General features: G+C 38.9%; 3 protein-coding genes and 1 long non-coding RNA gene across 4 annotated transcripts; 3 read left to right on the forward strand and 1 right to left on the reverse strand.

The window, feature by feature from the left end:
• Nucleotides 1-2,533: 2,533 nt before the first annotated feature.
• Nucleotides 2,534-6,518, forward strand: LOC109154101 (triosephosphate isomerase, chloroplastic-like). Its single transcript, XM_019301975.1, has 9 exons — nt 2,534-2,920; nt 3,563-3,589; nt 3,759-3,828; nt 4,489-4,612; nt 4,953-5,037; nt 5,134-5,266; nt 5,417-5,590; nt 5,965-6,047; nt 6,183-6,518. Exons 1-9 carry the CDS (start codon nt 2,717-2,719, stop codon nt 6,237-6,239), a joined length of 957 nt encoding a protein of 318 aa, XP_019157520.1. The 5' UTR covers nt 2,534-2,716; the 3' UTR covers nt 6,240-6,518.
• Nucleotides 6,519-23,038: 16,520 nt separating this feature from the next.
• LOC109154064 lies at nt 23,039-40,071 on the reverse strand. The gene is made up of 3 exons (XR_002049645.1): nt 39,967-40,071; nt 26,843-26,846; nt 23,039-23,051 (listed from the first exon to the last, which is right to left on the reverse strand). It is a non-coding gene; the product is annotated as an uncharacterized LOC109154064 (long non-coding RNA).
• A 1,425-nt stretch (nt 40,072-41,496) lies between these two features.
• On the forward strand, nt 41,497-45,244 carry LOC109154065 (probable alkaline/neutral invertase B). The gene is made up of 5 exons (XM_019301939.1): nt 41,497-41,609; nt 41,948-42,432; nt 43,248-43,679; nt 44,081-44,639; nt 44,729-45,244. The coding sequence occupies exons 2-5, from the start codon at nt 42,025-42,027 to the stop codon at nt 45,016-45,018; spliced, it is 1,689 nt and encodes a 562-aa protein (XP_019157484.1). The 5' UTR covers nt 41,497-41,609; nt 41,948-42,024; the 3' UTR covers nt 45,019-45,244.
• Nucleotides 45,245-58,635: 13,391 nt separating this feature from the next.
• LOC109154013 lies at nt 58,636-60,575 on the forward strand. Its single transcript, XM_019301901.1, has 2 exons — nt 58,636-59,734; nt 59,827-60,575. The coding sequence occupies exons 1-2, from the start codon at nt 58,636-58,638 to the stop codon at nt 60,573-60,575; spliced, it is 1,848 nt and encodes a 615-aa protein (XP_019157446.1).
• Nucleotides 60,576-60,948: the final 373 nt, after the last annotated feature.

Here is a 60,948-nt window from a genome sequence, read left to right on the forward strand (position 1 = left end):
AGAACCCCCCCCCCCCCCCCCGATGGTCCAGGCGGGGATGGACAGAACGAGTCCCAGAAAGCTGGCATGAGTGGTGGCGCAATTGGCTCCTCGTCATCCGGATACACCTCCAGGTAGCGGGCGTAATCCTCATCATTCATCAGGCCCGTAACCGGCCCGTCCAGGTCGTCCAGCGGAATCGAGAAGGTCATTCTGAAAGTAAGTTGCTCTGGAACCGCCACCTCAACAAAGGACCCATCTTGAGAAGTCACTCGGGCAGTCGTGGGAGTAGGCGGATGGCGTGACGGCGGAGTGACCTCGCGTCGAGAAGGAGTCGGCGGCTGAGAAGCTGAGGACATAGCGCCGGCAGGAGACCTCTGAGGGGCTGGGCGAGGAGTCTTCTTCCTGTGTTCCCGTTCAGGCCGAGTCCGCTTGGAGGGCAGCGGACGCCAAGGAGACCCGAAGTCAATCCGTTTTCCTTTCAGAGGAGAACGACCCATGGTAGACTTGAGAAGGTGAAAGAGAAGGAAGGACGCCATTTATAGGTGCCAAGTTTAGACGGAAGAATCCAAACGGCCCCGCGAGATCCGGAGCGAATGGCTGAGGATCCGGACGTTACCGAAAGCTATTCAAAGCAAAGATACGGTGATTGAAGGAGATGGACAGTTGCTACTTTTCCAAACCCAGGCTAGCGGACCGGGTATGGAAAAGTGAGGGACTAGTTGATGGGGTGAGGACCCCGGCCCAAGAGATAGGGGCCCAAAGAAAATAGATAGGAGAACTGGGCCAGCGTCGAGAGGAGCCCGAAGAGCAATTGGGCCGAGTCCGGGAGTCGGCCCAGGCCCAAGCACGGGGCCCAGTTCAGGAGTTGCTAAGAGGAGTCCAGTAGGAGCTTAGGCCGAGACAAGGAGTCGACCGAGGCCCAAGCCCAGGAAAGGACTCGGCTCAAGGAGCCGTTGAGAGCATTGAAGAGATTCGTTTAAAAGGGAGCCGTTAAGACATTGAAAGCCGGACTCGGTCGGGCCGTTACAAGCCTGGGAGAGCCGTTGGTCGACCGAGTAATGGCGTCCAATAGCTCCGTATCTTAATTAGCCTTGAAGTCGGCCATTAAAGGCCTTCAAGTCGGTAGAGGAGGAGCCACTATATAAAGGCTCCTCCATTCTTGTAAAAGGACAGACGATTGAACACCCAGAGGGGGAGAATACCAAAAAGGTTCCGAGTACTCGCATTACCTCCGAGATAGGCATACATTTTACTGAAAGGTGCACCCACCAGCCAAAGGTTGTGTTGGACCTCCTTGGGCCCGAAAACCCTAAAACCATCATGGGTATTTTAGGAAATTTTAGTGTAAAATTTAAATCTGATCAATCTTTTAATCAATCTAAGCCATTCATTTGATTAAAATCTGTGACCGCCATTTTTTCTACCCATTATAGGCCTAACTCTCTTGGGCTCTTATTAGTATAGTATAGTATAGTAGATAGTAGATATATAAAAGAAAGTGTATTTTTAATATACTAAAAGTACATTATTCGTGTATTGAATGTACATTATATAAAATAATGTACTTTTAGTATTCAAATATTTACTTTTCCTGAATGCAATGTACATTTTTAATATATTAAAATTACATTATTTGTGTACTAAATGTACATTATTTTATAGTATACAAAATATGGTCCACACAATAATGATTGTACGCAACACTAATGCGGTAATGCCTAAATCCTATTTTGTATTTTTCCTAATCCATTTTTCTTGCAGTCACTCCAGTCAGCCATCGACACACTTTCCGCATAAGGCAAGTATGTAGAGTTTGGAATTGAACAAGTCGGCAATTTGATTTTTGTGTTTAATAGTACTTTTAATGTAGTTTCTAAATATATAAATTTTTGTATACTAATACTCAAATTAGTATTATGAAAAATTGAAATAAAAATAACTTCAGTAAAGCCTTATTAACCGAACCCGATACATAAAATAAGTCCGAGAGAGTAATAATCTTCATACTGAAGATCAAGGTGAGTGTGACACTGAAAAAAATGTAAACAATAGTGTGCACAACAATGATAGATATCACTATTACAATTAAAACGATAAGAATATTGATAGTTGTTTAGATGATGGTGGTCACAATGAAAACGAGATTTTGAAAGAAGTTGATATTAAAAATTTTGTGAAAGATTTTACATCTAAATGTGCGCATGTCACTGTTTAAGTGAAATTTAAATATTTTTATATACAATATTTCTATTTTTCAATTTTGTCACAACTTTTTAAACAATTATTATTTATGTATACTAAATACTTGAAAATATATACTAAATACTTGGAAATGGTACAAATTAATATATCAAACAGAACCCTAATTTTATTAAAACGACCCTATATTTTAGTCTTTATATCATTCATAATTATATTTTTCTTTACGAAATAATTAATTTAAATTCATACTTTATCCACAATTTTTTTTTTTTACGGAACTACAATTACTACCCTTTCTAATTCTAACCTTTTCCCAACCAAACGCCGTGCAAAAGTTCCGTTCTGGAATAGTGTTTACACAGATGACGATGCGTATTCCGTATTCGTAATCAGTGGTAGGTAAGCTATTGCCTATTGGCATTTGGTTGTTGTAGTTGAAGCGGATAGAAAAAGGTGTCGCCCACCCACTGAGTAGTAGCGTCTTCATCAGTCTTCTCCATTTCAATTTTCAGAGTTCAAACGCTTTGCGGCAATGGCGGTGTCGTCAGCATCTCTGGCTTCTCAACTCTCCGGTCCCGCCTCCACTCCTAACTTCTCCGCCCTCCGTCGATCTATCCCCACCTCCCTCACTCTCTCTACCACTCAATCCTTCTTCCAAACCGTCGACTCTCGCCTCCGCGTATCCTCTTCTGGCAAAGGCTGCCGAGCCGTCGTCGCCATGGCCGGCTCCGGAAAGGTAGGTTTTTTTTTTTTTTTTTTTTCCTTTTATTTTCCGTTATTTTTTTAATTAGTATTTTGGCATCTGGACTCGACAGTGGAGTGTATATACAGATCTGATATTCATTGTAATCATGGCTGATTTTTGTTATGTATGTATTTTCTACAGTATTAGTTGAAACTGGGGAAATGTTATATGTTTCGATGATTATGATGGTGTGATGCGAAATGAACAACTGTTTCAAATTACTTCCAGTTTTGATGGAATAATTTTGAAGAAAAGAGTACTAGCAATTTTAAGTTATTGAACTAGATAGTAAAATGTTGTTTCTTTACTATAAGTTCAAAGGATTAGATTCAAAAGTATGATATCATTAGGTGTATTAATTATCAAGTTACCTTGCAGATTATCATGAGAAAAGAAGAGGGAAACCCAGAAGGGAAGACATTGTTCTTTATAGTTTTTTGCTTCAATAACATGCTCTATACTGTCTTTAGTTAAACTATCATTCAGTAGCTGAGGGCAGTTTAAGTAAATTATCATGTAATAGCATTACACTCAATGGCATTCTTGTTCCTATATTTGTTCTCATTAATTGTCGTTTGACTTGTTACAATTTAACACTGAATATTGATTTTTGTCTACATTGTTTGCTTGCAGTTTTTTGTTGGTGGAAACTGGAAATGTGTAAGTATTATCTCTTAATTCACTTACAGAAATCCGTCATATCCTCATGTTGTATTCATAGCCCTGTGTGTTTTCTGTCAAAGCTTTTTGCATTTTCTCCACTTGACACATGCTTAGTGCACTTGATTCTTGATGTTCTTAGTTTCTTTTTCTTGGACATTTCTTACAGAATGGAACAAAAGAGTCTATAGCCAAGCTAGTCTCTGAATTGAACAGTTCAAAGCTGGAGCCTGATGTTGGTTAGTTCATCATTTCTCTTTATTTGCCACTTAGGGGCCATTTGGTTCACGGAATGTTAGATTACCTTAGGGAATGTTAGATTACCTTAGGGAATGTTAGATTGCTGGGAATGTTAGATTACTGGGAATGTTAAATTCCTGTGTTTGGTTAAGACTGAGGTATATAATATAATTATGTTTGGTTTAGGGTTATCTTTATCTTTATATATATATATATATATATATATATATATATATATATATAAGCTAACATAAAATATATATTTTTAAATAATTAGAATGAAAATAGCAAAATTTATAAATATCCAAGGTTATCTCACATTACCTAAGAAAAGGAAGGGAATCACATTCCCTTCAAAATCCTATGTGGAGGGAATGTTCCATTCCCTGGGAATGTTATATTCCCTCAGATAGTATGAACCAAACATAGGAATCTAAGCTCAGGAATGTCATATTCCCATGGTTATGTAATATAACCTGAACCAAACGCCCCCTTAGATGTAACTTAAAATATATATCTGTAGTTGATGGTATTGTATCTAAGTCTATCCTCAATTAATGAAATCTAAATCAAATTTTTGAAGAATCAAAGTTACCTTTATCCATTAAATTTAATTTTTCCCCGAATATATCATTATTTCTATCCTTCAAATTTTACAGATGTGGTGGTGGCACCTCCTTTTCTGTATATTGATCAAGTAAAGAACAATTTAACTAATCGGGTTGAGATTTCTGCTCAGAATTGTTGGATTGGAAAGGGTGGAGCTTTTACTGGAGAAATCAGGTGAAGCAAATATGTTACAAGTTGGATGTCAAAATATCATCATTGCCTTCTTCTGTAAAACCTGTCATGAAAAAAATAACAATATAAGTTCAGTGTGTCTGGTGAGGTCTAATTTATTGGATGAGTGCTGTTCGTATTTTTTACTTCTCATATGGCATTCCTTTTCATCAGAGCAATGTGTGTGGACTTGATTGATGGATCACTGGGACCTTTGTCTACTCAGTATTCACAGAATTCTGACTAGAAAGCTATTTTACTTCACCTAATACAAATGAGTTGAAGGAGTTTACTTGTGGTCAGGATTGATTTCTTAAATAGTCCTCTTCATTTCCATTTACAGTGTGGAGCAGTTAAATGATATTGGATGCAAGTGGGTCATTCTTGGTCATTCTGAGAGGAGACATATAATTGGAGAAAATGATGAAGTAAGAATTTTAAACACATAATAAGAGAGGAAAAATTAAATGTTTGCTATACCTTAGAAATTTCCTCATGATACTTCATTTTGAATTGCTCTGCAGTTTATAGGAAAGAAGGCTGCTTATGCCTTGAGCCAAGGTGTTGGAGTTATAGCCTGCATCGGGGAACTTTTACAAGAAAGAGAGGCAGGAAAAACTTTCGATGTCTGTTTCCAACAATTAAAGGCTTTTGCAGGCAAGATTTTGTTGTTTATATAAAAAGACGTGTGCTTTTTACGATCTTGTGTGTGGGGAGGGGGGGAGTTTGTTGGAGACAGGTTTTTCTTGTTCACAGTTCTGTTGCACATCTTTTAGTTTAATGACAGTAGACTATAACAATGTGCAGATGCTTTACCAAGTTGGGATAATGTTGTCATTGCATATGAGCCTGTATGGGCTATCGGAACTGGCAAAGTGGCCACACCTGAGCAGGCTCAAGAAGTGCATGCAGCTATTCGTGATTGGCTTAGTAAGAATGTCTCATCAGATGTTGCTTCAAAAACACGTATTATCTATGGAGGTACTGTTTTCAACTTACATTATATATGCAAAGCAAAATCTCTGTTTAGGTGCGTGTCTGGGTTGGTTTAGAATATGCGGCGACTATCTCTGATATTTTACTCTATTGCTGGGAAACATTTTCATAAATTATTTAAACATAAAGATAATTTAAGTTCCAAGTTCCAAAAGTTGAGGGTAAAGTACTGCTCATATAAAAGTCTGAAGCTCACAAACTGCTAATGTCTGTCCTTGAATTTACTACGGGGGTTACGTGCTTATTAGGAGAATATGCTGCAATATCAACAATTTGGTGCACCATCTTGGCTTTCTCAAAATTGTTCAAGAATTTTATGAAGTTGATGGTGTTTTACAGAAGTTGAAATTATTTGACAGGTTCTGTGAATGGAAGCAACTGCGCCGAACTTGCAAAGAAAGAAGACATTGATGGATTTCTAGTGGGAGGTGCTTCCCTAAAGGTATTTTCTTAACCAACCCCGATCTCCTAAAATGAGAGCAGTGCAGAGCGGAAAAGTGTTTCTTGGTTCAAACATCGTGCTGCTGGACCGGACAGATCATAACTAACTTGACTTTCTGTTTCTGCATTTTCACAGGGTCCTGAATTTGCCTCCATTGTTAACTCTGTCACTTCCAAAAAGGTTACTGCCTGATTATAGTTTAGTCCCTCCGTTTGATGGTCATACCATGCATGCTAAATAAATGAGTGGGAGAAATTCCTGTAGCATATGCATCGTGCTATATATGTTGATGTGGTGGGTGAAATTTTTGATAGAATATTTGCTGTCATCACAATGTAAGTCGAAGAAGTCGTTACTTGAAAGAACGTTTTCGTCCACCTGTCATATAATGCTTTGATGTTATGCCTTTCTGTTTAGTGATGTGATACATCGACAAGGAATAATAATCGTCAACGAGTTTTGATCTCTTTACAATGAGAGCTAATATGCATTAGTATTTTATATATATATATATATATATATATATATATATATATATATATATATATATATATATATATATATATATATATATATATATATATATATAGACTTGCACTCGGGTGCGAACGGCTCGCCCAGGCGCGAAATAGAAATGGATTCTGTTCGTCCACGTGTCCAGATCTAATGGATGAAAAACACTGATTTTTTTAAAAAATGCGGTGGTATTTTCGTAAATAATTGAACATCGAAGTGCAAGTAAAATGTATTACAAGTGCATGTAAAATGTATTATAGGTGCAAGTAAAAATTTACACTGAGCATCAATACTTAGTTGCACTTATAGTTCTAAGTAGTTGCACCTATAGTTCTAAGTAGTTGCACACATAGGTATAAGTAGTTGCATCTAGGTGTATGAATGTTTGCGAGTGGTTTTTAGGAATATTACTACCCGCTGAACTCAGATCAATGAATGTTAACAAGGCAAAATTACATGCACTCATAGGTGAAAGTAGTTGCACTTATAGTTATAAGTAGTTGCACATATAATTATAAATAGTTGCACATATAGTTATAAGCACACGCAGGTGCATGAATGGTTGCGGAAAGTGAATGCTAACAAGGCAAAATTACATGCACTTATAGGTGAAAATAGGTGCACTTATAAGAGATTTTACTTGCACTTCGATGTTCAATTATTTACGAAAATGCCACTGCGTTTTTTTTTTAAGTTATTAGATCTGGACACGTGTCGCGCGCTGATTCGTTCGTATTTCCTTCCTGGGCACTTATTCGCACCTGAGTGCGTCCCTATATATATATAAATATATATATATATATATATATATATATATATATATATATATATATATATATATATATATATATATATATATATATATATATATATATATATATATATATATATATATATATATATAGAATTGCACTCAGGTGCGAATGCTTCGCCCAGGCGCGAAATAGGAATGAATTTTGTCCGTCCACGTGTCCAGATCTAATGGATGAGAAACACTGATTTTTTAAAAAAACGCGGTGGCATTTTCGTAAATAATTGAACATCGAAGTGCAAGTAAAATGTATTACAAGTGCATGTAAAATGTATTATCGGTGCAAGTAAAAATTTACACTGAGCATCAATACTTAGTTGCACCTATAGTTATAAGTAGTTGCACATATAGTTATAAGTAGTTGCACCTATAGTGCTCAGGAGGAAAATGCGAACGAATCAGCGCGCGACACGTGATCAGATTTAATAACTTAAAAAAAAAAATGAGGTGGCATTTTCGTAAATAATTAAACATCGAAGTGCAAATAAAATCACTTACAAGCGCACCTACTTTCACCTATAAGTGCATGTAATTTTGCCTTGTTAACATTCATTGATCTGAGTTCAGCGGGTAGTAATACCCCTAAAAACCACTCGCAAACATTCATACACCTAGGTGCAACTACTTATAACTATGTGTGCAACTACTTAGAAATATAGGTGCAACTACTTAGAAATATAGGTGCAACTACTTAGAACTATCGGTGCAACTAAGTATTGATGCTCAGTGTAAATTTTTACTTGCACCTATAATACATTTTACATGCAGTTGTAATACATTTTACTTGCACTTCGATGTTCAATTATTTACGAAAATACCACCGCATTTTTTTAAAAAATCAGTGTTTCTCATCCATTAGATAAGGACACGTGGACGAACAGAATTCTTTCCAATTTCGCGTCTGGGCGAAGCATTCGCACCTGAGTGCGATTATATATATATATACTAATAAGAGCCCAAGAGAGTTAGGCCTATAATGGGTAGAAAAAATGGCGGTCAAGTTTTTTAATCAAATGAATGGCTCAGATTGATCAGATTTTAATTTTTTCAAAAGATTTACTAATTTATCCTTAATGAATATGATTATCCGTTAATTTTTCCGTTAAATATTATTTTTTCCGTTAATTTCTGTTAGTTCACCGTTAACTTATTCATTGATTTCAATAAGAAGGGTCTTAAGTTCGAAGCTCGAACCCCATCCCAATCAAAGTTGGCATATTTAGTACTCCATTTTACTTTTATTAAATTAAAAATAATAATTTAGTAGTTACAACAAAAAATAATACATATGCATTTCGATCTTTAATTTAGAATTATTTATCTACAATGTTTTTATTCAAAAAATTATTCATTATCAATAAATTAAATAAGAGAAATAATTTCATTAGTTATATTGTATTTATTTTTCTCCAATATAAAAATTCTTTACATTCAAATTCATCAATTGATTATATTTGTTACATTGTCGCTACAATGTCTTTATTAAAAAAAAAATTATTCATTATCAATAAATTAATTAAGAAAAATAATTTTATTATATTATATTGTCTTTATTTTTCTACAATGTAAAAATTCTTTACATTCAAATTCATCAATTGATTATATTCACTACATTGTCTATTATCTTTTTTGTGCACTATTTTTTTTTAATTAAATATCAAAGTTATAATACAAAATAATGTTATATATTTATTTATCAAGTATTTTATTAATACCATGAAAAAATTAAGAAAAATATAATTAATAAAGCCAATCATATTAACAACTTGAGGAATTTGTTGACAAAGAGAGTATTCAAATCACACAACAAATTGAAGTGAGAACTACCTCGTAATGTCCTTGTTTGACAATCAGTAGTTAGCGGTTAACGTTATTGGATTATATTAGCTGATTTGACCAGCGAATTATATCAACGGTTGATAAAAAGATATTCGAAAAAATTAATTTTTTAGATTAACATGTAAAATGACCTAAGAGTATACATATATTTAATAATAATAATAATAATAATAATAATAATAATAATAATAATAATAATAATAATAATAATAATAATAATAGTTTTAAAAAATAAAAATAATAAAAAAATATAATTAAGTCAATCATATTAACTACTTGGGGGATTTATTTACAAAAAGAGTATTCAAATTACACAACAAATTGAAGTGGAAAACTACCTCGCAGTGTCCTTGTTTGACAATCAACAATTAGCTCTTCAATATTAGTATATATTTAAAATTTTATGCCCTAATTTTTATTTGCTCTCCCTTATGTCCCGTATTTGGTTTCAACCATACCTATACAATTAATTTATTGACAATTATAATCAATCTTGACTATATTATCTTGTATTTGTAAACTTAGAATTACCTATTTAAATACACAAATTCAACATTCAATTATTTATGCATGAACAATTATAATATAATCCCGCCTTGATATACTTTAAAGTACTTATTAAAATAAAAATATTGGGCATTATCCCAATCGCGCAATGTGCGTAAAAAACTAGTATATATATATATATATATATATATATATATATATATATATATATATATATATATATATATATATATATATATATATATATATATATCAGATTTAAAACGAAAACACGGTGGTAGTTTCGTAATTATTACTACTTTTACTATGCAAACGTTGACACTAAAATGTAAAAATTTAGTATTAATGTTTTGCACATTTAGTATTAACATTTTATATATTTAATGTTAAAAATTTGCACTTGCAAAAATGTGAAAGTACATTGCAATTAGAGTTTTGATTTTAAAATTTTATAGTTGGATATTTTTTATTTTATTTGGTCTAATGGTTTACTTTTTACTATTTAAGGTCTTACATTTATAGTTTAGATTTAAAATTTAGCATTTTCGTTAATTTTATAGAATTTACCAGGTTTGCATATTTAGGTGTTAAAAATTACATATTTAAGTCTTAAAGTTTGCACAGTGGAGTTGATGATAATTATGAAATTACCATCATATATATATATATATATATATATATATATATATATATATATATATATATATATATATATATATATATATATATATATATATTTTAAATCTGATCAGTCGAATTTTACAAATATAAAGTTAAGATTGGTTCTTATTTATCTCATATGAAGTGTTATTACAGGATATATATATATATATATATATATATATATATAAAGCCAAGAATTTTGTTGAGGGGCGCGGGGGGGGGGGGGGGGGGGGGAGGGTGAAATAAAGACGGATTCAGAATTTTTTTTAGTAAAGGCGAAACATTAAAAATGAAAGAGATATTTAAAGAATAAATAAATAAATTACCTAAGAAATATAGATGTAAATATTATTGGATATGAGTGAAAAATAACACATCGAAACTTTATAAAAATATTCATAACAAAATATGAACATAATTAAAATGAAAGAGATATTTAAAAAATAAATAAATAAATTACCTAAGAAATATAGATGTAAATATTATTGGATATGAGTGAAAAATAACACATCGAAACTTTATAAAAATATTCATAACAAAATATGAACATAATTAATTTGATAAAATAATTTGAATATATATATATATATATATATATATATATATATATATATATGTGTGTGTGTGTGTGTGTGTGTGTGTGTGTGTGTGTGTGTGTGTGTGTGTGTGTGTGTGTGTGTGTGTGTGTGTGTGTATTAAATATTAAAAATGCTATAAAAACTGTAAAATTACATTGATAACCAAAGGAAGTGAACACCTAACCTTTATTATAACCAAACACATGCTCTACCAACTAATCTAACACATCTCTATTTAATAATCAACAACTTTTATATACTAATATAATACTCAAACATGTACTATATATACATATATACATACAAAGATTATATATGGGGTGGGGATGGGGGTGGATGAGGGAGGGGGCAGCTGATCCCCTGCACCCCCCCCCCTCCCCACCCCACCTCACCTGGCTCCGTCCATGTATATATATATATATATATATATATATATATATATATCGACAATGGTAGGATATATCCCGACCGACCTAAGATGTTCTCTGTGTTGGTTAGTACAAGTTCCTTGGCTCGAGCGCTGCAGCGGAGGGACAGTCGGTACCGGTCGTCCATGTACCTTTGTGTTGCCCTTTGCTTAAGAACACTCGGGTCCGACCGGTTGAGTCACCTCCTGACCGGTGTTCTGCTTGACCACTATACCTTTGTTCCACAGAGAGGCAATATCGTTGGAGAGGGGCACGTGGCAACACTAGGCGTTGACAGAGAGTACTCGCCAGGTTGGGGCACGTGGATGTTACGTGGATTACATGCCGGTAGATGAGCCCGAGCCACAGGATAATCGTGCGAGTGCGTTTGAACGTCTTCGACCGGCGATGCGTCAACGATTGGGACCACAGGACCCGGATAGGCGATCGGTCGATTCACCTATGCAAGCCACCAGTCAAGCGAAATCATCAGGACACAGTGGACCTCATGTACATCGTCGTCATCGGGCTCGTGAATAAACCCGTACGACTGAGCAAGATGATACCCGAGGAAGGGTGAACGAACTCCATGCAGAATTCACTCGGTGGCAGAATGAGCATGCTTTAGGGCCTTTGGATTACACCGCTTCACTGTTGTGGACCCCTTTCACAGCTGAGATTATGGCTCAACCGTATCCGCTCGACCTGCGCATTCCCGGTAATAAGGAATACGACAGTCGAACAGACCCGGAGGTTCACATCAATACCTATTACGGGAACATGCTGATGATGGGTGTGAGTGACGCTGTGATGTGTCGAGCTTTCTACTCGACGTTATCCAGACGAGCAGCCGAGTGGTTTAGGACGTTGGACCCAAGGTCTATCTCTTGTTTTGCCAACCTAGTGATTAAGTTCAAACGGAAGTTCGTGACTTCGAAAATCATCCGAAAGCCTTACATGTACTTGGAGAAGGCTAAACAATTGGAAGGGGAAACTTTGACCGATTTTTTGGTTAAATGGAAAGCGGCCGTAAGTGAGGTTGAGCCCATGGACGACCTGACGGCAATCCACATGTTACATATTTCTCTGAGAGCCGGATATTTGTATCAAGATTTCATACTTCATCCGCCGGCGACGTATGAAGAAGCCCTTAGCCGAGTGACTGATTATGCCAATGCTGTTAAGTGGTCTCAGGAAGTCGGTTCATCCCGGAAGCCCCTCGGTCGATCGGATAATCGGTCGGCAGAACACCCCCGATCCCGAACGCGCCCGGAAGACTTCACAGCTTTGAACCGCTCGGCCGCGGAAGCCCTACAATATGCTCAATCGTGCAATCTCATTGGATTACCACGTCCTGGACAAGAAGGGAAGGACAAGTCAAAACATTGCGCTTATCATCGATGCAGTGGGCATGATACTGAAGAGTGTACAACTTTGAGGCAATTGTTAGAGGACCTACTTCAAGCTGGTAAGTTGGATAAGTGCGTAGGAAAAAGAGAAGAGAACAATAAATCGAGCGAGAAAAGAGATCATCGGCGCTCCGATCTGCCTGAACGATCGGACTATGACCAGAGAGATTCGGATCCCAAATTTGACAGCCACCCCGCCTCTAAGCCAACCATTCACGTCATATTCGGGGGTTTGGAAGATGCGTCCCGAGCCAGGGAGCCCTACCCGGTCAAGATCGGTCGAGTTTTGACCCCAGAGCTTCGATTAGAGGTCTTGGCTATTCTTCGGGAATTCGCTGATATATTCGCATGGGGCCCGGAGGACATGCCCGGGATTGACCGCACTGTGATATGCCATCGATTGGCCGTAGACCCTGCCGCAAAGCCGATCAAGCAAAAAACCCGACACTTGTCCTCCGATCGCAAGGAGTTCGTGCGGGAGGAAGTTAAGAAGATGGCTGCAATCGGGCACATCCGCCCAGTCACCTATCCCGAATGGGTGGCCAACATAGTATTGTTTCCCAAGCCACCATCTTGGAGGATGCGCATTGATTTTACCAATTTGAACAAAGCATGCCCTTTGGACCCTTATCCGTTACCGAGCATTCATCAGATGGTGGATGAAACGGCCAGGGCGGAATTGATGAGCTTTATGGATGCCTTTAAAGGCTACCACCAGATCATGATGAGCCATGAGGATAAGAGTAAGACCTCATTCGTCACGCCTGATGGCTTATATTGCTACCGAGTCATGTCGTTCGGTCTGCGAAATGCAGGGGCCACGTACCAACGAATGATCAACATGCTGTTTGAAGACCTGTTGGGCCGAACCATGGAGGCATACATTGATGATATGCTTGTTAAGAGCCAGGACCGAGCGGATCATACTCGGGATCTCCGACAATGCTTTCAGGTCATGCGGACGTATCAGTTACGACTAAATCCTACAAAGTGTACGTTTGCAGTTCAAACTGAAAAGTTTTTGGGTTATATGATGAAGAAGCGGGGAATCGAGCCCAATCCCGCTAAAGTGAAAGCGATCCTTGACATGAAACCGCCCACAACCGTTCGAGAAGTACAGGTTGACCGGGAGGTTAGGAGCTTTGAGCAGATTCCTCTCAAAATTGGCGGAACGGGCTTTGCCATTTTTCAAAGTGTTGCATAAGGTCAATGGATTTAATTGGGACGATGAGTGCTGATCGGCCTTTGCGGACTTAAAGGATTATTTAATGTCCCCGATCGTGTTGTCCAAACCCGAGCCAGGGGAAGAGTTAGATGTTTATCTGGGCCGGGGTTGTAAAAATCGGTCTAGGCGCCCGCCTAGGCGCTAGGCGCCTCTAGACCGTGGCGATTTCCCCCCTAGGCGTCCGCCTAGCGCCTAACTCGGCCGATTTGGCCGCCTAGCATCTAAGTTTGTCGAGTTAACTCGTCCATTTCGATCGAGTTAACCTGATCGGCTCGGCCTATTTTTTATTATTATATGTGTGTGTGTGTGTGTGCGCGCGCGCGCGCATACATATATATAATATGACATATATACACTCGTAGACTAGTTTGATACTTTGAATCTTTGGATGATTGAAGTATTTGAGTATTTTTAATTTTTAATATTGTTTTAATGTTTTTTTTTTTAAACCATTGTTTTGTTGTTATGACTTATAAATTATCATTAATTCATTTATTTGGATGTGTTATTTGATTAAATGTTGAAAACAACCTCATTAAAATTGTCAAACTGCAAGTCTACCACTGTTTTTTTGGCACCCGCCTAGCGCCGCCTAGATTCTGCCTAGGCGCCGCCTAGACCGCCTAGGCGCTAGGCGCTGCCCGGGCGCCCGACTAGCGCCTAGCGCCTACTGCAACCATGATCTGGGCGTATCCGATCGGGCGGTCAGCATCATATTATGCCGAACGGATCAGGAAGGCACTCAACGACCAGTGTACTATGTGAGTCACGCGCTGCATGGTCCGGAACTCCGTTATTCCCGGTTGGAGAAGGTTGTCTATGCTTTGTACACAGCGGCCAAGAAGTTAGCCCCCTATTTCCAGGGACGAGTCATCCGTGTCTTGACCGACCAGCCGATCGGGGCTGTCCTTCGCACCGCTTCTTCCTCCGGACGCCTAGTGAAATGGGCGTTGATGTTGAATCAGTTTGCCATAGAATATCGACCGCGCCCAGCTATCAAGGGTCAAGCCTTGGCCGATTTTCTTGTCGAATGCACCACTCGGGACACCCAACCTCAAGACTTGGAAGACCCCGAAGCGGCTTGGTGGACATTGGCCACTGATGGGTCGAGCAGCAAAAAAGGAGCGGGCAGAGGAGTCGTGGTCACAAGCCCGGAAGACTTTAAAGTTTATTACGCCCTGATGTATCAGTTCACCCCCACTAATAACGAGGCAGAGTATGAGGCGTTTATCAATGGATTAAAATGTGCTCGAGACCTGGGGGCTGACTACGTCCGAGCGCAAACAGATTTCGCCCTGGTGGTCGGACAAGTACTCGGCGAATATGAGGTTAACGGTGAGCGACTGCAAGCTTATCGTGATCTAGCAATGGAAAAACTCAACCTGTTCCGAGCATACGTTGTTCGACATGTTCCCCGTTTAGATAACGCTGATGCAGATATCTTGTCGAAGTTGGCGCAAGATGCCCCCGAGCACATGTCCAAGATTGCTCGGATTTTAATGATTCCAAGGCACAGCATCCATCGACTGCCGGTCGTCCCGATTCAACCAGTCGAAGAGACATGGATTACGGATTTGATAGAGTATTTGCAGCATGCCCGTCTGCCGGACGACCCACAGCGTGCTCGGAAAGCTAAACTACGAGCGCCAAGGTTCCAGGTGCAGGAAGGCCGTTTATATCGGAGATCGTATGGCGGTCCCTTGATGCGTTGTCTCAATTCGTTCGAAGCAGAGTTGGTTATGAATGAGCTACATTCAGGTCTTTGTTCATCGCATCAAGGAGGGCGATCGCTCGCTCGTCGCATAATGGTGATCGGGTATTATTGGCCGTCTATACAATTAGACTGCGAGAAGCTCGCTAAAGGCTGTGAGACGTGCCAACTGTATGCCCGGATACCCGGTCATCCTGCAACATTCTATCAGCCGGTCACGACTGCAATTCCATTCGCTCGGTGGGGGGTGGATATATTAGGGCCCTTTCCGTAGTTATCGGGACGTCGGCGTTTTGTTATCGTCGCAATTGATTACTTCTCCAAATGGATCGAAGCCGAGCCTTTGGCCATGATTACCTCTCAACAGTGTGCCCGTTTCTTGTGGCGAAACGTCGTTTCTCAATTCGGCGTTCCTATTCAATTGATAAGGGATAATGACCGGCAGTTTGTGAGTCGGTATTTCCAAAACTTCTTAGCAACGATCGGGACGACCTCAATCCGATCATCAGTGGCCTACCTCAGGGGAATGGTCAGGTATAAAATGACAATCGAACCATTCTAGAGGGGTTAAAGAAGAAACTGCATTCAGCCGGTCGTAGCTGGGCCGAAGAGCTCCCGTTTGTACTTTGGACATATCGAATGACTCCCCGAGAGGCAACAAGAGAAACTCAATTTGCACTAGTTTATGGCGCTGAGGCTCGGTTTCCGATCGAGGCTTGGATCCCAATGGCTAGAGAGCGGTCTTATGATGCAATAGAGAACGAGCATTCTTTAGCTGTGGATCTAGATAGTGTGGAAGAGAAAAGGGATATCGCTGCCCAACGCATGGCCGAATATCAACAGAAAGTGAAGGACACCAAGGATGTCCAGGTCCGACCACGCTACTTTCAGGTTGGGGATTATGTGCTACGACGACGCGAAGCGAGTCAACCCCTTGAAGGAGGCAAGTTGGCCCAAAATTGGGAAGGACCATATGTGATCACATCGGTCGTTCGCCCGGGCACTTACCGTCTTGAAACAACCACGAGGAGATCAATCAACGGAGCATGGATTCGGAAAATTTAGTGTTATTCCGCCATTGATTTTGATGTTTTACATAGACGAGACGCGTGCTTAACCTGCGAGTGGGCACGCTCGTCTATTATTAATGTGTAAGTGAATGTTTAAATGTTTGTAAGATCGATGGTTGAATGCTTGCTCGTCTGCGCACGAGGGCACGACCGATCACCATAATATGTAAATAGTAAGCAGCTTATTAAATCAGTTCTAGAGTTTGATTTCGATCAAGATTCAACAGCCTTGCAATTCTCAAGACTCGGCGACAACGACCGAAACGGGTAAATGCCCAACGATCGCAATGTCGATAAAACTCGCCCGATAAATACCGGGATTAAATTTTCAGTTATAACCGATAAGGGTAAAGGCCCTCCATTCGGCACCGACCGATGGGGGTAAAAACCCAATGACTTTAAAAGTCGCTCTCATCTCTGGTGAACAGTTGTATTTTGACGTCGACCGGGTAAGATGGCAAACGGTATATGCCCGATCAATCCCAATGCTAGCTAACCTCTTAACCATTGTCGCACTCACTCCTCCCTCGTATGTCCGGCAGTGTGGGGGCTAAGGCTAAGTGATGAGGTACAATAAGTAGGGTTGATCGAGCATAAAATATGACCAGTAAGGTTGATCGAGCGTAAAACGCTAAGCTTTAATAAAGCATAAAAATGAGAAAAATAAAAAAGTGTTAGGCAATAGACAATCGAGCATTTCATTGAAAAATTAAAAGTTGCCCGATACAAACGGGACCGGGCTCCCGATCGAGTTAAGATTACAAAAATTTAAAAACAAAAAAGAAGCAAGGCTCCAGGGTCGAACAGTCGTCGATCACACGGCCTTCCCTCCAGCTTGTTCTCCCGCGGTTGGCTCGGCTTCAGATCCCAACGCGGATGGCTCGGTGAAGGGCGTGGGCCCAGGGTCGGGGATCTCCTCCGGAAGAGTGGTCAGCACCGCCTTCAGATCCTCGCCCTCGAAGACCTCTTCCATTATGGTCCGGGTCTCGTTCCGCATCGCCCGTTGGCCGGACGCGTAGGCCCAATGGCCGAAGGTCCAGACCTTTTCTTCCCCGAGCTTGTTCTTCATGAGGGCTCGGAAGAACTTGTCAGCTGAGGGCTCGTCACGACACAAGAACTTGGCCAGGCCCTCCAGATTGCCCAGTCGGGCCTTCAGTTTGCCCACTTCCGCCCGGGCAACTCGAGCCTCTTTCTCGGCCGCCGCTTGAGTATCCTTAGCGGCACTCAGCTCTTTCTGAAGCTTGGATATCTCCTTGCCACGCCGCTCAGTGACCTTCTTCAAAGCCTCGGCTTCATTGGCAAGCAACGCCTGATATTGAAGACCGAGGATCGCTCGTGAAGCCTACAAGAAAATGATGTTAAGTTAAGCGATCGACTTGAAAATGGTCGAAAGTTAAAAGGTGGGGGGGGGGGGGGGTAATAAAACAAACCTTGACTAAGTCCCGAGCCCCTTTCTCAGCTATCTGGGCCGGCGACCAGCCGCTCATGTCATCCCCAATTTGTTGTAAATTGTTGATCCGGGAGAGGAGGGACAATTCCGCGCCGGTCTGTCCGTCGCTCGGGGCGACTTCGGTCGGGGGGCTCTACCTTCGGTTCCGTTTGAGAGAGCCAACCTCTTCTACATCCTTCCCGGACGCCTTCTCCTTTCCTTTTCGTCTGGGTGCTCGAGGGGCCAATGGGTATGCGATGGCATCTGCGAGTACAACCCCTTCAGGGGTGGTCGTGGAAGCACCCAACGGTCGGGCGACCGGGACAGAGGCGTCCCCGACCTCTTGATCGGTGGATGTACCAGTGGCAGCGGCCTTTCCTCTGAGCGTCAGTTTGGCTCGGGGGGCTCGAGGAGCACTGTCGGTCGAAAAACCACGAGTTGGACCCATTCCTGCAAGAAAACAAAGAGAGATTATAATGTTAGTTCATTGATTAATTGGTGTGAAAAGGCCGAGGAAGTATAACGACACGAAGACCTTCAACGGTCGGCTCGGCTTGAGGGGCCGCTACGGCGATCGACACCGAAACCGGTCGCGGCGTGTACTTCAGTTCTAAGTCGTATCGGGGAAGTGGCAATTGGGCGTTCTCATACGCTTCTCTCGATCGGAAGATTTTATACTCATGAAATTCGCATGAAATGCGGAAGGTGGCTTCTCGAAGGGCCCGAGTGGCTGGTGATTGTATATGTTTCCTGTAATGCGTTCCCCACGTTTGGTCGACCGGCAGGATCCAGGGGCCGTACTCGACCGAAAAAATCCTGTTCTTCCACCCTCGATTGTTCCCAGGAAGGTTGGCGATTGAGCTCAGGTGGTCCCGGGTTTAACTATATAAATATAGTTGAAAAGCTCCATCGTACACATGGCTTTGTGCCGAGCAAAAATTTGCGGGAAGCACACCAGTATACGATAAGCGTTCGGATAGATTTGGGCTGGTAAGACCCGGTAATATCCTAAGAAGGCGGTCAACAGAGGGGAAAATGGAAAGGTGATCGGAGCTTGTAGAGAGTCGAAGTGCATCCCGATCCACTTCCCTTGGTGCTGTTCTTTAATTCCCCCAAGGCTCCTACGAGTGTCGAATTTCACCCGCCCGTTTAGCGTGGCCGAGATTTTCGCCGCCTCGTGGGTCGTCAATAGGCACTCCTGCTGATCGACACTTTCACTGTTGAGGAAGACGAATTCCACCTCTTCAGGTGCCGTTTGGGTTGGTCCTTCGTTGGCCGAGTCGTGCGAAGTTTTCCGAACGCGAGGCGATGTAGGAACTTCAGACCCCGACCCGATCGTCCGAGTGGGCGTTTCCCGATCACAGTTGGTCGGGGACTGGAGGCCGCTGGTAGATGAGCTGTCGCTGTCGTCGCTGCTGCCGCTCGAGCTTGACGAGCCCTCCGAGCTCGAGGAGCTTTCTTCTGGCTCGGGAACCGCGCTTGGTCGTTGGGCGATGTTAATAACCTCGGGCGAGGACTCGTCCACCATCGTTTCTTCGCTATCGTCCTCGATCGAGTTGTCATAGTCCGCCCCTGAGATGTTTTGGCTATCTGAATCTGACATATCCCCTTCATAAAGGAGACGGTCGGTTCAGCGGAAGGGGTCGGGTTTTAGTCAACCGAGTTTATTGGGTCGACAGTTACAGGAGTTATGCGAAAAGTAAGGAAAAATTAAGTGAAGGAAGAAAGAGGTGACTTACCGACGAGTAGAATTTGTTGGGTAGTTGAGCAGGTGCAAAGTCCGATCAATCTACAGTGCTGATGGCTCGGGAAGCTCCGATCGATTTCCACAGCGTAGTAAAAGTTGAAATGAACCTGGAAGGGGCCTATTTATAGGAAATCTTTTGGCGGGAAAGCTACCCACTTGCGTGAAGTGACCGTTCCAGATCACAAGGCGCCTGCAGACTGACGCGTGTCATGAGCGAAGACAACTGGGAGGTCGGGGCCGGAGGCCCGAGTGACGTAGTCTTCTCATCCCACGCCGTTTTCTCCCGAGCGGTCTAAAACGACCCGAGCTGGTGGGCTCTTGGTAGGATATATCCCGACCGACCTATGATGTTCTCCGTGTTGGTTAGTACAAGTTCCTTGGCTCGAGCGCTGCGGCGGAGGGACGGTCGGTACCGGTCGTCCATGTACCTTTGTGTTTCCCTTTTGCTTAGGAACGATCGGGTCCGACCGGTTGAGTCACCTCCCGACCGGTGTTCTGCTCGACCACTAAACCTTTGTTCCACGGAGAGGCAATATCGTTGGAGAGGGGCACGTGGCAACACTAGGCATTGACAGAGAGTACTCACCAGGTTGGGGCACGTGGATGTTACGTGGATTACATGCTGGTAGGCCGGAGGGTTATTCCCGGCTAAAGGCTATAAATATCCACAGCGGATAAGGCGAAAGGGACTTTTGGAACGATCAAGAGACAACTTACAGAGCTGCACGACCGTAGTCAATCGGCCCTCGGGGTAGAAGATTAGATTGTGTTATGTCACCCTTTTATACAAGATAACTTCTTATTGTTCATATCATCGTTTAATACCAAGTGCGTACACCGCATATACGTGGACATTAGTATTATCAGACACAAAAGGACGCACCTTAAATGTAGAATTAACGCACCTAACCTTAAGCATTAAAATGATGCACCTTAAGTACACAACTCATGCACCTTAAGCACACAAACGAAGCACCTTAAAAACACAAATCATGCACCTAAAGTTTTAAAATAGCGCACCTCAAGATTCAACAACTGACGCACCTTAAGTATACAAATCACGCACCTTAAAAATGAAAATCACCCACATAAAGAAGTAAAACTACGCACCTAAAACTTTAGACCAGCTCACCATAAATTTCAACAACTGACGCACCTTAAGCGCACAAACTACACACCTTAAGAAGGCAAATCACGCACCATAAGAAGTAAAACAATGCACCTAAAACTTGAAATCGATGCACCTTAAGTTTCTTCAAAAACGCACTTTAAGTTCTCAACTGAAGAACTGACGCACCTTAAGCACAGAACCCACACACTATAAGAAGGAAAATCACGCACCTAAAACTTTAGACCGATGAACTTAAGTTTCAACAGCTAAAACGCCTTAAACACAAAAATCATGCACCTTAAGCACACAAAAATCACGCAACTTAAGAAGGAAAACCACACACCTTAAAATTTGACATAGATGCAAAAAGACCAAATTGCCACCGCATATTTTTTAATCATTGTTAATCCTGCACGTTGATTTAAGCAAGATCTATTACTCTCATCTCACTGCTCTCCGCACTTGGGCGCACCAAACGCATTTGAACCTAGTTCTTTATATACGGTTGTGTCTTCTCGTGCGTACGGTGCGTACGGCGGTCACTTGAAAGATGCACCAATAGTGTTAGGAATATGCACAACAGTGAAAGGCACAAATACACCAAAAAATGCACAACACACCCAAAATAATGCACAATTACTCCCCAAAGTTAATTGTGCATTTCCGAACACTATGTGGTGCTTTTATGCGTACTTAATGGTGCGTTTTTTGTGATGCGTACCAAATGGTGCATATTTGTGTTGTGCATTTCATAACGTTATTGGTGCGTATTTGCATAGCTATTGGTGCGGCAGCACTGACTGCACGTTAAGGCGCGGCCAACCCTGAACTCTGATATATATATATATATATATATATATATATATATATATATATATATATATATATATATATATATATATATATATATATATATATATATATATGGAAAAAGGGCCAAATTGGCCACTGAACGTAACACAATAGTGCAATCAGGCCACTGGACCTAAAAAATGTTCAATCACCCCACTCAACAACGCAAATCAGTCCAATTTCACCGTGTAGCCGGTTACAAACTCTTCTTCCGGTCAACCGCTGAGCTGGCCGATTACATGGCATTAGTAGGCATGTTTTATTTCTTTTTCTTATTTTTGTTTTCTTCCCACGTGTAAAGCTATTATATAAAACCCCACATCCCCAATGCAATTAGAAAATACCCTAGTCGAACCCAAATCAAAGTAAATCAAAAATTACTCTGGCGTTGTTAGTTCATTGTTTGAAGAGTTCGAAGGCTTCCACTCCGCATTTGCAGTTAAGGTATGAATTTCTGAGTTATTTTATAGTTGGGTCTTGGTTTATTGTTTGTTTTTATTTTATTTTATTTTTTTTGTGTGAAAAGCATGCGAGTTTTATTGTTTGTTAACAGAAATCCCGACATCTCTGCTTTGAGTTTGGTGTGCTATGTGGTCTCTATTTTGTTGTTATACTATGTGGTACATTCTTGTCGAGCATTGCTTTAGTTCATTCATGTGGTCCCTAAACCCTAAGAATAAAGTAGAAAAATGGTTGCATTGTTGAATGGAATATTGGGTCAGAGTTGTGGTCCCTAAACCCTAAGGATAAAGTAGAAAATTGCTTGCATTGTTGAATGGAATATTGAGTCAGTGATGTGGTCCCTAAACCCTAAAATTAAAGTAGAAAAGTGGAATATTGAGTCAGAATTGTCAAGCATAAACCCTAAAATTTGAGTCAGATTTGTGTAATTGTCAAACATAAACCCTATGTTTTGAGTCAGAATTGTCAAACATAAACCCTAAATTTAATAGATTGAATGGATAAGTTGTGTAATTGAATTTGTAATTTAAATGCTGAGAATGGATTGTTTGTTGTTAGGTTTCCTAGAGATGTGCAGTGTACATCTAATAATACACTATGGGGGGAATTTTGTTAAAGGGTCAGAATTACAGTACATAAATGGAGATGTTGTGAATGTTGATATAGACTCAGATTTGCTTTCCTACCCACACTTAGTGATGTTCATAAAAAAAAGGGCAGTATGGAAAAACAGAGACACTCTATTATAAAGCAGTCTATGAACCATTGGACAAACTAAGAGTTTTGTGGAATGATGCAACTGTGCTAGACCTCACTGCACTAGCAATTAGATTTAAGTCATGTGATATATATGTAGATCATGGAATAGATGAAGCTGATTTAATCCGAAGCTATTTGTTACCTGGGTGTGAAGGGAATGATGAGATTAATGAGGAAACAAATGAGGGAGATTGTAATGTAGGTGAAGGGGATGATGAAGGGAATTGGGATGGGAATGATGAAGGGAATGAAGGTGATGAAGAAGACAATGATTCTGATGAAGAAGACAATCAACACACTGATTTTGATAATCATATTGGAGGAGTTACACAAGAGGATGGTATACACATTAATGTGAATTTGCAGTATGACGAGGAAAATGATTGTACTGTTAAGTGTAAGGGAAAGGGAAAGGGAAACGGCAAGGTTAAGACCACCAAGGCTAAGGACAGTGAAGTGAACCTAGAGGGGAGTAAACAGAAAAAAAACTGAGGGTGAGGCATGTAGTGATGACTATTATTATGACTCAGCAGACCCACCAACCCAGGAGTTAAAAGAAGAAGAAGTTACACAACATAAAACACCTCCATCTAATAAATTTAGGCTGCCCTCTTATAATCCAGAATGTGATTTCCCTGAGCTTGAAAAAGGGATGTTATTTGAGGATGTAACACAGTTTAAGGCTGCTATGATCAAGTATGCAGTGCACTTTAAAAGGGATGTATACTTTTACAAAAATGAGAGTATGAGGGTGAGAGTAAAATGTGTTGAGGGTTGTCCTTTTCTTTGCCATTGTAGTTGGGAAGAAAGGTATATGTGTTTCCAGCTGAAAACCTGCCTACTTGACCATAAGTGCAACAACAAATACAAGTTGAAATTGGTAACTCAAAAATGGTTGGAAGAAAAATATGAAGATGTAATTGTAAAAGACCCAACCATGCCACATATCAAGCTTAAGGATCATATTCAAACTGATTTGAAGATTAATCTAACAATCAATATGGTTAGAAGGGCACAAAAAGCTGTTTTACATAGAGTTAATCTAGGGTATTCAGAACAGTTCAAGAGAATAAGAGATTATGCCCGAGAGTGTTTGAACTCTAATCCTGGAAGCAATGTATTTATCCAGACTACTAGTGTAGTTCCAGAAGGACCTTGTACATTTCAGAGAATATATGTATGTTTCCAAGCATTGAAGAGTGGGTTTCGAGCTGGGTGTAGATCTATAATTGGCTTGGATGGCTGTTTTCTTAAAGGGGCTATAAAGGGTGAACTCTTATCTGCTGTTGGGAGGGATTCAAATAACCAAATGTATCCAATAGCTTGGGCAGTTGTTGAGATAGAAAATACAGATTCTTGGAGATGGTTTATAGAGCAATTGGTTCAGGACTTGGGTATTAACAATAGCTGGAATTGGACAATCATTTCAGATCAACAAAAGGTACTACATTAACTTACTTCTGATTCTGTTTTTATTTTTTGTTTCTGTTTAGGGTTTAGTGAGTGTTATCAAGGAGCTATTGCCAAATGTGGAACATAGGAACTGTGCAAGACATATACATGCAAATTGGAGCAAGAAACATAGAGGCAAGGTTTTGAAAAGGCACTTTTGGATGTGTGCTAATGCAACCACTCCACAGCAGTTCAATGCCATGGTTGATCAACTGGGTTTAAAGGATGCAAAAGCTAAAGAGGATTTGGCCAACTATCCTGCAAAGTTTTGGTGCAAAGCTTTTATGAGAACTGAAGTGAAATGTGATTCAGTAGATAACAACATGTGTGAAGCATTTAATGGAACAATTGTTAAGGCAAGGAGCAAACCAATAGTGAAGATGTTAGAAGATATAAGGGTAGCTACTATGACAAGGATTGCAAGGTGCAGAAAAGTAGTAGACAAATGGCCTGGTAACTTTGGACCTAGGATAATGAAAAAACTCAATGAGAACATAGTGGAAAGTATAGGTTGGCATGTGGATTTCAACGGGGATGATGGCTATGAGATTAAGAAGGGAAGACAACAATTCAAAGTGAAGCTAAAAGGGAAAAGTTGTTCTTGTAGATCTTGGGACCTCACATGTATACCTTGTGCACATGCATGTTGTGCCATATTTGATCTAGGCAAAGATCCAGAACAATACCTAGATGACTGCTACTCCAATGAAGTGTACAAGAATGTTAGTGTTTTGAGTCTAAAACCCCAACATGTAATTAACCAAATTATTATGGCAAATTAGATAGGTTTTCTGTTTTAGAGTCTGTCAGAGTTTGAAGACTGAAGTTCTGATTGATCAGATAATCCGTCAGAGCGTCTCAGAATCAAAATCGTTGGAGATCATCTATTGAAGACGCGTATGAGCTGGCAAACGCAGTTTTGAGGTGATATTTCAAGAAAGAATATTAGTAAATCATCTCTCCTTAGGTATGGACGAAATCTCCTTAAAAAATCAAGATTGATTAGCTATACAAGTTCTACCTTTTACATCCAGAGCTATATTTGGAGAGAATCAAAGACAAGAAGTATTTATGCATACAAGCCTTCATAAGTTAGGGTTGAATGCCTTGAAGCCAACACTCTAAATATTAAAAGAATACACAGCTCTGGCCATTCCATTCCTTCTCAAGAAATACTGTTCATGGTGCTTAAGAAGATGAACTTGAGAAAAATCAATCATGCTTAAACCAGTGGACGCGAAGATCACTCAGTTGTGGGAACAACGTGGGACTGCGTCAGTGAAGTGGACTGCATCAGAGTTATCTCTCCATTGAAGGGATTTCATTGGACTTCTGGATGCGCGGCTCTCCGACTTCAACAATCCACTAAACCTCTGTAGACTGGGTACTGACCTTGTGTGGAGCACTTGGGTGAGATCGTTTTTCTCTACCTTTGTACATTGGATTATGAGTTAGTGGATTGGACGCATCGGTGATCGTCCCCCAGACGTAGATACACACTGTATCGAACTGGGTAAACAATATTTTGTGTCTTTTACTTCTGTTTGATTTAATTTCCGCACCAAGACTATTCACTGATCTACGATAGTGTTAAGTCAATCACTCAAACAGAATCATACTGAAATATTATCTAGACATAATATTTAACACAAATACAGAAATTACATGTGGTATCAGAGCTTTTAAGTCTACATAGTGACTTGATCCGAAAGGGAACTATATTTCTGTACTTTCGTGTGTTTTTACTTTTCTGGCAGACAAACTGCTGTTTGAGTCATTTGTGATAGATGGATAGGCGACCTCTATTGGATGGTAGTAATTACTCATTTTGGAAAGCCAGAATGGAAATCTATCTTCAAGCCCAAGGAGCTAAAGTGTGGCATGCTGTGATTACTGGTTGGACACCCCCTACAAAAGACGGACCGATGGGTGCAACAGTCCTTAAACCAGTAGAGGAATGGTCAATTGAAGAATTAACTCTCTCAGGTTACAATAACAAAGCATTGAATTCAATTGTGGGATCATTATATGAGTCTGTATTCACCCAAGTCACTGGTGTGAAAGAAGCCAAGAAAGCGTGGGAGATCTTGCAAACTCGATATGAAGGAACTGATGATGTAAAGCAGTCAAAATTACAAATGGTTCTTTCAGAATTCGAAGCCCTGAAGATGAATGAAGAAGAGGATATCTCAGATTTTCATAGTCAGGTACATGATTTAATGAATAGGGCATCCGTTCTTGGCGAACCATTCTCTGAACAAAGGGTGGTCAAGAAAGTTCTTCGCTCACTACCCAAGAGGTTTCGTATGAAGGTTATAGCAATTCAAGAGAATCAAGGCTGGGAGAAGAAGAGTCTTGGTGAACTAATGGGTAGTCTACACACTTACGAACTTGAAGTGCTGACTGATGATAACCCTAGGTCAATCAGAAAAGGAAAATCAGTGGCGTTCATTACTGACGCTGATCAAGAATCTAACACTGAAGATGTTGATGATGAATCCCTAGCTTTGCTCATGAAGATTTTCAAGAAGATTTCAAAGGGATTCAGTCAAAAAGGCTTGGGAAAGTTTAACAGGAATCAATCCAATGGTGGAAACTCAACAAATCATAAATTTGAGTCAACTCCTTCAGTTTTGAAGTCGGGTCAGTCCAAGAATGCATCAAACAGTACAAGTAAAGCCCTAAATTGGTCAATTCAATGTTGGTAATGTGAAGGGTTTGGTCATACTCAGGCAGAATGTGCAACATACCTAAAGAGGAAGAAATACATGTCTGCTTCAACCCTAAGTGGTGACAAAGAGGAAAGTGCAGACCAAGTGTTTGATGAAAATACTAGGAACTCTGTTTCACTCTTCACTGCATCAGAAGTTCACTCAGACTGCGATGAGGATGATGAAGCCTACATGTCTTCAGACGATTTTGAAGAAAGACATACTCAGTTAGAAAAGGAGTTTGCTAAGCTTGTTTCTAGCTGGGAACAATTGGTGAAGGTCAACAAAAATTTGAATGAAAATCTTAGACAGCGTGAGGAACATTTGAAGAAACTAAATGCTGATATGGTTATGAAAGATGATCTTATTACTCAGATCAGATCTAGAGAAGGAAAGCTGGTAAAGGAACTGGAAGATTTGAAGAAAAACATCAAGATGATGGATACTACTTCTACTTTGGACAAGATTTTAGACTAAGGCAGAAAGTCTAACAATAGAACTGGTCTTGGTTTTGAAAAAGGTCAAACATCTAAGTCTGTTCCTGTGTTTGTAAAAGGAAACACATCTTCTTTTAACAGTAGAACAGACCTTGGTTATGAAAAGGGTCAATCGTCTAGGTCTGCTCCTGTGTTCGTGAAAGGAAACACTTCTGCTTCCACTACTGAGCCTGAACCAGTCAGCACTAAATTTCAGTCTCTTCACTCCAAGATGAAAGGCAAGTATTTCAAATCCAGAAACTATACCCCTACATGTCATTATTGCCTGATTAGAGGTCACACCAGACCAGAGTGCTACTACTTCTATAAGGATCAAAGAGAGGAAAATTTTAGAAATAAGGTTGTGGAGTCCCAGACAAAAGAGGATTTTGTTACACAACCTGATAGCTAGCATGATGGGGGTGAGCACGAATAGCGGGGCTGTGGTGGAACACCCAGAAGCAAAATTCATTACTCCTTTCAAGAGACAGATCTGGGTCAGAAAATCTGAAGTGATATGTAATCATACTTCTGTGTTACTGGCTGAGTGTGGAGATCCTCCGTCAGCCTAATGTTTCTTTGTCTATCATTTCGCAAAAAAGGGAGAGTAGTGAGGTCTCAGGGGGAGTGGTTGATATCCAGGGGGAGTGTGTGTGAAGTGTTGGTAGTTGATATTCAGGGGGAGTGTGTGTGAAGTGTTGGGGGTTGTTGCTTTAATTGTTTCAGTTCTTGTAGGTTGTGTGTTGCTTAGCGTGTTAGAAAGGGTATATCTTTGGTTTAATTGCTTTAAATCATGGCTTTCTTTTTTATTAAGTTGTTTTGCCAAATAATAGACAAAGGGGGAGTTTGTTAGTGTTTTGAGTCTAAAACCCCAACATGTAATTGGCAAAATTATTATGGCAAATTAGATAGGTTTTCTGTTTTAGAGTCTGTCAGAGTTTGAAGACTGAAGTTCTGATTGATCAGATAATCCGTCAGAGCGTCTCAGAATCAAAATCGTTGGAGACCGTCTATTGAAGACGCGTATGAGCTGGCAAACGCGGTTTTGAGGTGATATTTCAAGAAAGAATATCAGTAAATCATCTCTCCTTAGGTATGTACGAAATCTCCTTAAAAAATCAAGATTGATTAGCTATACAAGTCCTACCTTTTACATCCAGAGCTATTTTTGGAGAGAATCAAAGACAAGAAGTATTTATGTATACAAGCCTTCATAAGTTAGGGTTGAATGCCTTGAAGCCAACACTCTAAATATTAAAAGAATACACAGCTCTGGCCATTCCATTCCTTCTCAAGAAATATTGTTCATGGTGCTTAAGAAGATGAACTTGAGAAGAATCAATCATGCTTAAACCAGTGGACGCGAAGATCACTCAGTTGTGGGAACAACGTGGGACTGCGTCAGTGAAGCGGACTGCATCAGAGTTAGCTCTCCATTGAAGGGATTTCATTGGACTTCTGGATGCGCGGCTCTCCGACTTCAACAATCCACTAAACCTCTGTAGACTGGGTACTTACCTTGTATGGGACACTTGGGTGAGATCGTTTTTCTCTACCTTTGTACATTGAATTATGAGTTAGTGGATTGGACGCATCGGTGATTGTTCCCCAGACGTAGATACACACTGTATCAAACTGGGTAAACAATATTTTGTGTCTTTTACTTCTGTTTGATTTAATTTCCGCACCAAGACTATTCACTGATCTACTCACTGATCTACGATAGTGTTAAGTCAATCACTCAAACAGAATCATACTGAAATATTATCTAGACACAATATTTAACACAAATACAGAAATTACAAAGATGATCTATAGCCACACTATCCAACCACTCAATGGTGAAATCAGCTGGCCTAGGACTAATAGTGAAGAAATATTAGCCCCTAAACCTAGGCCAATGACTGGTAGGCCAAAGAAAAAAAGAACCCGTGAGCCTAATGAACCCTCCGTTGGGAAAATTTCAAGGCAAGGTCGAGTTATGACATGTTCCATTTGTAAACAAAAGGGACATCAAAAGAAAGTTTGCCCTGCAAAGAGTTCAATGCCAGCTGCTGCCCCATCATCTGTTGCTGCCTCATCATCTGTTGCTGCCTCAACTCCAATGCTAGCTGCTGCCTCATCATCTGTTTCCACCTCAGTTGGTCGTGGTGCCTCAACCTCTAGGAAAAGTAAACAAAGGAAGAGATCGGGTGGCTTTGGTGTATACATCAACCCAAATACTGGAGCACAAATATTAAATGTAAGTGAATCATGGTTCTTATATTTAGATACTTTTATATGTTATAATTAGCATGGCTAATGTATTCACCTTTATGCATTATGTAGCCTGGAGGAAGAGGATAACAAGTGCTTTCAGTTGGGATGAAAACAAGTGCCTCTGCCAAGAAGACACATTAGTTAATCATGATTTTTGTTAATAATGCACTATGAATGGAATCTGCCTGTGGAAACTTGTATTTTGTTAAGAATGGCCTGTGAATGGCATTTGAATGTAGTTGAATATGATTTTTGTTAATTGCTGTCAGTACTACTCTTTTGTAACCTGTGAATGGATTAACTTGTGAATGACAGTGAAATACACTTATGGTTTCTCTGGTTCAGCTAATGGCTTATGCTTTATTCTTTCAGCTTATGGCAGTGAAATACAGTTATGGTTTGTTTGGTTCAGCTTATTGCTTAAGCTTTATTCTTTCAGCTTATGGCTTAAACTTTATTATTTCACCTTATGGCTTATGGTAAATTGTCAATGCAATGCAATAATGTTGAAATTCACATGGCAATGATAGGCTTAAACATGATTGAAATCATATCATTTACTCACTTCATTTATTCTTGACAGTGAACACAACCAAATCAATAAACAACCATTCATATTCTTTCATCACAAACAACCATAAAACTACATAAACAAGCAATTCTAGATTTAGGAATAAGGCTAACATTAAACCATACAATTGCAGCTAAAACAACTACAACTCCAACACCTACAACTTTAAGCATCTTCACTGACTTATGATTGTCAATTGTACCAATTTTCTTCGTGGCTTCTTCAATCCTCCCCAAACTCGTTTGGACCACCACAACTTCATCTCTTAAACTTTCAACAATTCTTTTTAACTCGATTAAATCATTTTTGGTAGATTCATACTCTATAGCTCCCATTCCGTGCATAATATCCTCAACATAAACGAAAAATCCACATCCATTGCCCTGAAAAAAACACGGTAAACCCTAATGCAAACTCAAACAAAATATGAAATAACAAAAGCAATAAATCTAACCTTCCAATTTTGACATCAAAAAAATTTTCTTCCATTATCCCGAACTGTGCATAATGGGGATTTCAACCCACATTTACAGTACAAACATGGCTCGTATTGGAGAGTATAATTGCGATTTGGAATTTTTGGAGAAGTTGAAGACGACCGTGAATTGGAAAAAGCCATTGCAATTACGTTACTAATACACCTGCGCCTAGGTTTTCTGTAACAACAAGAGAAATACAAGAACAAGAAGCTTTCGAGCATTGAAAAATAAAGGGAAAGAAGACACCTATGGAGTGTTGTTAGTTTCTGGAATCAAGTTTCAAACGTTGAAGAGGAAATGGATTTGGAGATTTGAATGGCTATGGAGGCCTGTTCACGTTGGAAGAAAACAAAAATAAGAAAAAGAAATAAAACATGCCTACTAATGCCATGTAATCGGCCAGCTCAGCGGTTGATGGGAAGAAGAGTTTGTAACCGGCTACACGGTGAAATTGGACTGATTTGCGTTGTTGAATGGAGTGATTGAACGTTTTTTAGGTCCAGTGGCCTGATTGCACTATTGCGTTACGTTCAGTGGCCAATTTGGCCCTTTTTCATATATATATATATATATATATATATATATATATATATATATATATATATATATATATATATATATATATATATATATATATATATATATATATATATATATATATATATATATATAATTAGGTTCTGGTGCAGTTAGGGTGCCCAGGTGCGGTTGTGCGGTTTAATCTAGGCCATTCATCTCGCTTAAATCAACGTCTAGGATTGTCAAAATTTTTTTAAAAAAAATGCGGTGGTAATTTTGTAATTTTTGCATCTAGGTCAAAATTAATGTGAGCGGATCTGTGATTAATGTGCTTGAGTTTTGTATATAAGATGCGTGAGGTTTGTGCGTAAGGTGCGTGAGTTTTGTGCTTAATGTGTGTGGAGTTGTGCTTAACATGAGTAGTTGTTAAAACTTAAAGTGTGGACTTTTGTGCTTAAGGTGCGTGAGATTTGTTCTTAGTGTGAGTGGAGTTTGTGCTTAATGTACGTAGGGTTTGTGCTTAATGTGTGTGAGGTTAGTGATTAATGTCAGTAGTTGTTGAAACTTAAGGTCTGTGGGTTTAAACATAAAGTGCGTGGGTTTTGTACTTAATGTGCGTGAGGTTGTGCTTAATATGCGTGGATTTTGTACTTAATGTGCGTAAGTTTGTGCTTAATGTCAATAGTTGTTGAAACTTAAAGTCTGTGAGTTAATATTTAAAGTGCGTGGGTTTTGTGCTTAATGTGCGTGAGGTGGTGCTTAATGTGTGTGGGTTTTGTACTTAATGTGCATGAGTTTGTGCTTAAGATCTAACACTTAAGGTGCGTGTTTCTATCACTTAAGGTGCGCCATTTTTAGCTTATGCTTCTTTCTTCTAGACACGCATGCGTTTTTTTTTTTTTTTTTTAATTTTCATTGATTTGAGCCGTTGATCTAAATTTGATCAACGGCTCAGATCTAACCGCACAGGAAGCTATACCCGCACCTGAACCCTTCCCTATATATATATATATATATATATATATATATATATATATATATATATATATATATATATATATATATATATTAAGGTTGAAGTGCGGCGTCACTAATAGTTCAACAAATATACACCATCAACGTTAGAAAAATGCACCATAAAAACACACACAAATTAGGTATGCATCACCAAAAACACACCATTAGGTATGAGTAAAAACACCATACAGTGTTCGAAAATACACCATTGGGGTGTAGTGATTTATATGCTGTTTTTTTTTTTTAGGTCTGTTGTGTATTTATTCGTGTTTTTTGTTTTGCATTTCATTGTGGTATGTTTCCCTTACACTGTTGGTGTATTATGAATTTTCGACGCACTGCCGCACCTAAGGACATCGCCGCATTTGAACTTTTTCATATATATATATATATATATATATATATATATATATATATATATATATATATATATATATATATATAGAGAGAGAGAGAGAGAGAGAGAGAGAGAGTTAATCCCAGAAATGGTCCTTCGACTACTTTTATCAATTTTTGTCTTCGACTTTTAATTTGACCAAAATTAGTCCCTTAACTATTGATTTTGTTCCAATTTTGGTCTTTCTATTAAATAGGTGTTAAAATTGAGGGCAAAGAATATAAAATTAAATATTTTAGCCTTTCTTCTTCCATTCGTTCCAAAAATTTTAGGTGTGTGTGTGTTGACCTGAACTAGATAATGGGCTATTGAAGTCTTACATTAAAAGGCGTATGATATTGGTCGGACCAAGCCTTGGTGCAGCAGTTGCCATTGATTTTGCAGTCAATTTTCCTGAAGTTGTAAGAATTCTCCATTTCCCTCTTCAATCATATATACCATCTTTCTATCTAGTCAAGGTTGGATAGATTGATAATGAGAGTCTCCAAATAGTCATGAATTTTCTGATGCGATTACCCTCTAAATTTGTTCATTCAGTCTAAAATTTGAACTGTTCATAATTTGTTTTCGTAATCAAGCTGTTTGTAAATTAGTTGAGCTATACCCGTTTCTGTGCAGGTTCATAAGCTGGTTCACATCTGATAAAAGCAAGCGTTTATGGAGAAGGTACTGAATTTATGACAAAGCTGCCTGTTGATTTTATGATTTTTGGGCAGTCAACGGCAGGCCAACACTACCGTTAAAATAACGAAAATATAGAAAAATATAGAGAAAATATAGGAACTTTGTATTGATGAGTATTTGCTCGTGGATTGCTAAGAGTTGTCCTCCTCTCTTCTGTACGAGAGGTCTATTTATACATATTTTGGGCCTAGAGCCCTACAAGGAATAAGAATTCTAGACTGCCTCATATTGGGGGCAAATTATGCTATGCATCCGTATGCACCATGCATGGTGCATACGGATGCAAAAACGACGTCGTTTTATTAAAAACGCTCGTCTCCCCTTAAAAAATAGAATTCAGGTTCGATTCCCAGCAACAACATATGAATTAAAATTCCAGAATCGATGAACTATAATTCCATAATCGATGAACTATAATTCCAGAATCTAACCTATGAACTAAAAATTTCAGAATGAATGAATTGAACTAAAATTCCAGAATCTATGAACTAAAATTCCAGAATCGATGAACTACAATTCCAGAATCGATGAACTATAATTCCAGAATCAATGAACTAAAATTCCATAATCTATGAACTAAAATTCCAAAATGAATGAACAACATAATGCTGTTGTTGGGAATCGAACCTGAATTTTTTTTTTTTAAGGGGAGACGCGCTTTTTAATATAACGACGTCGTTTTTGCATCCGTATGCACCATGCATGGTGCATACGGATGCACAGCACAACTATCCCATATTGGGAGTCTTAGTTACATAATAAAACCTAGTTCTATTATACTAGAAATAATGAGTTCAATTCTAATATATTGGGAATAATAAGCCCAATCCTTAACGAACTCTTGGATTGCTCCGTATTGGGTATCCTTCTTGGACTTCCTCGATCCAGTTGCTTTCCTTAGGCCGGTCCACATGGCCCAGGCCTAGTATGCTATCCATCAGTGCCTAAAATGGTGGCCTATGGCGGGGTTAAACACTTAGCTTGCACACCTAGAATTCAAGGAAACCGGAATTATTTTGCAAATTTTGGTTCTTCTAGTTCATTTATCCCATTCAAATTTTTAGTATAGAGCTGCGTCCTTGATTCTAGCTAAGAAGTTATCTTGTTCAGGTCTCCTTGTTGAAGAGCATCCTGTTGCATTATCTTGTTCAGGTCTTCTCGTTGAAGAACACACACCTAATACAACAACAAAATATACAATTAAAAAAAAAGACTAAATTTTTTGGAACGAATGGGAGAAGAAAAGACTAAAATATTTGGTTTTACATTTTTGTCCTCAATTTTAACACCTATTTAACAGAGATTTAACAGAAGGATCAAAATCGAAACAAAATCAATAGTTAAGGGATCAACTTTGGTCAAATTAAAAGTCAATAGTCGAAGGACCATTTTTGAAATTTAAGGGGCGTGAGTTTTGTGCTTAATGTGTGTGGGTTTTGTGCTTAAGTTGCGTGAGTCTTGTACTTAATGTGCGTTATGTTTCTTCTTTGTGCACATTCTCTGTGAGTCACGGGTAGTTCAGACCCTCAAGAAGAAGAAAACTTTTGAACTGATGGGTGGTTTAGACCCTCAAGAAGAACAAAATTTTTGAACTGATGGGTGGTTCAGACCCACAAGAACAAAACTTTCAAACTAAACTTAAGGTGCGTTGTGTTTAAGGTGCGTGAGTTTTGTGCTTAATGTACGTGGGTTTTGTGCTTAATGTGCGTTGTGTTTCTTCTTCGCGCACCTTCTCTGTGAGACAACTTTTGAAATGATGGGTAGTTCAGACCCTCAAGAAGAACAAAACTTTTGAACTGATAGGTGGTTCAGACCCTCAAGAAGAACAAAATTTTTGAACTGATGGGTGGTTTAGACCCACAAGAACAAAACTTAAGGTGCGTGAGTTTTGTGCTTAAGGTGCGTGAGTTTTGTGCTTAATGTGCGTGAGTTTTGTGCTTAATGTGCGTCGTGTTTCTTCTTAGCGCACCTTCTCTATGAGACAAAACTTTTGAACTGATGGGTGGTTTAGACCCTCAAGAAGAACAAAACTTTTGAACTGATGGGTGGTTCAGACCTGCAAGAACAAAAATTTTGAATAAAACTTTCTTCCAAACAAGCGTTTTTTTTTTTTTTTTTAATGCTTAAGGTGCGTCAACCGCACGGGAAGCTTTTACCGCCTCTCTCTCTCTCTCTATCTCTCTATCTCTCTCTCTCTCTCTCTCTCTCTCTCTCTATATATATATATATATATATATATATATATATATATATATATATATATATATATATATATATATATATATATATATATATGCGAATCATATTCAATTTTGTTTGAAAGAACAAGTCCTACTAATAAAATGTTTTTTTTTTAAGGAAAGAACTTAATTCATTGAATCAGCAGATAAACAATCAACAAGAAAAGATGGCGGGATATCAATCAAATCCCCACAACTTGACACAGAAACGGCTTTCCTAGCAACAAAGTGGGCAGCACGATTCGTAGGTCGCTTTACAAATTGGAAAACTACATTATTTAACAAAGGTGTAGATTCTTTAATGTCATCCACTATAATACCAAAAGCTGAATAAAAAGGAGATGCAGTAATAGCATGAACAACTGTTTGAGAATCTGTTTCAACGTCCTACTAATAAATTAATCATGGGTATGATAAATTTGTATTCCTCTATTATCTAAGTACATAATCAATTTTTTAATGTCAAATTCAAAGGAACACCACTCCAAGCCAGTCTAAACTCTCCAACCTCGTGGAACTCCGGCTAGGCTTATTTTAACACATATCATAGCGGCATCCCACCGGAATTCGGCTCATTGGCTTCTCTCCGCTTTCTCGATCTCGACGACTATAACCTCACCAGCACCATTGCGCCAAGCCTCGGGAATTTGAAACAGTTGCATACTCTATTCCGACGAATGAATTTGGAGAAATTAGGAAAACCCTAATTACAATAGATACACCATTTTCACTTTTATCAACACGGGATTCGCTTCTATATTGTTGGAGAAATTAGGCTGATAATGTGAAAGTAAAAAAATGATGTGTCGTTGTATAACCACTACCATAGAAGTGATTTCACCCCTACCGGTGCAGGCTCACAACAACAGCATTGTCCCCAAAGGTTAACACGAAGATCCCCATCTTTGAACACCGGGAGCATGGATTGGAACATACACAACAGTCCTAGAGTAGAAAAGAGGACAATAGAGACATCAGAACTGTTTGTCTCTGTCTAAACTCAAAAATACTTAAATACTTCCATCTAAATAGTATTGGCCAAACAATTATAGCCACATACTTCCTGACAAATCTTGGCCAATCACCAACTTGTAGTAAATAATAGACCAAGACTAAATCATTAGCAATTTTGAGGACCACAAAAAAATCCACCTGACTTGCTAGATACTTGCATTTTCCCTGATGGAGATATTGGAATTGACTCAAGAATGGGAACGGTACCCGGGGTCCGAGAAGATGACCCGGACCAAGATGGTCTAGGTAGCGATGTGGCCCGGACCGACGTGATCCAAACCAAGATATGCGATATGAACCAAAGAGTTGACTTGAGTCGGAGGAAGACAACCCGGACCAAGGTGGTCCGAGCTAAACAAGGCGATTTGTACCGAGGTGGTCTGAACCATGGCAACTAGGACCAATATGTATGATCCAAGGCCTACCTCCGGGGCCGACATGGAGCATTCGATCGTTTCCCATCCCATAGCCCGTCTTGGAATCCGTAATGATGGATTTGGACTGAGTTATGCATCAGGTCCATGGGCTTTAACCCATTATTGTGGCCCTCCACGTTTTTAGCTAGGTAGATTGGTTGGGTTTCTCCTTGAATAAATGGCTCATGTTCTAGCCTAGACATTTCATGTTCAATCTTAAGAAAAGACATTTTATGTCCTATTATTACATAATATTTTTTGGAGTTAATTCTAGCAATGGTCCTCTGACTATATTGATTTTCCAAAATTAGTCCCCGACTTTTAATTTGGACACTTTACGTCCTTGACTTTCAATTCCTTTCCAATTGAGGTCCTTTCGTCAGATTACGGTAAAGTGGACTTTAAATGAAAGGGTAAAATAGTCATTTTATCTGCTTAATGTATAATTTGTATTTCTTCCTTGTATACGTAGGGGTGACCACGGTTCCAGTTCCGGTTCCGTGGATGGCGAAACCAGAACCAGAACCTTATAGTAAGGTTTCGGTTCCGGTTCTGGTTTCGGTTTCGTGGATGGCGAAACCAGAACCGGAACCTTATAGTAAGGTTCCGGTTCCGGTTCCGGTTCTAACCGGAATTATTTTTAAAAAAATTTAAAAAAACACTATAATATGTAATTTTTTTCGGTTTGGAACCGGAACCGCCGGTTTCGGTTCCTTTTCATCTCAAACCGTAACCGGAACCATATTGGTTCAGGTTAGGAACCGGAACCGTACGGACGGTTCGGTTTCGGTTCCGGTTCAACAGTGCACGGTTCGGTTCGAACCGAACCGTGGCCACCCCTATGTATACGCCACTTCGGACATCAGATTCACTTAATTATTTAATCCCTAATGAAATTTTGTTCTTCGAGTGGATTTAGGGATTAAACAATTAAGTGAATTTGATGTCTGAAGTCGCGCATATAAAGGAGAAATACGAAGAATTATACACTAGATAGATGAAATGACTACTTTACCCTTTCATTTAAAGTTCAATTTACCGTAATCTGACGAAAGGACCTCAATTGGAAAAAAATTAAAAGTCTAGGGACGTAAAGTGTCCAAATTAAAAGTCGAATACTAATTTTGAAAAATCAATATAGTCGGAGGACTATTGCTGAAATTAACTCATATTTTTTGTAATGTTCTTGCATTAATCCAATCCATTATTTTTACTACAATATAATTATGCCTTTTACCATTTTATCTTTTATATTTTATATTTTATGGGAACTAATTTAAGTTGATCCAGGCATACCCCCATCAATTACTTAGCTTCCATATATCATTGCCAACAGTTTTTGGGGTAGACAGACAATTGTTGACGTACGTGTTATAATTTGGAATCATATGCTTGAGTGCACTTTAATTCAACCAACCCAAAAAAGAGAAAGCAGGAGGAGGAGGGGGGTTGGGAGTTGGGAGAATCCATAATCAAAGCATATATTCCAAATTAAAGCCAGCCTATCGTAAAGCGAGCGAGCCATGTGTCTTCCACCTCTCTGATCTCCTGTATAAAAACAACTAATCTAGCTAGGCCGGAATTATTGGAGCATGAAATTAAGAAATTAAAAGTTGAGATCGATCGAACTGAGGAAATATATATATATGGATTGGGGGTTTGGCAAGCGCAGATCAGGTCCAGAATGGAGTGGCATGTCCTACTCCTCAGCCTCTGCACCACCCCTTCCACTGCTAGCCATTTTCTGCATTGTTATCTTCTTGCTCTCACTGTCTCATTACAGTAGCTACAAAGATGAAGTGGAGCACACGATGATCGGTTTTCGGGTTTTCGCCTACTTGCTCCCTCTTGCCTTGCTCTTTCTCATCATCATCACCTCCACCTACTTCAGATTCAGCAGCTTTAGCTTTAACTTCTGGAACCATGCACAACCCCACAAATTCAAACACCCTAGCCGCCCTTCAATAATTCTCCGATCCCCAACACATGATTATGATGAGCAGAGCAGAAGAGGCCGGCCGGAGAGTTTCCATGGGGTACGATGTTAGCATCTGCTCTTACCAACCTCACTTCTTAATAACTAACTTTAATTTGTCCAGAAATCCAATAATGTTGTTGGTTTTCAGGCTGCAGGATATGTCTGCCATGTTTAATTTGTAACTGCAATATAATGCATATGCATGCAAGTGCGTGCTTCATTCTAGCTACATTTCCTGCCTTCTTATAGACTTTAATTTGTGTTCCCAAGTTATATATGTATAAGTTGTTCATTTAGCCTGTATGTATGTATGGCTTCCCGATGCCACAAGTGACACAAATAATTCAATATTCTCACACCTCATTACCCCAAACCAACTAAATCTCATATATTAATTACTATTACAAAAACATACTCTGAGAATTATGTTAATTAATTTATGAATAAATTATGTCGTTAATACGTCTTTACGAATTTTACAATGATAACGTTCAAGTGCAAACTGACACATTATTATCATATACCATGTCATTATTTGAATTAGAAGGAACAGAAGTTTATAATTGATTATATTGTCACATACATACAATATATATAATCAAATACAAACAAGGGTGTGTTTTGGTTCATGAGTTTACACACCAGGAATGAAAATCAAAATCATAGTTAGAGTTTGGTTGACAACTTTTTAAAACAAAACTATGTGATTTGATTATTACTTCTTTAATTAAAATTAAAACTTCATTCCCTAATTAAAAACTGTATCATTCCATCTTATTAGTAATTTGATTTTTAAGTTTGAATTAATACTTTTAGATTTTTGTTTTGATTTTTTTTTTGTTCATATGGGTGGTTTGAATGTCATTATATTAAGATCAATTGCCTTAATTTTTTTATATTTTTTATTTTTAAAACCTTTATTATCATTATATGATCATACATAACCAAACATCAATATTAGTAATTCTTTCGAATTCCACCATACTAAACATACAAAATACTTTCACCAAAACTCATTATTATTATTAAGTATTTAATTTTCATTCTGATTCTAATTTCCTTATATGAACCAAACACATCCTGAATCATGTACATATTGAGTGCTATGAATAATAATACATAAAGATGTTTTCAAAAAATAATACATAAAGATAAGCAGCTCACAAATGGCAAGTCATCCGTTGGTTTATACACACATATGCAATGGTCAATGGACAAGCATTCCTGATTCCCCCACGTAACTTCCCCTGCCATTCCCCAAGCTCGAGACAAGCATCGCGCACCCTGACCAGCCCTCTACGAAGTACGGAGTATAAATCATGCTACCATTTTACTTCATATCCCTTTACACAACGATCAAAATATATAATTTAAAAGGCAACCAGCTAAGTTAGTCATAAGGTTTCAAATTCAACTTCTTAGATTGATTTATTTTCTTGTAATTTTTTATCAGTTACGGATCATAAGACATCATTTATTATTTTTTTAGAAAAACATTATTTACTGAATACACACTCTCAAATAATGATTGCGAATTTCTATCATCACTTAAAAAAATATATATAATTTAATGTCCGTAGAGCATGATTCTTAGCTTGTGCTAGATGTCAAAATTTACATATCCTTTACAAGAGCAATCCTACCAAGTTTATAAGACAGTTAGCTTGCAACCATAAGAGTGACTTTCTGAGTTTAATACATGATACAATCATGTATATTATACTTAATCAGCTAATAATGTGCGGATTTCAAAAACTAATAATGTGTCTAATAGAACTATAATTATATCTAATCTAATATTGTCAGAGCCCTAAAAATGATGCTAGTTGTTTGGATTAAGGGTCTCCGGAGTCGAGATTTGAGTGCAATCCTTTCTTTCATTCTTATTTTATTTTTTTGTTTGGATTTGTCTATTCACAATCCGTACACTCACATGGTCACATGTCCAAAGTTGCGCGCAAGATTTGCAATTGAGTACTGGACATGATCAAATTTAAGGTGTGAATCTCATTTTGCGGGCCTAACTTTAGAAATTAGAATGGCATTGGCTCGCTAGGATAATTTCCATGTATGTATATGTGTCGTTTTCTGTATTTATTGTCTCAAAAATGGCAGCAAGAAACCAGGATATTGCTCTCTTTCTCTCTCTCTCTCTCTCTCTCTCTCTCGCTCGCTTCCTGTCTCGCTATCACTGATTCACTGATCCATGTTTCCCTCTTTCTTTGATCTGTGCTCTACATACACCTCATGCTGGTATGCCCACTCTCTAACACTCTTCTTCTTTGTTTTTCTTCATATATTGCTTTCTTGGACGTGCATGGATCTATCTATCTTGAATTGATAACGTACTAGTGTTTTAAAATGGGGTTTTCGTCTTCATTCCTTTAATTTTTCCTGATTCTGCCGAATTTTCTTGATCCATGCTTGGTTTACATGGGAAAAGGATGATGAAAATCTGGATTTTTAGGTTTCATTTCTGTATTTCTTTTCTTTCTTTTGTGTTTCCTTAGCTTGATGTGTTCTTGTACGTTGTTCAATGTGTGATCAAATGCCACGTGGAGAGTGAATGCTGAATTTTGGTTTCAATGCAGGTTACTGATTTAGGCCCAATCAGGTAGGTGGTATTGAATCATTTTTGGTTGTGAGATTGATTACAAGACTTGCAAGAATGCCTATGCTTCCTTCGGATACGTCTCAGAGTGATGGTCTAAAAAACATAGGCTCTGCAAGTAGTATCCCTGAATTGGAAGGGTTTGATTTTTCGAGGTTACCAGATGGGCCAAGGAATTTGAACATTGAGAGGCAGAGCTCATGGGATGAGAGGTCACTCACTTCTCCTCTCCCACCTTCCATACCTGACTTCATATATCGGTCTGCAGAACACTTTGATAGTGTATTTTCACCTAAGCGCTCTGGCTACACCAGTCCAATGTCACCCTTTGGGTATGAGACACATCCTATGTTTGCTGATGCTTGGGAGAATTTGAGGCGTTCCTTGGTCTATTTCCGTGGGCAGCCTGTTGGGACCATTGCTGCATTGGATAATTCTGGGGATGAAAAGCTCAATTACGACCAGGTCACTCCACTCCCAATCGTTTACTAGCTTTTGCCTTTGTTAACAAATCACTGATTTATGCCTTATGCTGCTTCTTTGAGTGGTTAAGCATGTTCAACTAAGCAAGAACATAACTAAATTTTCACACACATTTTGTATATACATGAGTTGAATTACAATAGAAGATATTAAGAATATTACTAGTTTGGGAAGTTAGTTAGTTATATAGATAGGTATACAAGTTTGTGCTGTTATTGTCAATATAGGGTGCACTTACAATACCTTTCTTGTTTGTGAATTTTTAAGAGCTAATTATCTGCCACCTTTTTCTAGCTGGTGAATTTGGTATGGAGTATTCTTTTCTGAGTTACAAGTAATCTGGTCTTATTGACTTTTAAATTTGGGAAGTTCTTGGAGTCATTCATAGTTGAATACCTTGAGTTTGTGGGTTCAAATATGATGAATGTTTTCCTTGGTTTTGTTCTCAAGTTCAAAATAGAAAGAATATTTTGTAAGTTTGCTGACTTGCTGCATTGCATTTCTATCAAAATTAAATGATATAATTAAGATCTTCTGCTCCTACCTAGTGTAGGAAAGGGAACTCTGCTATTCCCCATTTGCGGCAAGTTGGCTATAGGATTGTAAACCTTCGTTTCTAGCTTTCAAACTGATTTTTATTTTATTTAGTTGTTTTGCTTTTTTGAAGGTCTTTTTTTTTGTCCTATATTGATAAAAGCACCTTCAAGAACACATACCATGTAAATTTTATGTTTGTTGGAAAACTATCTACAAGCTTTCCTTGTTAGCTGTATGCTGACATTCTTTTACATAATCAGGTGTTTGTTAGAGATTTTGTACCTAGTGCATTGGCTTTTCTTATGAATGGGGAAACAGAAATAGTAAAAAACTTTATCTTGAAGACTATTCGTCTTCAGTCATGGGAGAAAAAGATAGACCGGTTCCAAATGGGAGAGGGAGTGATGCCTGCTAGTTTCAAAGTACTCCATGATCCAGTCAGGGATTCAGAGACATTGATTGCAGATTTTGGTGAGAGTGCAATTGGAAGAGTGGCTCCTGTTGATTCTGGATTTTGGTGGATCATTTTGCTTCGGGCATACACAAAATCTACTGGTGATTCTTCATTGGCCGAGTTGCCTGAATGCCAAAAGGGCATGCACCTGATACTTGAAATATGTCTTTCAGAGGGGTTTGACACATTTCCAACACTTCTTTGTGCTGATGGTTGCTGTATGATTGATCGTAGAATGGTGAGTTTCTGTTTGTTGTTAATTTCTTGTGTTTTTTAATCTGTTTACTTTACGGGCCAAATCTTGCTCTACAGTCTGTTGGCACATGTTTTTATTTTTCAAAATTTATAAAACTTAATTTTTTTTTATAATAAAACACTCTTGAATATAGATTTACTTGAACACTCAGCTCTTCTCATGCCAGATGAAATGTGCTTTAAATAACATATAGTAATTTGTGAACTATTGACCTCTGTACTATGCACCTTTATTGGGATTTCAGCTCTCATCCCTCTCTAATTCAAGACCTTAAAGTTAAAAATCTATAGCCGCCACAAGAACATATGTATATATCATCGACCTTTGTGTGTGTGTGTGTGTTTATATTGTTCTTTTGCTGAGTATATTGTCGATGCTTTTAGGGTGTATATGGGTACCCAATTGAAATTCAAGCCCTTTTCTTTATGGCTTTAAGATGTGCACTGCTTTTACTGAAGCAAGATGCGGAGGGGAAGGGTTTAATGGAGAGAATAGTTAAACGGTTACATGCTTTGAGCTATCATATGAGAAGCTACTTCTGGCTTGATTTAAAGCAGCTGAATGATATATACCGATATAAAACCGAGGAGTACTCTCACACTGCAGTCAACAAATTCAACATCATGCCAGATTCTCTTCCGGAATGGATATTTGATTTCATGCCAATTAATGGTGGATACTTCATTGGAAACGTTGGACCTTCGAGGATGGATTTCCGTTGGTTTTGCTTGGGCAATTGCATCGCGATCCTGTCATCCTTAGCAACTCCTGAACAGGCACTTAAAATCATGGATCTCATCGAGTCACGCTGGCATGAGCTTGTGGGAGAGATGCCTCTGAAGGTTTGCTATCCGGCCATAGAGGGACACGAGTGGCGCATCATAACAGGGTGTGACCCAAAAAATACCAGATGGAGCTACCACAATGGGGGATCATGGCCAAGTATCTATCAATCATTTTACATACTCTCCTCCCACTTCTCTCTCTGTCTTGACTAACAATAAATAAATACGGTTTAATTTTGATTGCAGTGCTGTTATGGCTACTCACTGCGGCGTGCATAAAGACTGGACGACCCCAGATTGCAAGGCGCGCCATTGAGCTAATCGAAACCAGGTTGTCCAAAGATGCCTGGCCTGAATATTATGATGGGAAACTTGGTAGATTCATTGGGAAACAGGCGCGAAAATACCAGACTTGGTCTATTGCTGGCTACTTGGTTTCAAAGATGATGCTTGAAGACCCTTCCCACTTGGGGATGATTGCAATTGAAGAAGACAAGCAGATGAAACCAGTTTTGAAGAGATCTACTTCATTTTGATAACTTCTTTTTTTTTTCTATCTTGATCATTTCATGCACAACTTTGCCACATAGCATATAGACACACATAAAAGGTTGGTGAAGTGTAGCATCAAGCAGAAGGAGAGGAATGCAAAAACACAATTAGGTTATTTGTCAGTTTCTTTCTTCTTTTTTTTTTTTTTAATCAAGGAATTTACAAATAAGAATATCATAACATATTAGTTTCCATATGTTTGATTGTTTTTGTATACACATACACTGCAATTTCCTTCTGTCTATGATCTCTGCTCATTGCAAAAACCTTTCTTCCTTCTGTGTATCGAGAATGCTAGGCTATGAACTACTTGTCCACATATAAAACAATTGAAAAATGGTGCTTTTCTATCTTAAATTTATCACCGATTATGATGCGGTAGTATTTATAATCTGTTTTAAAAAAGAATTATATTTATTAATTACTCATAAATTAGTTAATCTATCATAAATAAATTTTATACAGTAATTAAATATGAAAAATGTTCAATAAAATATTTAAATGTTTAGCAAATAGAATTTATGAGGTATAGGTTAGAAGTTGATAGGGAATATACCCTGAGTGTACCTTATTTTACATTCTGTGCGTCTACTCGGGAAACGGTCAGTTCATCGACATAAATCAGACCTGACCTTGACCGGTCACAAGCTCGAAGTTCCTGACCTTAACTTTATGACCGAGATAGCTGAGGATTGCAGCAGTGCCCTGCTTCGTAGCACATCGGTTGCATGTGCAACACGTGTTAGCCATGCCGAGAGCCCGACACGTGTCCCTTTCCAACCGCTATAAATACCGCATTCAATGCCAGTTGAGGGACTTTTGACATTTCTACCTAACACACTACAGCTTGGGATCATCTGATCTCACGTCATAATCTGAGCCCTAGACTTAAATTATTAAGCATACTATTAAAGGATCCACCTACGATCCCACATCACAAATTGTATGTATATGTGGACTTCACCGTATTTACCACATCATTTTTTGTGTCGTATGTGGGGACTGGTACATGCAAGCCGATTATCACGCTCATACCGATCTCCAATCATATATCCATACCTAGACTTATTCAATGAACCTGAAGCTGAGGATAGCAGCTCAGATCTTCAGTTGCATCTGAATGCTCGGATGGACCTCAATCAAACTCCTACGAGGGGTAGCAACAAGGGAAGCAACAGTTCATATGATCAATCAAGGGCTGACATTCCGCGTTACTCCCGGTTAGATGCCTTACCAATTCCCTGTAAATTTGATTGGGATGCCAGACCCAACCTTCTAGTGGTGGCAAAATTCGCCCCATACCCTTTCCAACCAATGCCAGCCATATACCCGCAACCGATGTACATGGCAGCCCCAACCGCACCAGAGGCAACGCCCATAGGGGGTTCGGGGGAAGGGAACCCGAGTTTCTCTGAGCAGAATCAGAGCGTCAACTGCCCATGAGTCATCACGAGCCCTGTCCCCAACCTCGTCGATCGGTACAAACCCGGTTGGGTTCAGGGGAAGGATCGAAAGCGGAGTCCAGCCCGAGGAGAAGTGCTTTTGATCGTATCCAGCCACCAGTGCGAGAATGGTTGAGAGTGCGGGCAGAAGGACGAATGTCAGTAGACTGCATGTCCAGGAGTCGACGAGGGGACTACGATGAGAGCAGTGCATATAATCCTCGTCATCATAGGGGTGGTCGAAGAGAAACACAAGTTGAGATCCTTAGAGGAATTTTGGACCATGTTCGACAAGAATTTAAACAGTGGAAACAGGAGTAGATGCCCCGTTCATCTAAAGCCAGCTCGTCGTTATTGAAAACACCATTTACGATGGAGATAAATAGATAATGCAGCAGCCATATCAAATCGATAGATTTACGGGTACCCAAGAACTAAAACTATAGCGGCAAGACTGACCCTGAAGAGCACGTCAACTCGTATTACGGTAATATGCTGATAATGGGTGTGTCTGATGCGATCATTTGTCGAGCCTTCTTCTCCACTCTGTTTAGAAGAGCAGCTGAGTGGTTCAAATCTCTTGAGTCGAGGTTCGTAGGAAGTTTCCCCAAGTTAGCCAGGTTTTTTGTTCAGAAGTTCGCCACCACGAAAACAGTTAGGTGGCATTTCACTCACATGAACGGAATTCGACAACGAGAGGGCGAGTCATTAACTGTGTTTTTGGCTCGATGGAAGACCGAGATTGGAGAGGTCGAGCCAATGGACGACCGGACTACAATCAACGTCCTTCACTCTGCACTCCAATCTGAAAGTTTATGAGGATTTTATTTTGCGACTACCCCGAACATATGAGGAAGCTCTCCGAAGGGTCATGGATCGGGCAAATGCTATAGAAGCCAACACTGCCAAGCGTAGAGAGGAAATGGGATCAAGCCGGAGAGAACGTCGCCCTGACAAAAAATAGAATGACCTATTGGTGAGGGGACGGGATAAAGCAGTGGCTTACACTCCACTAAACTAACCAGCAATTGAGGTACTCAATTATGCCGGAAGGACGACCAGAAAAAGAATAACATGAGCCATACAAAGAAATTGAAGAAGTGCCCTTGAGGGATGACTATCCCGATCGAGCCATACACCAAGTGAGGATTGTATAGAAACCAATTAGGTTTAAATTTTTGCATGCTTGCATGATATACACCTTTTATTTTGGTTGGACATTAGTCAAAGAGCTCTCGAAATGGGAGTGTGTACATTCCAACTTTAAAAAAATAAATGAAGCGAGACCCGGAATTTGACAAATCCTGGTATGGCATGGGGCAAAAGATGAGCTTTGGTGAGTAGATTGAGTGATTCCCTTCTCCCAAACAAAAGGCATGAGGGGTTGTTTAGGGATGAAAAAAATGAAAAAGAGTCCAAAGAATGGCCACCCCAATGTGAGGAAAGAAACGAGGAAAGCCATCTCGCTAAGATTTGAGGCACCCATTACATTGTCTTCAAAAAAGCATAGAGCTCTACGTGAAGCCGGACAGCCCCAACGACGTTATCCTAAGAGATGAGAGAATAAGAGAGGAGGTGATCCACCCCGCTAGGATTCGGGCACCCATCGCACTGTCTTCGAAAAAGCATGGAGCTCCATGTGAAGTCGAGTCACCCGATGACGTTATCCTAGGGGGTTGAGAAGAAAAGAGAGCCCGCTAAGCCAATTTCGGGGAGTGGTCCATGCCTTACCTTCACTTTACTTACATGTTGGGTCTTGGAAAGTGGTTGTTGTTTGCACATCGTTCCCACTAGTGGGATCGACTTGAAGGCCCTTGCAAAATAGAAAGTGAATCCCGAATTGGAATGCATGCTTGACAAAGGTATAGAGAGTGTGTCCCCATTTGAGCTTGATCTTACACCATTCGATAGGGGCTTGTGTACTCTTGAATATTCCATAAATTGCTAGTTGTTGCATGATTGTCACATTTGCTTGATGATATGAAGGATCTCCTTCAATTCTTTTCCGTTCTCTCACAACCATCTTGATTGACCGTGTGATTGTCGAAAATTTTGTTTATCTATCTTTTGACACTTATTATTTAATAGGATTAATGATTTGCTTGGGGACAAGCAAAGTTAAAGTGTGGAAACTTTTGATAAGTATCAAAAGATGCTACTTTCTAAGGTCATTTTGAAGGCATTTTATGTGTAGTTTGAATCATTTGGTGCATGATTTATGAATAAAGAGCATGAAAATGTGATTGTGCTCTGCAAAACCCTCTAATCTGTGCATCTTAGTGTTTTTGATGGATTATGGACGAAAAAGGTAGCAAAGGAGCTCAAAACGGACGCATTCGGAAGAGCACGGAAGAATGACCAAATCACTCACGTGTCACGCCCGTGATCACGGCGTGGATAGGTACTGGACCTCATTCACACCAGGGTCACGCGCGTGACCACTTGCGTGGATCAACACTGGAACCGGATCACGCCGGCATCACGCACGTAACGATGGCGTGGATGGGGCTGCGAAGACTTGGCGCAATTTTTCTCTTTAAATAGTAGGATTTTTAGATATTTGTTAGGTTAGATTCATTTTTAGAGATTCATCTTGAAGAAACACTTTTACAACAATTCTCTCTCAAGATTTAGCTCTCAACTCTCTTAACTTTGTAAGAGGAAAAAGGAAGTCTTCAATCAAAGGTGTGAAGACTTTGAGGTGGAGTTTGATTCTTCCTCCAATTGATCATTGTAATCTAGACAATTGAATATTGGTAATCAATTTTTTCTTTTGTTTTCAATTCTTGCTTTGATGATGATGTTATTCTTCAATTTGTTGGGAATGTAATGTAAGATCATGAGTAGCTAAACTCTTAGGGGGTGTTTGGTTCACGGAATGTTAGATTACCTTAGGGAATGTTATATTGGTGGGAATGTTAGATAACTGGAATGTTAGATTCTTGTGTTTGGTTTAAAATTGAATTATGTAAGTAAGGTAACAGTAATAAGACAAATGTATTAAAATGCCAAAAACCCAAAATTAGTAATAAGATAAGGAAATGTGAGATTACCTAAGAAATTGAAGAGTATCTCACGTTCCCTTCCAATATAATAGCTAAAAAAAATTAATCTAGAGGTTATGTTATATTCCCTAGGAAAATTACATAACCTGAACCAAACATGAGAATCTTATATTCCCAAGCAAATATAATCTTGGCTATCTTATATAACTTGAACCAAACACCCCCTTATGGCTAGGAATGTGTTATAGTTTGCAATGTGGTTGATTAGCATGATGTGAGTTGAATTGATGGAGTGTGTTGATGATTAATTGTATGGATTTCTTGTTGTGGAGGATTATTTGTGATGTATTCTTGGACTGGGGCCCAACTTCTTGACAATCTCGGAATCCTAGGCTTAGGCAAGAATTGCTAAGCCTAGGTGAGCCTTGTAGTCCTTCCACATTCCTCGTCCTAGATCCGAGAGGGCATGGCCCCGGAAGAAATATAGGCTAAGTGTTTGATGAATTGCCTCGTGGAGATTATGGACACTCGGGTGCCATATTGATCTACGATAGGCCGTAGAGACCAAAATTGGCTACGGCATTTGCAATCATTCCTCTTGAAGCCACGTTCATCATGCACACACTCTTAATCTACCTTATAGACGCTAATCACCATTGCAATGTAGGTATAATCCTAGACCGCTTTCTTTGAATTGTTGTAGTCTCTCGTATACTTTCTCTCGCATCCAAATCTTTTGTGCTATGCTCTCCTTAGATCAACGCTTGACGAGCTTGAAAACCTATCAACACCACTCTCTTTAAGCTTTCAATTTATCACTCCTTGAGTACGACACTCGGGGTCTCAACTCCTCGTTTTATCTTTTCACCAAACCAAAAACGCACCTCGAAAGCGACACTTTCAGCCACACATACAGAGACGGCAATGAGATTACTAACCGACTTGTACGAGTTACTATTAGAAGAAATTGTGATTGGATTGAGTTCCTTGAGCCTCCAGAGGACATTAGAGCGTACATGGATTAAGATAAGGCTTTGTTGGCTTTCAATAGGAATAGCTAGTGCTTGTACCAGGTCCCCCGCCCCCCTCCCCCCCCCCCCCCCCTCCCCTTTCTCCCAAAAAAATTAATGGAATATTTCGTTACAAAAGTTTATACTGACGGAAGCATGACATTTAAGAAAACGTAAATGATATAATAGAAGATAAAGTAGGAAAAATAATAAAAATACTAAAATCAAAATAATATGAATCATTCATTTCAATAAACAATTACACCAACATTTTTTAGTTCACGTTAGGGGCCTAACTTTTTTTGGCTCTTATTAGGTTTTTATATTAATTTTTTAAGTCAATTCAGGGTATAAGAGGCATCCTCAATATGTGACAAGCCAAAATTTAATTTTATAAATCCGACTTTAAGAAATTTCAAAATTGCCATTTTCACTCTATAAAAATTTTTGAGATAAATTTGGTGTTTGAATAAATTATTTTGAGTTACATTTTAAATGAATTCAACACCGGAACTTATTTTAATTCTAAAATCCTAAATTTCCGGGTACTTCGCGTACCAAGTTTTAAATTGAGAATTCAATTCGAGTGAAACCGGGAGAAATCTGAGAAGCCTAAATCATGTGCCTAACTTGAAATCATTTTAGAGAAATTCAATTTCAACCCCAAACTATTCTAAATCCTGATTTTGGACCATGGTCCATGTAGCATGGTGAACCACATCCCTCCAAGCCTTTGTCTGATGCATGTTTTCAGCCATACAATTTCATTTTTGCCCTCCACCAATCATTGGTGATTCTCCTAGGGTTTAGAGCCACTATATAATACACACATTTCAGACATTGCCTCTTGATTCCATTCTTAGCTTCCCATTCATCTACAACAAGAGAAAAACACAGTAAGCTATTTTCCTTTTTTTCATTCATCAGCTTCCTTCCTTTTCTTCCTTAGCCTTGTCTATGAGGACTTGTAGTAAATAGAGTTTGGTTTGTTTGAGTTGTTTAGGAGGTGAAGAAGGAGGTGTCTAGCTTGGGAAGAAGGTGGAATCCAAGCTAAAGGGAGAAAGCTTCAAAGGTATAACCCCATAGATTCCCAGCTTGTTTTTGGCTCTGTGAAGCCTCTGTGATAGAGTTAGAAATGAGTAGGAATGCTAGAATATTGTGTTTTTGGGCTATTGGATACCTTGTTGATGTTGTGTTGTTGGTGCTTTGGAGGTGGTTTATTGTGTGGTTTTGTAACAACCCAAAATTTTATTTTTATAAATTCAATCTTAAGAAATTCCAAAATAGCCATTTTCACTCCATTAAAATTTTTTTTACGGTCAATTGGTGTTTGGATAAATTATTTTGGACTCATTTTAATACAACACCAAAACTTATTTTATTCCAGAATCCTAAATTTTTGGGTACTTCGCGTACCACGTTTTAAATTGAGAAACCAACCTGAGTGAAACCGGGAGAATTCAAAGAGACTTTAAACAAGTGTTCATCTAGAAAACTCTTTGAGAAAATTCATTTTCAACCCCAAAGTATTTAAAATAGCATTTATAGCCCTTGGTCCATGGAGCATGGTGAACCACTAAACATCCAAACTTTATTCCTGATTCATCTCCTCACCTATGGAAATTACCACTTTGCCCTCAACTAATCATTGATGATCTACCTAGGGTTTTGGACCATATATAAACTCCACTATTCCATTGTTGATTTCCTAATCTCTTTCTTTGCCTCTCCAAAATTTGTCTGCCAAGTAGAAGGGAAGAAACAACACAGTAAGTTCATCTCTATCTCCTTTCAATCCTAGCTTCCATTTTCTCTTCTAGCTTCATCCATTCTCTGAGGTTCTAGTCTAAGTTTGTATGGTTTTTTTGGGGAGTTTAGGTGGTGAAGGAGGTGCTAGCTAGGTTGGGGGGAAGAAGAAATCCAAGAAAGAAGAAGAAGTTTCAAAGGTATAACCCCATGGACTTCCTCTTTGATTTTGGCTCTGTGAAGCCTATTTTTTATTGAGTAGAAATTGTAAAATTTTGTTGTGTTTGAGCTTGGAAGTGATCTAGTATTTGTCTTTGAAGTGTTGAGAATGTTTTGGATGTTTTGGACATGCTTCGGATGTGTTTTGCAGATGAAAGTTCTATCTGGTGCACACACAGTGTGCACCAGATCAGAGTAGCGGCCCTAGCCGCGGCCCATCAGGAGGGCCGCCGACTAGAGCCGGGGCCAACCGGGCCTAGGGCATGGCCCTAGGAGAGGGTCGTTGCCTAGGCCCGGCCATGTAGCGGCCTACATGGGGCGGCTCATGAGGAGTCCCGCCCCAGGTCCCTAAGTATGATTCTGAGAGGATTTTGTGCAATGGCCGGGCTCTTGTGGCTTAGTTACGTGTCGTTTCGGGCTAGGTGTCACGGGCCCTTGTGGCTCGGTACCTCGGGTCCGTCTCGACGCACGTTTTGGCTTTGACTTTGTTGATTTTGGATTAAAAATGAACATGTTATGATGGATTTAGTAATGGTTTTGCTACACAGTAGGTGTATTTGAAGTTCACTGTGCATGAGAAATGTTTTGCTTTGTTGTCTAATGTTATATTTGTATTGAGTAGAGAAGCATGAATCCTTTGAAAATATGATTTATTATGAGAGCATGACTAGAATGTGATATTTGATCAAAGAGATTTGAAGCAGGTTTTGTTGATAGAAATGTATAGAATTTGCCATGTTGAAAACCGAGTATGATATTGTATCCTTGAGAATTTTATGGATTATATACATGGATGAGCATGTTGTAGAGTATTTTGCATCTTACATATATCATATTTCAAAAATGCATAAGGGTCCAACGTGAGCCCAAGTATTACTTTCAAAAATTCATAAGCATGTGGTATATCATTATTTGATGCATTGAGAAGTTGTTGAGTTGTTGCATGCATGAGATTGATGCATGAGAGATATATTTATGTATTATCTATATCGGTGAGGTTTTGGAGGACCCCGTTTGGACTATGTCCTCTCGGATGATTTTATGGACATTGCGGTCCCAGTATATGTAACGTGGTGTATTCCCACGTTACGAGGTTGGAAACTGCCCACCAGACTTGGAATCCTGGTCAGGGGGTGTGCAAACTAATAGTTCGATACCTGATTCCACAGAGTTTGAGCATAGAACCAAGAGAGTGGTTCAGTGGGCGAGCAAAGTATTAGGTCGGATAGACGCCGTGCTTGGATAAGTTCATTCACTCTATGATGAAGTTCCTACCTCGTCCATTTAAAGAGAAAGAATGAGTCAGTGCGACTCTAAAAGAGAAAGAATGAGTCATTACAACTCTAAGAAAGAAAGAAGTCAGTCATTGCGACTCTAAGAAAAGAAAGAAAGAAAGAAAGCAAGTCATTTATGACTCAATGAGACCTCCACATAAAGTATTCTATTTTACAACGAGTGTATGAGTATATTTATAGTATTGCACGAGATTGCATATGAGTATAGTATTGCACAAGATTGCATATGAGTATAGTATTGCACGAGATTGCATATGAGTATAGTATTGCACGAGATTGCATATGAGTATATTTATAGTATTGCATGATATTGCATTTGAGTAGAGTATTGCAAGAGTTTGCATAATGAAAGTAATGATTCAAGATTTTGTACATCGAGCATGATTGTTTAGTTACATTTGAAGTCTTGTATATCCAGCTTGCCAGAGCATGAAGAATTACTTGTACGCATGAGTTGCTTGATAAGTGTGATATGATGTTTACTTGTTGAAATATCTATGTTGTTAAGTCTTTTGGTTTGAAGCATGCCTGTTGATATTATAGGTTGCAAGCATATAGAAAGTATGTGGCGTGATTTTATAGTTGCCTATGAGGTGAGATTGTTGTTTATGAAAGTTATCAAATGTTTTTCCAAAGTATATTCTATAGTACTTTACAGGGTTGAGTGTGGTTATACTTAGCTTCGTGCTAACGGGTGTTTTCCTATTTGTCTATGTGTTGCTTGTAAAACCCCTTTCAGGTGGGCCCAGCGTTGCAAAGTGCTCGAGTTAGACTAGTCTATTAGTTTTAGATGTCTAAACTCTTTATGTTTTGCTTATGACTTTATCTACCGGATTCTAGACTTATGATGTTGTGATGTGGTTTGATGATGTAGACATCGGGGTGTGTTTATCCCCCTTATGCTTTAATTAAGTTTGATGGATTGTTAGTTATTTATTTATTTTCTAGTTCTACCCTTAGCCTGTGCAATCACCACGGAGTGGTGGTTGTGGCGATGACATTCCCACTAGTTATATTATAAGTTATTTATCTGCTGCTTAGTTACGTTAATCATGGTATAGAATTGTATTTAAGTTTTAGAAAAAGTGGGGTGTTACAGGTTTGGCCTTGCAGATGAAGAAGGAGCCACTAGTGCACCTCTCAGTGTGCACCAATGGGAGTCACGGGCCTAGCCAACGGTCTACGAGGGGAGCCATTGGCTAGAGCTGTGGCTAGACGGCCCTAGGCAAGGGCTGTGGCCCTTGGCCGCCGCCGAACGGTTCCAGGCGGCGGAGCTTCCCTAGCCCCGCCGTTAGGTCCGTTGATGGTTACCTGTGCAGCGGTCGGGCCCTTGTGGCTCAGCTACATGTCGTTTTGGACCGGGTGTCACGGACCCTTGTGGCTCGGTACCTTGGGGCCGCTATGATGCATGTTTGGGCTTTGAGTTCGTTGAATTTGGATTAGAATTGAGCATTATGTGATAGATTTTGTGAAGCAACTATGTTCCAGTAATGTTATTTGAGAAGCGTCAGTCTTGGTTTTGCCTATGCGATCTGTATGATGTTATTTGGTTGTTAAATTGAGAAGCATGATCATTAATTGTTTAGGTTTTGTTAGAAGAGCATGCCTAAAGTGTATATTATGATTCATGGAGATTATAGTCAGATTTCAATTGATGAAGTGTACAGAGCTTGTTGTTTTGAATTCCAAGCATGATTAAGTGTTCTTTGAGAAGTTCACAGTAATACAGAATTGAAGTATGTTGTACAGTAAAATTGCATTCCAAGCATTTCATGTTTTAAAAGTGCATAAATGGCCAACGTGAGCCTTGTGTTATTTTCCAAAATTCATGAGCATGTGAAATGTCATTTCCTTGTTGCCTTGAGAACGTGTTGAGAAGTGACTTGAATTAAGTGCATAAGTAGAAGAATTGTATGAGAGATATATAAATATATATACTATCCATATAAATGAGGTTTTGGAGGACCCGTTGGGACTATGTCCTTTCGGATGATGATGACCGGATATTGAGATCTGATGTTTTGTAACGCGGTGTATTCCCACGTTACGAGGTTGGAAACTGCCCGTCAGGCTTGGAATCCTAGTCAGGGGGTGTGCACGCTGAATGTTCGATACCAAATTCCACAGAGTTGAGCATAGAACCAAGAGAGTGGTTCGGTGGATGAGATTAAGCATAGGTCGGCTAGAGGCCGTACCGGGATAGGTCCGTTCACGTTACGGTGAAGTTCCTACCTCATCCATTTATAAAGAAAGCGAGTCATTGCGACTCTAATAAATGAAAGCAAGCGAGTCTTTGTGGCTCTAAGAAACCTCCACAGAAAAGTACTCTATTTACAAACGATAGTATATGTATACTTATAGCATTTCATTGCATTTGAGTATAGTGTTGCACAAGTTTGCATATCAAGAATGTAGCACAAGTTTGCATATCGAGGAAGTTTGCACTAGATTGCATATTGATATCTGGTTGCACAAGTTTGCATGATATGGATTCGTTAGATCATATATTGGATATTTGATTATACTTATTTGCATAATGAAAACTTGCTAGCATGAGATTGTTAAGGAGTTGTCCCAGAAAGTTGAGTTTTGCTTGTTAATTATGTGTTGGTATGAGCATGTTGATAATTGTTTATTGTTAAAGTATGCCTATTGATAAATTAGGTTATGAGCATATAGAAAGTTTTGTGGTTTTTATTAAGGTTTTTGTGTGTTTGAGACTGCTTAAATTTGAGAATGTGATGAAATGTTTTTCCAAAGTATATACTGTAGTATTTTACAGGGTTGAGTGGATTTATACTTAGCTTCGTGCTAACGGATGTTTTCTACTTGTATACTTGTTGTTTTGCAAAACCCTTTCAGGTGGGTCGCGTTTGAAAATGCTCGAGTTAGACTAGTGTAGTTTGTTGCTATTAGTCTAAACTCTTGTTTTATTGATGATGTTTTGGATTTATGGATGTAGACACTTGTTATTTTGTTTGGTGATAGACACCGGGGTACTTTTTTCCACGTTAACTTAATGTAAAAATTTTCGGATGTTAGTTTGACTTGATGTTTAGTTTTACCCTTAGCATGTGCAATCACCGTGGGAAGGTGGTTGTGGCGGTGACACTCCTAATAAGTTTGTTAATTAAGTTTACTTATGCGCTGCTTAGTTTATCTTATTTTTGGTTTTAGCTTATTAAGTAAGTTTAAGAAAAGTGGGGTGTTACACAATAGTAGCGGTCTTTTTTTTTTTTTTTGTGATTTTTTAGGTGACAATTAGGAGGGAGAGGATGGAGGAAAAAAAGAGAAGAAAAAGAAAAAAAAAATCTATCAAATAATAAATAATAAATAATAATAATAATAAAACATTTAGTTACGCGCCTAATAAGTGTATGCTATGTATGCCCCGACTGGGTGTGAATATTGCGCCACACACACAAATCTGAGCAATCTTTTCTCATTTTCTCTTTTCATTTGGGCCCCACAAAAAATCTTTAATTGCAAGAGAAAAATATTTAAAAAAAAAAAAAACCATCACCATTTGTTATAAAACAACACATGATTTTTTTTTTCTAAAAAATTGTGAAAAAATCACTGTTGTAGATGCTCTAAGAGCATTCTCAATAGTGAGGTTTTTGGGATGAGTTTTTTAAATAGTTTTTGCATGTGTGATTAGGGAAAAGAAGATGGGAGGGAAAGGAAAAACAAACCAATATCTAAAAAGTAAAAATTAAAAAAAAAATGAAGTAGTTTAACGCGCCCAGTCGGTCGCGTGTATTACACTCGCCAGACTGGGCGTGCTGTGTAGTTCACGGTGTAGTGAGGCAGTTGCCTTTTGCTTTAGTGGGACCTACAATTTCTGAAAGAACCAAGGTACTCCTGCAACACCCCAACCTCTTCTCTCTCTTCCATATCTCTCCTCCACATATGCACTTGCACATGCAAAAACCATGTAAAATCCCATATTGGGGAGAGTAATTCTACATGTGCTTCCAATTCCTACTCTCATTTTATATTCCCTATGATTTGGCATGCTTATTGCCAATAACCCAAAATTAGTAATAAGATAAGGGAATGTGAGATTACCTAATAAATTGAAGGGTATCTCACGTTCCCTCCAATTAGTGTTGCAAAAATCGCGCCTAGGCGCTAGGCGGCCGGCCGCCTAGCCGGCCGATTTGCGCAAAACCCGTTTTTTTTTTTTTTTTCGTGTTATTCGCCAAAACGACATCGTTTTGGCGAATAACCCCAAAAAAAACGCGATTAAATTCACCAATTCGCACAGAAGCCACATTTATCGAAGACTCGATCGAAACCCTTCTCGCACAGTCACACACCTCACGGCCTCAGCCCCCGCCCCTCCGCCGGCCGGTGCCTCCGCCACGACGCTGCCCGTGCCTCCGACTCCAGCCTACTCCAGCAGTCCAGCCAGCGTTCACACTTCAGACTTCATAGTACGTACTTCTTCTCTCACTTTTCTGTTTCTATATTTCATTATTTATATATGAATTTCCGTATTTGTATTTGAGTATTTTCTATTTACTTATTTAGGATTTTTACGTTTTATTATGGTTTTGTTCTTATATAGTTATATATCATATATTCAATTATTCATATATTTGAATGTGCAGTAGGCAGTAGAATTTGCAGTAGGCACTAGGCACTAGGCAGTAGAATTTGCAGTAGGCACTAGGCAGTGTTGAAAACTTGAAATTAGAGTATTAGGCAGTGTTGAAAACTTGAAATTCTATGGCTCTAATTCTCTAAATTGATTACTGTTACTCTATTAGTTAATTACTTAATTAGTAAATTAGCCAATTAGGTATTATTGATTTATAGTATTAAACATTTAAACTATTAACTTATTAACTATTAATAATTATTATTTATTAATTAGGTATGGCAAGTGATGATAATAATATTTCTCAACCACCAATTCAAAGTCAAAGTCAGAGTGTTGGATCTTCTCAACCATTTACAACGTCAACTACAATAAAAAGAAAGTCCAATGATATAGGTTGGGACTATGGGGTACTTAATGATCCTACTAAGTCAATGGACAAGATTAAATGTTTATTGTGCAAGAAAGTAATGTCTGGTGGAGTTTATCGGATCAAAGAGCATATTGCTGGCATATCAGGGAATGTTAGCAAATGCCCCATAGCTTCAAAGGAAGATCAATTAAAATGTAGAGATGCCCTCATGATGGCGAAGAACAAAAAGAAGAACAAGAGAGCTAAAGAAGTTAATATAAGAGCGGAGGTAAACATTGGTTCCCATGAGAGTTTGAGTAATATTATTGATGTTGATGAGTTGCAACAGTTTGAACATTTGAAGCCACCTTGTCCAATTGGCCCTATGGATAAGTTTGCAAACCAAATCAATCCTGAAAGTTCTTTGAGTTCAGGAAGGGGCACGGCGCAACAACGGATAATTGAGGCATTTGACAAGGAGAGGGTTAACCGAGTGAAAGAGTACATATGCAGATGGGCTTATGAATCAGCTATTCCATTTCATGTTATTGAGAAAGATAGCTTCAAGTTGATGATTGAAGCTGTTGGTCAATTCGGTCCAGGAGCGCAGACACCAAATAGATATGAATTGAGTGAAACATATTTGAAAAAAGAGGTTGATCGGGTCCGAGACAGTTTGAAGGAGCATGAGGCGTTGTGGAAAGAAAATGGCTGCTCAATTATGACTGATGCATGGACAGATAGGAAGAGAAGAAGCATCATGAACTTGTGTGTCAATTCAAGATTGGGCACTGTTTTTTTATCTTCTAAAGAATGTTCAAATGAGGCACACACAAGTCAGTTTATATTTGAATATGTGGAGGAGGGCATTGCAGAAGTTGGAGAGGAGAATGTTGTTCAAATTGTCACAGATAATGCTGCGAACAACATGGGAGCTGCTAAATTGTTGAAGGAGAAGAGGCCAAAGCTATTTTGGACTTGTTGTGCAACTCATTCCATTAATTTAATGCTTGAAAGCATTGCAGGTATCTTTCAATCTTTAAATCTTAATTATTTAATCTTTATTCTTTTCTTTAACTTTAAATCTTTAAATTGTTCATACTTGAATGCCTTGCAGGTTTACCACGGTTTAAAAAAGTTCTTGATCAAGCAAAGAGCTTGACTATCTTTATCTATGCACACCATAAAACCTTGGCAATGATGAGAACCTATACAAAGAAGCGTGACATAGTTAGGCCAGGTGTGACTAGGTTTGCTTCTGCATTTCTTACTTTGCAGAGTTTATATGGTAAGAAAACTGAATTAAGGGCTATGTTTACAAGCAATGAATGGGATGAATGTAAGTTTGTCAAATCAATTAAAGGGAAAGATGCGTATTCTATTGTCTTGAATACTTCATTTTGGCAAGGGGTTACATTATGCTTGAATGTTTTTGCACCGTTGGTGAGGGTGCTTCGTATTGTTGATCAGGATAAGAGACCGTCAATGCCATTTGTTTATGGTGAGCTTATGCAAGCCAAAGAAGACATTAAGAAGGCATTCAATGAAGTTCAAAGAAACTATGACCCTATTATTAAGATAGTCGAAGAAACGATGAGCAATAGGCTAGATTCTCCTCTTCATTTGATGGCTTACATGTTGAATCCTTATTATCATTTTAAGGATCCTCGACTTCATTTGGATGTAAATGTTTTTCTGGGATGCATTGAGTTTCTTGAAACATATTATCATGGTGATTTAGAAATGCAAAACAAGATATTGAATGAAGAATTTCCCATTTATAAGAGGAAAGATGGCGTATTTGGGAAAACACTTGCGGTCAAAGGATGCGAGACAAATAATGAGCGATATGATCCAGGTAAATAAGTTACATACTAGTTTTAATATTTAAAATTTAAAATTTTTATTTGTTAGTAGTTTAGTATATATTTTGATCTTTTATACTTAATGTTTTTTTATACAATTTTGATGTAGCAATGTGGTGGTCAACTTATGGTTCAACAACTCCAAACTTGCAAACAATTGCTATAAAGATTCTAACTCTTACTTCAAGTTCATCGGGTTGTGAAAGGAATTGGAGTACATTTGAAGGGGTTAGTTAAGTCTTTACTTAATTATTTTTCATTTTTGTTTGCATTTTGCACACTTGATGGAATGATAGTTGATACATTTGTTTTGCATATTTGTAGATACATACAAAAAAAAAAGAAATAGGTTGGAATCTCATCGCCTAAACAAT

Source organism: Ipomoea nil, unplaced genomic scaffold, assembly GCF_001879475.1.
Source record: "Ipomoea nil cultivar Tokyo-kokei standard unplaced genomic scaffold, Asagao_1.1 scaffold2580, whole genome shotgun sequence".
Classification (NCBI taxonomy): Eukaryota; Viridiplantae; Streptophyta; class Magnoliopsida; order Solanales; family Convolvulaceae; genus Ipomoea; species Ipomoea nil.

Coding starts and splice junctions, on each gene's coding strand:
- LOC109154101 (XM_019301975.1), top strand. CDS start 2,717: ATGGCGGTGTCGTCAGCATCTCTGGCTTCTCAACTCTCCGGTCCCGCC. Junction 3,590..3,758: donor TTGGTGGAAACTGGAAATGT/GTAAGTATTATC, acceptor CATTTCTTACAG/AATGGAACAAAAGAGTCTAT. Junction 5,267..5,416: donor ACAATTAAAGGCTTTTGCAG/GCAAGATTTTGT, acceptor AACAATGTGCAG/ATGCTTTACCAAGTTGGGAT.
- LOC109154065 (XM_019301939.1), top strand. CDS start 42,025: ATGCCTATGCTTCCTTCGGATACGTCTCAGAGTGATGGTCTAAAAAAC. Junction 43,680..44,080: donor GTATGATTGATCGTAGAATG/GTGAGTTTCTGT, acceptor CGATGCTTTTAG/GGTGTATATGGGTACCCAAT. Junction 44,640..44,728: donor CAATGGGGGATCATGGCCAA/GTATCTATCAAT, acceptor TTTTGATTGCAG/TGCTGTTATGGCTACTCACT.
- LOC109154013 (XM_019301901.1), top strand. CDS start 58,636: ATGGCAAGTGATGATAATAATATTTCTCAACCACCAATTCAAAGTCAA. Junction 59,735..59,826: donor AATGCTTGAAAGCATTGCAG/GTATCTTTCAAT, acceptor AATGCCTTGCAG/GTTTACCACGGTTTAAAAAA.